This window comes from Thunnus maccoyii, chromosome 19 (assembly GCF_910596095.1).
Source record: "Thunnus maccoyii chromosome 19, fThuMac1.1, whole genome shotgun sequence".
NCBI lineage: Eukaryota > Metazoa > Chordata > Actinopteri > Scombriformes > Scombridae > Thunnus > Thunnus maccoyii.
Genome location: NC_056551.1, coordinates 28,900,661 through 28,972,749, shown reverse-complemented (window position 1 = coordinate 28,972,749; position 72,089 = coordinate 28,900,661). Strand labels below are relative to the sequence as shown.

The 72,089-nt window shown below is 37.3% G+C and overlaps 2 protein-coding genes and 1 long non-coding RNA gene across 3 annotated transcripts; 1 reads left to right on the top strand and 2 right to left on the bottom strand.

The window, feature by feature from the left end:
• Positions 1–16,953: 16,953 nt before the first annotated feature.
• LOC121885473 lies at positions 16,954–18,328 on the top strand. Its single transcript, XR_006092564.1, has 3 exons — positions 16,954–17,026; positions 17,839–17,906; positions 18,282–18,328. It is a non-coding gene; the product is annotated as an uncharacterized LOC121885473 (long non-coding RNA).
• A 4,248-nt stretch (positions 18,329–22,576) lies between these two features.
• On the bottom strand, positions 22,577–41,655 carry LOC121886180. Its single transcript, XM_042396112.1, has 4 exons — positions 41,608–41,655; positions 39,258–39,323; positions 25,033–25,095; positions 22,577–24,128 (listed from the first exon to the last, which is right to left on the bottom strand). The coding sequence occupies exons 2-4, from the start codon at positions 39,308–39,310 to the stop codon at positions 22,577–22,579; spliced, it is 1,668 nt and encodes a 555-aa protein (XP_042252046.1). The 5' UTR covers positions 39,311–39,323; positions 41,608–41,655.
• Positions 41,656–55,230: 13,575 nt separating this feature from the next.
• On the bottom strand, positions 55,231–57,459 carry LOC121886179. The gene is made up of 2 exons (XM_042396111.1): positions 57,398–57,459; positions 55,231–56,854 (listed from the first exon to the last, which is right to left on the bottom strand). Exons 1-2 carry the CDS (start codon positions 57,406–57,408, stop codon positions 55,231–55,233), a joined length of 1,635 nt encoding a protein of 544 aa, XP_042252045.1. The 5' UTR covers positions 57,409–57,459.
• Positions 57,460–72,089: the final 14,630 nt, after the last annotated feature.

The window sequence follows — 72,089 nt, the reverse complement described above, 5'->3', positions numbered from 1 at the left end:
CTAGATTAACCACATCTTGTAGTTTTCATGATTCCGGGGTAAAACAACCATTAGTCATGTCATCTTCCTGTTCTGTATCATCTCTCGGCTCCTCTGGTTGTTGGTTATAACAAGGCTGCATAACAATATCCTGATCATTTTCAGGATCATCTTCTGCTTCACACAGTGCACTCTCTTTATACATGTCAGTTTCCATCAGATCTTTATCATAATCTGCAATTGTCCATGTTTTCATCCAAATCATCATCATCATTATCTTCCTCCTCAGTAAGTATTGGGTCACATAACTCGTCATCTCTGATAGTTATGTCCTCATAGTGTGGGTGAATCTGTTTCATCTGAAACAACTGATGACTTTTAGAACAGAATCGCCTCTTTAAATTCACTCTCATGACATGAGACTCACTCCTCAGTCTGGGTAAAGCATCCACTGTTGGGACATAAACCATTATATTGCTTTTTGTTGGCTCCATTGTTAAAGTGATTATGGCAGGTGTAACAGATCCACTCTTTTCTTCAATCATCAGACACCTAAACTGTTGATTTCTGCAGTCATCATCTGTCAACAATACCAGTAATGAAACATCACCTTAAACTATGTGTTGTCCCATTACCGATTAATAAAATCTCTATAGGTCAGCCACTGATATCTCATCAGTGGTTATTAGCTTATCAATATGTCTTCCATAATAATTAACATGGCTATCATGACAACCAACTGGATTGGTAACTAACTTCGTCATTGACGTTCACATCCAAGTTTCTGAATATGTTCAGTTGACAAGTCACAATGATCAGTAAATCTGTATCTGTGGTACATCACACAAAGTATATTGTTCCCTTTGAAGCTCATTTATCAACATGTATTTTGTTTGTTTAATCCATACACACACTGAAATGTATAAAACACATTAATACATTTTTATCAGAATATTTTTTGTAAATGTTCATCATTGAGGTTGTAGTGGGTGGTTGTTGTTGTTGATTGAAAAGTGTTTCTAATATTTTTTCCACCCCCTTAACATACATAATGGGGGGCAAAATATGATAAAGACTTTTCAATATAAGCAGAATGTCAACTGCGATTGTTATCATGATGACCACATGGCCAACGAGGTACGCCATATGCCTTTCCCAACACATCTCTTCTCTCAGGTGTTTTCCCACAGGCCCTGAAAACTGCTGTCATTAAGTCACTCTTAAAAAACAATCTAGACACTTCACTAATGAACAGTTGGAATGGCCCATTTCAGACCTCCTGTTTTTAAGTAAAATCATTGAAAAAGCTGTTTTTCAACAGTTGACAATGTTATGGTGGATAAATGTCTGGTCCCTTTCAAAGGTCTCTTTGAAAACAATATACTATATATATATATACATATACATACAGCAAAGTTTCAGAAGCATGACCACACCTTCACTACGCCACTTCTGGCATTCCTATAAGTACCACCTAACTCTCTCCTCTTCTTCCGCTCTCGTATTCAACGCTTCACGTACATGCAGTCTCAGGTCAGGGCGTATTTAACCCTTAGCAGCAAACATCGCTTTTCTAGAGGCCTCAAGTTCCATGTATAGTTACCAGCACCAGCTTGCCTTTTACTAATACAACTAATCTAACATAACTTCAGTAAATTCTATTGTTATGTGTGCCGGATTGCAAGTTAATAATAACTAATCAAATGTTGTTTCAGTAACGTCTGTCGTTACTTGCACCAGGTTGCAAGTTGTTAATTGAACAAATCTAACATACTTTCTGTAACATCCATCGTTATGTGCACCTGGTTGCCAATTACTGATAAAACTGATCTAAAGTCACTTCAGTAATGTCTGCCGTTATAAGCACCGGGTTGCAAGTTTATCAACACCAACACCAGAAGCCTACATCATCCAGGGCAAACGACACCGGGATGTCATGTAATGAAAAAAAATACTTGATCACTCAATAAACACAAAGAGAGCATTGTCAGGTTATGAAATAATGTAATGAAATAATATAATCATTATATACAAACTGAGAATAGGAGAAACCAAACTTCTTTTACATCAGTCAGTTCATTTCTGATAAAAGACTTCAGCTTCCTGCTGAGTTTTTTTGTGTTTTTTGTGTTCACAGCACAAACTGTCTCCCAGACACTTAGAAGAACATAAAATGACTTCCTGTGTGCGCTGTGAGGTGATAATGAAAGGCCTCACACCATAAAAAAACAAGGAAGTGAAACTAAAACTTCAGATAAGATTAAAAAATGATATTAGAAGTGTACTGTTGGAGAAATTACTATATTATTATATTAATATTTTGATGATCATTAATACAGTATAGAAGTTTATTCAACTGATCAGTTTGGTCTTTAAAGAACATGATGCCTTCTTTACCCTGTCTATTGACCTTTATATGTTGTAATCTCATTATTCTGTTTCTAAGTGAGATGTCTCCACCTTGTTTGTGTCGGCAAATTAATGTCTAATCTGTTAGTGAAGAAGAAATAGAAAAGGTTATCTGAGGTGTATGATACACGGTGACCTTGATTCTAAGAAGCGATCATTGGAAAGGGGAAGTAAATGCAAGAACTGCAAGCTGTACAAGACAGGCATGACACCATATATAGAATTGTTATTGCTTATCTTACAGGAAACAGGCCTCTGTGGGCTGTGAAGTGTGCACACAAGGTGCGTACGTGATAGATGGAACACTTGATTGTGTTGGGTGGAGGATGAAAGTAATAAGTGTTTATGTGAACTGTTCAAGGGGCTCCTCTCTTACAGCAGAGCTCAGAGAGCCTGTAAGCAGATGCTTTAGTGATTTATGAAAAGCAGTTGAACTGCAGGAAAAATACTGTCTCTGGTATTTAATATCCTTTATCGCCTATCCTTTATCGAAAGGAATCATTGGTTTTAATGTTATAACCAGACACAAGTTGTATGAAAGCAGATAGGCATGGCTGGCCTCTTCTTCAGTTATCTCTACACACACAGTTCTTGTTCTCTTAACGGACAGTGCAGTTGGGTTCACATGAGAAAGTTGCGTGGATTTCCTACGCCCTGGTGTTGACAACAGGTAATTCAGATCTGAAACCTGGCGCAAAACTATAAATGGTCCACTGAACTTAGCCTGAAAAGGGGAAGTAACCATTGGCAGCAAAGTAAGGACTTGATCACCTGGACTTAACTGACGCTGCTCAGTTTTACGGTCATAAAGACACTTCATCTTCTCCTGTGAAGAGACTAACCTCACCTTAGCCATTTCCCAGCCGCATACAGCCGATGCCAGAGCCCATTAACATACTCGATCAAGTTACTAGGAGGTTCAGGTTGTACTACAGCATCCTGCAGCAGAGTGAGAGGTCCACACACTGTATGACCGAAAACAAGTTAATTAGGGCTAAAGCCAGTGCTTTCCTGCACCACCTCCCTAGCAGCTAACAATAACCACCGCAGCCCTTCTTCCCAATCCTGGTTCAACTCCACACAATAGCTACGTAACAGAGACTTAAGGGTTTGATGAAACCTCTCCAGAGTCCCTTGACTCTAAGCGTGATATGCAGAAGCCTGGTTTTGCTTAACCTGCAGCTGTTTCAGAACCTCAGCAAACAACCGAGATGAGAAATTTGAGCCCTGATCACTCTGAATCACCCTTGGAACACCAAAGATTGAAATAAACTGTGTAAGCACTTTTACCACCGACTTAGTAGTAATGGTACACAGAAGATACGCAGCTGGATACCTGGTGCTCTGACACATTACTGTAAGCAACGAGGCGAAGGACCCACACAGTCAATAATCAGGTGCTCAAAAGGCTGCACGATTGCTGGGATAGGACACAGAGGAGCTGGCTAAAGGCACTCAAGGGGCTTCCCAGTAAAACTGACATGTATGACATGTTTTGATGTATCTGGACATATCCCGTTTCACATGAGGCCAAAAAAAAATGCAGAATGTAGTCATACGTCTTACGGACCCCCAGATGTCCTGACTGATCATGAGAAGCTTTCAACACTTCCTCACGAAACTTGGAAGGAACAACAATCTGGAAAACTGGACTACCAACAAAGTTTTCCCCATGTGGCACCCATTTTCTCACCAACAGGTTGTCCTGCGGCACGTAACCATTTGCAGCACTCTTCCCAGCATCAACAGTGATAACTGCCTCAAACAGCTGACTCAGAGCGGGATCAGCTCTCTGCTCCGCCGCCAGGTCACTGCGAGAAACAGACAGAAGAGAATCAGGAATAGCAACAGAGAATGTCCCACTCTCCCCTGCTCCATCCTGCTCAGACGCAGGCTCAGGCTCCACCTCCGCACAGCGCATGGCCCGTGTTACCGCACACGCTGTAAACACGTCAGGGAAGCACTGAGCATTTTCATCTAGGTTCCCTGTAACAGATGGTGAAGACGTTACTCTAGGTGGCGGTGGACCATCGGCCCACACATGGCTACCAGCCAGATCGTTCCCCAGAATGATGCAGTGGAAGAGGCAACACTGTTAAACCCATCCCCCGCATCAAAACAAAATCTCCCGTGTCTGTTTTTTGAGAGAAAGGCAACACAGAACTCACAATATACGAATCAAAAGCTCCGGTGTCTCTCAGAATTTTTACTGGCACGGTGATGTCACTCCCTACTAGAGACACGCAGCCATCAGACACAAAAGCTGAGAAGTCTGACTCTTCCAACCTGCACTTTGCTCCAGCTCCGACCTGCTGGCAGGGAGAAATTACAGGACAGACAGACTTGACAGAAACAGCACACGCAGCAGACTTGCAGCAGAATATAACCTTCAAAGTACAGGTTTAATTAAAGGCAGTTTCAAATAGGTATACATGTCTACTAAAACTCATAACAAAAGAATACACAAAATTCCATGTTGTGCAGACCAATTATTTGTTATACATTTTCAGAATTATGGCACTGAATATGTCTTTTACTTCACTTTGTTAATCTTGTATTTCTTTAGGGCTGTCACTTAGACAAAGTTGGGTCACTGATTATCTTCATGTAATTTCATGTATAGGTCTGAAACAACAAACCTTTTTCCTGTATGAAACTAAAACAAATTCACAGGAGTAAACAAGGCTGTTAAAGCATCATGAATGGTTTGACCAACATCACTGAATGACTGACCACAAATGTTCACTGAACTGTTGTCAAGGGACCTGATATCCGTCTATGTTTAAAAAAAAAAAGGGCTGTAGCCAAAACTCCTGAACATTGTTGTATTGTATATTGGACAAAAAAGCTATTAAATTACATGAGAAAAGTACCTTCACATATCTTTGAGACAGGTATCTGTGCAAGATCTGCTTCTTCTTCAAGTTCCATCCACGAGCATGAATTGTTATCATGTCAGTTCGTCCTGAAACACATTGTTTACTTTTTAGGATTTTAATCGAACAGAGAATGAGCCACATAATGATGATGACCTTTAAATCTGTGGCTCACTTGCTTTGGACATGTACTTTGTGGTTGTTGCTACACGAGAGAGGTATGAATTGACAGCTTCCACTTCCTCTCCAACTGTCAAACCTAGAGCAAATGGAAACAGAAACTTTTTAATTTTTACAATGCCTTAATACTATTTTTTTTTTTAAAACTTACTGGAAAAACGTCATTATAACATACCTGCTCCTTCTTGGTTGCAACCACTCCACTCCACCTGACAATAGTCAAAAATAAATTGAATTAAGTCAGTTGAGATATGAAAATACACTATTAGCCAAAAACCATCATAAAAATTATATTTTCATTTATACCTCACATTTAGTTGAGTGACGTTTCGCATGCATCACTGATAAAAATGGCTGCATTTGCAAGACATTCTGCAGCTCTGGAAAGGTCTCAACTACCCTCTGTATGGGTAGTATTTACACATGACATCAGTGCAAACAAACTCAATCTTGTGCCCTTTTCCAAGATCTTGCTGTAGGTAGAGAGGGTACGCAAAGATTTCCCCACGAAACATGTGGAGTCCTGCATCCAAAACAGAGATAGATTTCTCCGAAAGGGCTTTATAGTTTTTACTATATTTATGGATATTCTAAAACATACAAAATTACTAATACCATTACAAAAGTGCATAATTATTTATGAATCATAGCTGGTGCTGAAATGTCTTAAAACCATTTTAGTATGGCATTTTTGTAAGTATTCAAAAAAGGGTAAATAAGTTTACAATAAATAAATCACTACGACATTTTTTTCTTACCACTGAATAGAATGCAGTGTCTGCAGAATGATGTCATCAGGCCCTCTTCATCCAGTCTTGGCTCTGACTTTCTGGTAGCCTCCCTGCCTGCTTTGAAGTTTGATTTACCACAGGATGGGCGACCAGGTGCCTATTGAAATAAGCAATACTGTACAACAGCCATTCCAAAAAGTAACTACATCTGATTTTTACATCTTACAATCCACCATGAACTTCAGCACATAAGAAAATGCTATGAGGCAAACTCACAGATTTTACTTTGTCTCGAATCCTTTTCACACATTCTTCTACATCAATGTCTTTGGCAATGAATGTCCCTTCAAAGTATGGGCATTCATCCATCCTATGAATAAAAAAGCAGTTAATTGATGAATATAGTATGTAAAGATAATATCAATGTTGCTTTCCTGCTACAATCACATGTTAACATGCATCAAATACCTGAATTTGAGAGAGATAAAATATGAGATTGAGTATGAGATTTATCTTTCCTTTAGCAAGTTATTGCACAAATACACTTCATCTCCCCAATATAAAATACAATACATTTTTTATTATTTATTACCCTGCCAGCACGAACTGAGCGACTTTCCAGCATTCGAATGAAAGCGTGTCTACTCAGACCAGGTGCACTGATTTTGAGGTCTTCATATGTGGAAAAAACATCAATAGCAAACACTGTGTGGAAATCAATTATGCCAGGCCAGTATCCATTTGATATTAAGTCCTTTATCTGTGGTGTCCACTTGCAGTGGCAGTTTTCACAGGTCAGCAGAGGAACAGAGAGGTCATAACGACCTGTTGAAACAAACAGCAAGTAAAACCAAAGTCACAATTAAGGCAAGAAAATGTATGTAAACAAATATAAATGTTCAAAGAAATGTTACCATGTATGTTGATGAAGATTATTTTTTTGGCCACCACTGATTGACACATTTTCTGCATTACAGGTGCAAATTTTTCCAGGCAAAGCAAATGGCAGGAGACGAACTATGTAAAAGATAAAGGGATAATGGTCACTTTTACCGGGCAAGTACAAGTATATCATGCAGTATGATGGGACTGAAAAGCTATTTAGTAAAAATAGTCCATAAAAATGTATAAATACCTTCTTCACGTAGTGATGGCTCACCACTAGCGTCTTCAGCAATAATATTGGTTGGAGGAAGGGCTTTGTAACTGCCACCAAAACTAAGCATCTGTTATGCAAACTGTATTGCTGATGAACAGTTATGTCACATTTGGAGCAAAACATTTGTTTTGGAAGGCAGTCTGAGCAACAAATGACTGCATCCTCAACTTTGCACAGTTGACAAAGGCCCTTTGGGGTCTTTCCTGCTTAAAGCGTGGCTTCAAGAAGCTGAGGTCTTGCCTTCTGCCATTTTTCATCAGATAATGCCTGACGTACTGTTCACGTTCGATCAGATGAGGCAGATGAGGCTTCTGTCGAATTTGAACATCCAGCAACATCCTCCTCAACTGCATCTAGCATCTTTTGCAGTTCCTGTGTATGAAGGTCTTGAGAAATTAAGATAACAGGTGTAAGTAAGACAGCATAGATGGAAAAGAAAGAATCAGACAGATTCATAAAAGAACTGTAAGGCTCCCACTACAACCATATAAAAATTTCAGGTGGCTAATAACATTGAGTGAGATTGTAAAGGTTCATGTCATGTTCACCTATATTAAACAATATGATTTCTCCAAATTAAGGTTTATTAATGTTATTGCAAAATATCCATCAGAAATATTATAGTATTACATTCATCAAATTATAATTGAATGAAAAATATTGAGATTTCAGTTATAGATCAGTTGTTGAATACTTTCTGAGGTGATTTTGAGTAGAAGCAAAACACTGTAGTGAGTATGACTTTATTGAATGGATATAGAATCTTACCAATCATATTATGGGTTTATTGTACCTCAGAGGTGAAGATGCCTGCATAGCAACACATACAGGCAATTCATTCTTTCATTCAGAGAAGGCCCATCATTTGACCTAAACTATGACCTTTGAATTAATATTGCAACCCTATTTATACATACATACACACACACACACATACACACAAACTACCTAAATGGAAGTGACAGAAGTGCTTACCTTCTGTGATGTCTGTAACATGTTCTGCCTGAATATTTGTTAACTGACCAGACTGACAGGAAGACAAGAACAGTCGTTAAATAATTTCATTTAAAAAAGCAAGAGAAAAACACTGATGCAGTATGATTTGGCATTACATACTTTTTGAAGAACCGCAACTCTTTACAATCAGTCTCCCAAATTGGTCTCGTTTTCTCCAATTTACAGCAGGCAGACAGTCCTATTTAGTATGGCAATGAAAAGGTTACATGTTACTTCAAACAACCCAATTTCAATTGTTAACAATAATAACAATAACATTAGCTCTACTTTTGCCCTTTGTTGATCTCTGTTTGACAAGGTGTACATTGGTAGCAGATTTTTGCTGGAAAGTGAAATATGGCATGTGAGTGTATACTGTAGAAGGTTTTTCATCTCACAACTTGCAAGTGTGGCAGGTTACTATAAAAGGTAGTTAGAGCAGTACATTCAGAGAAGGCTCATTTGTTAACTAGTCAATGGATATAGATTAAAAATGTATTCATGACATTTTACATAAAGTACCTTCTGCATAAAGCCAAGAATCAACCTTAAAAACAATCAATTCAATTATTAGATGATTTTCTAACCTCTTTCACTTTTAGTTTTGCACCCAGTTTAGCTTTCACTTTGGAGATTTCCTCGTTGTCTTCATCAATATCATCATCCAAGTGTAAGGATGTCCTTTGAGGTGACTGTCGTCCAGCCATGGTTTCCTTTAGAAAGACATAAATCAAGCTTGTTCTGTGAAATCTGTTAAAGTTTTACCATAAGGTAATTATGTTATTATCAGATTTTTTTAAACTCTCGTAGTCAATATAACAGATAGATTAGCTTACATGGGATGTGACACAGACGGTACAAAACACATCTACACTTATCTTTAACGTTACTTGGAATAACAGAGGATTCTAATGTGAAACGTATATAGCTTTTTGACTGCAACAATACTTACTGGATGAGCAATAGGCCTACTTATTTTTACCAAACATACTAACTCTGATAAAAATGTATGCGGAACCCCGCCGAGTACCTCTGCAGACAAGTATTTCCCGCGAGCTACAAATGGATTCAGTGGAAACATGATGATGACGACATTCATGACGTCAAACGTCAAACGTAGGAACGCATGTAAACAGTCCTACATCCATAACACAGTCCCCTAGACTTTTTAAAGGTATCTGAGTAATTTCAATGCCGTTTATTACATTCCTGAGGGGCCTAAACAAACATGTGAAGGTCATAATTACAGAAAAAGATCCTGAGTAGCTGATATTCCTTTTCTAGAGAGAAATGTGCATTTTGTTTGTTAGGAGAAGGTGTTTTATAGCCTGTGATTGTAAAGTCACAATCATATGTGGCCACACGCGTACGCGTGTGTGCATGAAATCTTGTACCATTGCCATGTAAACGGGATAAAGACGGGGTTATCAAACTAGAATTCACAATTAATTATTTATGCACGTCAGATTTAATTTTTGCTCTTTTCGCCTTCATATATTTTATACACTTCATTTCTTTGTCCATAGCACAGACCATATTTGTGTGATTGCCAGCAATCACACATTGTTCTTCTCAGTCTTTATTCTTATTCCGTCTTCCGTACGTTTTTTGCCGCATTTCAACTGCTGCATACTTTGTGCTATAAAAACCATTGAACTGTCAATCTGTGCAACTCATTCAGCAGATGTGTGCTTGTATTTTTCTGAAATGTAACATGTTTCAGCGATTTTATATAATTTTTTAAAACATTAAAATTTATAATGGCAGTCTATGGGACGAACCGTCCAACTGAGTTGGAACCTTGGTCACTTTGACACTCAACTGCTTGGAAGTCCCTTATTGCACCATTCAAACTGTAAAATGTTCACAAAACTTTCAAAGTTATCAGATTGTTTAGTGATATCTTTTGTAGTTTTTCAGCAATTTAAGCCCTAATTCAGGGGTGTTTCAGATTTTTTCAGGTCTCACCAGTGTGTCATGTGATCAGGCACAGTGGAGAGCACAGATCATTTTAGACAAGAAATGTTTTTCTAAACTGCTGTCACTCCCTAAATTTTAACTCCTCAAGCACATATCTTGCCTCAGTATGTTGCCACACGCTTCCTCTCTCTCAAAATGTAAATACATTTCACATAGGACTTATAGTTTTTGAGATCTAAACCTTAATTGATAGAGAGTCCCTGTCATGTTCTCATTGACTGCAATACAGTCTGCAGGATGTGTCTCCTCTCACTGCAGTTTCTTAAACTTACAGATTCTCTCTTTCTTCAAACACTTTTTACACATATCATTCATTCTCATGTTAAACTAGTCTTGCTTTCACTAATGATGTACACATCTCTGGGCTTCAGGCTCTAGTTTGAGACAAATACATTGTCATCATCAAAATGGAGATTTTTTCCTCTTGGTACTGGGAATGTCTGTTGGCTCAGTGGTTTAGAACACTGCTCTCATGATCAGCTACCCCTTAGATGACAAGGTTGTGTGTTTGATACCTGCTCACTGTAGCACTACTTGTAGTATTGCTGTCATGTACAAAGTTGCTTTCCACCTCTATCATGTACAATACATCTTTTCCAACTCTAAAAAGCCAGTCTGAGTAGTCCAGTGCTTTAAGCTCATGTCACCTCTCAACTCCTTTTAGATCCAAAGGTTGTGAGTTCAAGCCCTGCTTAGGGCAGAGCTCAGTAGAGTTGAAGGATAAAGGAGTCCAGGTGATGTCAATCTGCTTAATGAGCTGAGCTCAACTGCTTTTGTCAATTTCATGCAATTGACAAAGTAAATAGCAGAATCTGGTGTGGTACTGCTGTCTGATATGTTAGCTCAGTGCATAGCATGTCTGTCTTACAAACATGAGGATGCAGGTTCAATTCCACCCATTACAGATTTTAATCTTGCTAGGTTTTTCAATACTCTTCAGCTTCCAGTTATGCAATCTAAATTCACTTTCAGCAATCACACACAATTTCTACAGAAATTGCATTTTATTATTATGTATGTTTGCGCGTGCGCCAACATTGTAATCTGGATACTGTGTTTTTTTGTTTTGTTTTGTTTTTGTTTTAAATTAATTGGGAAGCAGTTTGCTGTTGTTTGTTGACAGTCCTTCACATGAGCCAGAGCTGATGGCAAAAAGCGCTCTGACAGGAAGCCCCCTTTTTTTTTTTTTTTTTTTTTTAGCAATTTTTAGAAATAAACACAAGAATAAAATCTTGTGTTAAAAGAGACTAATCATAAAGGAATACTTGAGCTCGGTCAAAAATGATGAGCTCCATACTGTAAAGGGTATGTGAACAATAGGCTATGTATGCTTTAATAATAGATAAATAAATAGATAAATAGATAAATACATACATACATACATACATAATACTGAAACTGAATTTATTTTGACATTCATATGAAGATTACACCTGACAAAGTAAAAATCCAACCAAAAGCCCTAGGATGGTATTAGCTTTAGTGTCGTAGACTTTTTCTTGCATTTTTTCTTAATGGTCACATTCGTTTCCGCTTGCACATAAAACAAATGAGCGATGCAGATGTATCATGGGATTTACAATCGTTGCCATGGAGACATCGTTACACGGGACTCTTTTGGCGGACTGAAAGCCCGGCGACTTGTCTTGCTTTACCGCAATCTTTACAGACAATGTCTACACTGAAGAACTCAGAGGGTAAGACATTGTGTCATGTTCCGTAGATAATATGGAACCTATTTATATACGTCATGAATATAAGCATTATTTATGGTGTAAAGATGGAGGGTAATAAAAAATAAGGAGGCGTCATTATTACATTACATTACTGAACAGAATGTAAGGTAACTAGTTGTGTTAGCTATTGGTCCATCTTTGTATGCCTTTATAAAGAATTTTCATTGATGATGATGCAGAGAAGGGTTATTGTGCAATTAACATTAGGCTATATGTGAATAAAAATCGCTGGTACCGACAAGTTTTAATACTGTCCAACAACGGAGGCAATATTATAGACCATACAAGAAATAGCTCTAACACTTGACCAGCACCATATTGCACGATATACTCTGACAGACTAATATTAATATATTAAAGTTCCCTCGAGAACTAAGTTCACTCCTTCCTATTGTTGCAGACATGAAAGGGACACGCAATTTAAAGAAATGCCTGGCATGCCAGGAAACCATCTATGTCGCTTACAAAAAGTGTCCTAAATGTAAGGCCCTACAGCCACACAAGGACAGACTAGTCAAAGAAAGGCAGAAGTTTGCAGGAGTGGAAAGAAAATATAAAGATATATATAGAATTAGTGCAATCATTGTTAAATATTTTGCTGCTGTCCAAAGACAAAAATATGTAACAGGACTGTCCTAAAGGAGTTTCAGTTATACACTGGACCTTCGTTGAGTACATAAAGCTTTAAATTGTCAGAGTACAGCCCATGGATCAACCCCACATTTAGTGTTTCATTAATTTAAGGCCTCTGTATTGGGTGTCCTGCTAGAGACATAAACACAGACTGAAATGTTCATGTAATGTGGAAAGGACTCAGAACTATTGTTATTTGAAAGATGAATATACTTCCCATTTATTTACTTTTAGTTTACAGGTAAATAAACCACACTGTATCATGCTTTGTTAAACACATGAATCTTCATACTTTTCTGCTGTGAAATCAAGGCTTTATGACTTGCATTTACTTATTACCATTTCAGTTGGACCGGCTTGCTGCTCTGGGTACTTTCCTCTTTTGCTGTTGGGAAAAAAATGCAAGAACGGCTACACAGCTGATGTCCTCACCAGCATGCAAATGAAGCTGGATGAGACTTTGAAAGAAGACCTAAAAAGTGTCTACACAAAAGTATTACAGTGTGAGTATTTCATTTACTGTATTGATGATTTCTTTGAATGTTAGAGACTAATGTCAAATAATTTGTTTTAAAATCTGATATTGGAGGTTAATTTTTATTCATTCCTCGAGTGAACAATGATATTCTTGCATGTTTTCTTTTTTATCACAGTACACTTCAGAAGGTGTCTTCAGCCTAACCAAGCTGAAACAAGTGAGTATTGTAGGATAGAGTAAGGTAACATGTTGATATTTGTCACCTACACCTGTATTGTTGGACAGTTTAAGTGACCCCGCAAATTTGACTTGGTGACTGTCCTTTTCATCCATTTATTGGAAGCAAGCATTGAGATTTCTCATTGAAAGACAGGACTTGAAAAAATCACTTGCTTAAACAATGACACCCTTAATTCAGTAATATTGAGCCTTGACACACTTCATTGAATTAATTGGCATTTGTGGGCTATTTGCGGGAGGCTTGACCACTGCCCCTTCTTTTGAAAAAACAGAAATCATATTTGCTTCATGTTGAAAAACAGTAGGTTTTCTTACTGTTTTCATGCTATTATTATTGTGATAATGATGTGCTTTCTGCTCAGTAGGAATGTGTGACTACACTGTGATGCCTACACTGGTGAAGTTAAAATACAATGATAAACTACTCCACCCAGCAGCTATGTGGGGCAGAAGCACATCTAAATACATTGTAATGTATATTCAGGTGTTTCCCTGTAATTTGAGCTTTTCTTTTTCTCTAACAGATACTGAATTTGTGGTGCTTGACCTGTATCCTGTGCCTGATGGCGCTGAGGATGGTGCTGCTTTGGTTGTAGAGGAGGATTCCACAACCAGTGCAGAGGGACAGGGAGAGCAAGGTACTTGATGATGTTGGCAGTGACAATAATTTCAAAACTCATCTATTTTAAATTAAATTGCTATTTTATCCTTTCTTGTCTCTGATGTTATGCAGAATCTCACAACCATGATGCAGAAGTGGTGAACGAGAGAGAGACAGGAACAACTTTTTTGGAAGAAGCTGGACAAGGTTTGTAATGATTCATAAATTCAGGGCACTAATATTTTGAATGCATTCTTACACAATATTTGCTTCAGTACATTAGATAAGCAGTTCCACTAAAATCCACTGAAATAACAAAATTAAGACAACAATCTTACTTTCAAATCACATCTGTGTGTTTTGTAAATAATACTGTTGTCTTAATTTCCCATATATGTGTATTTAGCTTGTGCAGTTTTTATGTTTTGAAAATGTTATGACACTGACAAATGATTTCAAACTTGAGTGTCAAAAGATTTGAGAGTCAGAACATTCAAGGCAGACTAGTCGTACAAATTGAATTTTTGTTTTGTGACTGTGATGTTTTTGCAGAATTCCATAGCCAAGTTATGGAAGTGGCAAATAGCATTGAGTCAGCCAGTGCTATTATAAAAAAAGCTGGGCGAGGTTAGTGTAGATTAAAGCAGTTACAGTGTATTTAATCATTATGATGTGTCCCGTAAACTTTAAGTAGGAAACTTGTTAATCATCTTTCATGAGTGAAGAGATAACTTCAAATTTTTCATGTTTTGAATGTAATTTCAAATAATGTTGGATTAAATACATTACTATAGCAGTTGTCACACTAATATAACACTGCAAATCCATTCTCCATATGGTATAGATATCACAGAAGACCCTGAAGGCCTCTCTGTGAGAGGCATCAACAAGGGTGATGGCACTTGAAAAAAGAAAAAGAGACGAATGGGTGGGTCACAGGATGCTGGTGTTTTAATTACATGTTATAATTTCACCCCACAAAAATATTTGACTTGACTGGTGACTAGAGTTGGAATGTTGCTATACAGTATATTCACAGACTTACTATGGGTGGAAAAGGTAGTTTACATGGCATTACATTGATATTTTTTCAGTTTGTGATGTTAACTCCTCATTTTGGCACTGACGTAATGATTTCAAAACTGAAGTATTTTAAATTATAATGCTATCATAAAGGATGACCGGTCAAGTTAAATTTCCTCTTGTGGCTCTGATGTTATGCAAGATCTCTAAGCCATGAAATGGAAATGAACTTGAGAGAGCCAGAAAGGGCTTTTGAGGATGAAGCTGAGCAAGGTTGTAATGATTTATAAAAAAAATGTGTTTATTAGTATCATGAATGCAGTCTGACATAATATTTGCTTCAGTACATTGGGAAACAAAAAAAATCACCTGTCAACATAATACTGAATGTAGCAATGATATGGTCATTTCAAACATGGGAAATGACTGATGAAGGTAATTTGTAAATAAATTCTAAAAAATTTCTTAGGAATTCACCATAAGTCTTCACTGTTAGATAGTTGACAGTGTGCATTAAGATTTTTAGTCTTGAAACGTTGCCTTATCTCCTACATGTCTGTCTGTGTACAGGTGTGCGAAGACCACTTTTTCTGCTTGGGTATATCAAATAAGAAGTTGTTTAAATCCACTGAGATTATATTTCTGACACTTACTCTACAAAACTTTGCTCCTTTAGGTGTAGCTGTCACAAATCCTGAAAGCCACTCTCTTGGAAAATTTAACATGGCTCTGCAAAGCTTCAGTGAGGTTGGTAGCAAGAGCACCAAAAAAGGGGGAAAAGGAAACGTCAAAATACAGGTATGTTGTGAGAATCAATTTTTATTTCAACTTCACATTCATCAATATATATGTCCTGGAGCATCATTTTTGGGGGGTTTATGTTTATGTTTGGATGATGTTGATGTATTGTGCTGTTAGATGATGGTGGATTTACATACCAGAATGATTGAATTGTTGTTAATGTGTCTGAATAATTCCATGAAGTAGGGTCAGGTAAATGGCCAGACGCAAAAATAAAATAAGTCATTCATTCATAGCTAAGGTGTGTTACAGTGATACCATAATTCTCTGTATATAATGACCAAAACAAAGGTTGTCTTTAACAAGTCATTTGTGTAGCCATTGCGCTTACATCACTGTTGCGATTTTTAATCTGCATAGGTGAACAATGTAAGGAATGCACTGACAGATCTGCAACAGGGTCCTTTCCCATTTCAAAGATAATTCAAAGGACAGAAGACATAGTAAGTTTCAGTAGTGTCACAATTTGGAGTTGTTAATGTTAGATTTGACAAAAATTCTTTGCAAAGTGCAAGGAAGCAGTTGGTATTAGTACATTCACTTGAAACTCATCACCTGGTGAAACCTCAGGCGGTCACTCTTGCACTACTGATGTCATAACATGTTTATTTTGAAATACACATTAGTTAGTTTTGGAGTGCATTCTTTTGGAACTGACTGGTATGGAATACAGGCAATTAATAACAAAAATAAATGAATGCCCCTTGATGTCAATATTTCAACACTGGCATTGTGTGGAACAAACAATATATATCATATTTGAAATGTACTTTGATCTACACAACCAAAGGTCTACTTGGCTTGTGGCCTAGGTAAAAGCAATGGCATGACTATGCTTAAAAACAAATTAATGTCTTTAACTCCCTATAAAAATGGAATTGCCTGTTTGACTGAGAACAACATATACACTGTTACAACTCTGATTGAAAAATCCAAAATATTGCTGGTTTTTCCTAAAACAATTATATGCTAAAAAGTCAAGGCTATGATGCTAATATGCTTCCATTTCACTGCATTGTTAATGCTTACACATTGTGACTGAATGATGCTGTTGTAAAGATATAGCATTTTTTAAAATCAACATTCATACAATGTAAATGTATGATAGCAGTGCTAAAACAAAATCTCATACAAAAGGCCAACCATCAACCATACAATGTGTTGTATTGCAGGTACTTCTTCAGTGGCGTCCCTGCAGAACATGGTAAATGTCCAATAATGTTCTACCTACGTTTAGGTTGAGAGGAAAGATTTGGTAATTAGTCAACACTGGTAACCTATAATGAATGGTGTTAGACAGGCTATCAAAATAGATTAGATAGTGTAATGTTTTCCTTCCTTTTATAGGCTTGTCCCCTCAATAATTTATACATGAAGCAAGAGTCCATCTCACAATGCAGAGCAGTTTACTTTCATAGGTTTCTTTGTAGGTATCCTCTGTAGTGTGTGTGGTATACACTCTGTGAAAGAACAAAAAGTATTGGACAAGATCAAAGACGAACTTAAATTATTTGTGATAACAAGATTGAACAATTAAAGGAATTTACTTACAGAACACACACACACACAACGTAGTGTGGATTTAAAGGCAGAACAATGGGAGGGAAGCAATGCTATATAGCCTAATGCATGCTTGATGAGAAACTGTTGCAGCTTGGCAGGGTGCGTCCCTCTACAGGCAGGAGTACTCTGTTTCTCACCCTGCTTCACGTGTCATCATGTGACTATGTGATGGGAACTTCTGACAACAGGTCCAGAAAATTTTACAGTTATTGTTTAAACTATTACAAATGTTAACTCACTACACCAGTAAAATGTGGTATTTGCAAGCAATTGAAATACATTTGTATTCCTTCTGGGATATATGCATGATGCTCTGCTCTTTTTTATGAAGACAGATTTTCACAGCCCATTTATTTTGGCAGGGCAGTATGTTATTGGGCTGTTACCTCAAAGTAAGAACATAATATTATTGTATTTTTTAGTTGTGTCTTATTCCCATCTCTTTTAAACCAGCGGAACAAATTGGAAGAATACATGGGAGCCCCTCTCCTGCCTTGAATCGTTGGGCTTCAGCAACTGAGGTAAATGAACATTAATGACTTACATAAATATCTTTAATAATATGCCCTCCAGCAATAGGGAAATTCAGTATTCTGTGTTATGTGACACAGCAGATTTTGTGACAAAGGATCAAATATATGAAGAAGACCAAAGTGTTTCTAAAGTTTGTGCTGTCAACATTTTCATATCTAATATCTGAAAATATAGGTCACAGTTTTTGCTCAACAAAAATCGAATTGTGTTACCCTATCTACATACTATGGGGGCATTATTTTGGCAAATATGCATACCGATCAAAATTTAGTTTGTGATATAGTATGATATATAGTATGATAAAAACATTTACTGTTGCAAAACAACTTAAATTTCTTCTCTTTCTTTTTGTTGTTCCACAGATACATCCATGATGATGAGCCCTTTTGAATGCCACTCCTGTTCCAAGGTCTTTTCTGTTATGTTATGTTATATTTTGAAATAATACATGGGAGAAGTTCAGAGGGAAAAATCACTATTTGATGGAGCTGTTAACTTATAGACATCTGAAATGTGACTCCGACTATACAGTGCTGTTATGTTATACTTTGAATGAATTAAAGCACTCTGTTAAAAAATGTTTTATTTATGTACATGTTTTCTTTGCCTTGGATCTTGAAAAAAGTTTTATTGCCTCAGAAAAAGTATTGCTAATGTTTGACATAGTATGTCCTTTAGCAAACAGAATGATTTTGAAAAAAATTGTGACGGTAGTTCAAGAGAAGGCTGTTGTGTGTGTAATGTTTGAGAGAGAGGGGGGGATTTACTTCATATCTTCAGAAACATAATTTGCCTCAGCTGTTATTAATCTTTGTAACCATTGCGAAAAGCCAGCTGCATTAAAAAACTATATAACGCTTAGGAAAGTTGAAATTGAATATTGGTGAATTTTACGATATTTTCACAAGATAGAATAAACCTAACAGTCTGAACTTTGCAACCTTGGTTTTCAAGAATGAAGATGTTGTTTCAATGTAGACACACGTGGGGTCGCTAATCTGTCTGGTTCGTTGAGCCATGCATTGTCTGCCAAAAGAGCCACGAAGAAGACGAAGTCAAGTGACGTGTTTCCTGTCCGAGATGTAAACATTCCCAGTTAACAGCATGCAAAGTGCATTGATGTAATGAAGAAAACTTGGGGACACATCAGGTGGTTAACAGTTCAAATGCTACACTCAGACTGCCTCCTAATAATATAAAAACACACTGACATGTAGCTAGAATGGTTTTGAATAATAGAGTGCCTCCATGTAGTCTGATACAAAAAGGGCTCGATTTGGAAGATTACAAGTTAAAGGTGTGTAGCTATGACATGAAGTGACAAAACACTTTGTTGTGATCATTTATCCATTAACCAGTATACTTCTCCAACAGATTTGGTCAACATGAAGCTAGCAGGATAATTTCAGGTTCAGTGAGCAGCCCCCTGTCCATACGAGTATAACATCATCATTGTACTGTTTGTTATTGTGCTGTTACATTAACACTGTACATTGTCCCAGTAAATGAATCAATGAATGGTTAACACTTATGATGCAATGAAACATGTTTTCTGTCATTGCTCCACTGTTGTTACAATAAAAGCATAAAAAAACACAAAAGATAATAATAATACAAAAACTACAGCACATTTTGAATTAATGTGTACAGTAAACAAGACACTAAGGTAGAATATGTTCAAAAATCAATAAAAACATAAAGAAAACAGTCTCCTGTTACGTGATGTTAATGGTCAGCAGTTATATGATCTCAAACAAGGTGAGAGCTCACATTTTCCTCCCACCTTCTTTTTTATTAAAGGACCAGTATGTAGGATTTAGTGGCATCTAGCGGAAAGGTTGCAGATAACAACCAACTGAATACCCCCTCCGCCCCCCCCACCCCCTCCCCTTCTAAACATGTGAGAGAACCTACGGTGGGTGTGAAACTCATAAAAACGCATATGACCCTTTCTAGAGCCAGTGTTTGGTTTGTCCGTTCTGGGCTACTGTAGAAACATAGCGGTGCAACATGGCCACTCCGTGGAAGAAGACCTGCTCCCTCTGTAGATATAAAGGACTCATTCTAAGCTAACAAAAACACAACGATTCTTATTTTCAGGTGATTAAACACTAATTAAAACATACTTATGAATATTATATTCCATTTCTGCCAAGTCTGATCCACTAAATGCCACAAAATTCTACACACTGCACCTTTAAATCATGACTGAATTAGAGTTGAAACAACTAATCTATTAGTTGATTGACAGAAAGTCAACTGGCAAGTATTTTGATAGTCAATTCATTGTAATTTTTTCTGGAAAACATTTACAGCTTCTTACTTGTGAAGATTTGCGACTTCTCTTTGTCGTATGTGAAAGTAAACTTAATATTTTTGAGTTTTCGACTGTTGGTCGGACATTATAGACTAAATGATTAATCAAGAAATTATTTTTAACAATAATGATAATAATCATTAGTTGCAGCCTTTGATTGAATAATGATTTAAGTAAATGTATAAGTAAATTTGTGAGTGAATTCAGTGGACTTTTGCTCCTTTTTGGTGGGACCTTTAAGGATTTAAAGTTGCAATATAGGACATTCAGCCACTAGATGTTGCACTAAAGCACCAACATCTCAGACCAAAACAAACTGGTGTGTCGTTAACTTAATAAAGTTGGGAAAAAAAGAAAGCCAACAGCTCACGAAACTCAGATCAGACTGTTAAACTAGGCAATGCTGATTAAATATGGATCAAGATCCTGTTAGTGCATTGCCTATTTCTCTCTTTCTCTGCTTTCAGAAACATATTTTAGTGGACCGTTTAGCTGTAATCTGAGAAAGTTGGTGATGTAGCTGCCATCTTGCCAACAGCCGGTGTGATTACCAAAACAAAGAACAGAGAAGCTCGCATAACAACACACAGAGAGAGTGACTTTATTCTCTGGTAAGGACGCCATTACTCCACTATATCTTTACATAGCAAGTAGTTGTTTACTGAAATCCAGTGAGGCTCAGTGTCATTTATTGGACCTATAAACACACTAAATATAGAACTAATAAGAAGAGCCAGTTCATCCCTGTGTTTAGCATAAATTCATGTAATCATAAAGAAAATTATGTCCAGAGACTAGATCAATACACAAACAATTATTGAACATCACACACTAAGTGAACCCAGTCTACCTTGATCCAATCAATCATCACACCCAAATCAGAACTATAATCATCACAAAATTTTTTTAACTAATCAGTCAAAGCTGTAAAATTCTAATAAACACAGAGACAAAAATAACATTAAATCTGACAGTAAATTAAATGATATGATATATGGCTATGATAGATGGCATTAAATTATACGCATTTGGTTCTGCTTTATCTCAATGAAGATAAAAAAGTGTTGATCAGGGAAATTCAAGGCAGATATATTCTAAGATTTTATTCAAACATTAACATGTGGATTAAGGATACTTAATAGAACTTTGCAAAGAAAAGACTCAAGCATGTCACGACTATGGACAGTGTGTATATGGTGACACAATCTGGATCAAAAACTATATATTAATCAAGAAATTATTCAATGTGAAATAACTTTTAGAAAAACATGCATGAAACATAATATTAAATATTAAATGAAGAGCTACGTGTTCCCAGGTTATCCCAAAAGTATCTTTCTATCAGTCTTTCCAAGTTGTAAAATACCAAAACTCATGAATAAAAAGAGGTTCTATCAACAGTAACACCTTAAATTCTTTCACACTACATATTAAAAACATTGAATTGTTTAACTGTACATTCAGTTAAACTACAGATGAATACATTGTCTTGGAGTTCAGTGTTTGTCCTTCCAAATTCCCTGAAAATAACTCCAATCAGATGGGAAAGCAAACTAGAAACAACTAGAAATATTAAAAAGCAGAGTAAATTGTTAATGTACACATTGTTGCTTAACAATTGTTTGAATGTATTAAGTTGTTTCACAACAAGACCAACCACTGGGGGCTGCCGTCTCAGCCTGTTTACAGTTTACAAGAACGTTACAAACGAAGCCAAACATTTACAGCAGCTACATACAGACGGCTTTGTATGATTTGTGATATTGAACTATACAAATAAGAATGACTTGATTTCATTTTAACGTGTTCATAACCAGCATGCTGTATTTGTATAAACATACCGGCGGTGGATGAGACAGTACTGCAGGCAAAGCAAGTGGGAATATCACTTTTCTACATGTTTATGCTCATGAACAGCTGGTTTAATAAAGTAATAATTGGCCTTTAACTTGCAAAGGTTTAATTACACTTATAGTAATGAGTGTAGTTGTCGTCAACTTGTCAACTTCAGAACCGGGTTTCAGGTACAGCTGACGTTGATGGGAATGTCATTAGTTTTTTTTAAAATATTTTATCTAGATAAAATGTCAGGGGATCACCAAAGTTATTACAGTACAGGATCAACAAAGTCAATAGAATACATCTTCCAGGGACCATGAATGTTTTGTGCCAGTCCAACAAATAGATTTGAAAGAATTTCACTGGATAAGTGAAACCTGTTACCTGCTGGGGTGAGTCCTGAATATAATGTTATCAAACTCTATTGATCATTTGAGACAAAGACAGTCCAGTTTGTTTGTTTTTTTGATTAAGCTGATATCTCACTTCATTTTGTCTTCATTAATAAACAGGCTCTGCTGCTTTGCCTTTGTTTCTTCTTTCACCTGAGATGCTTCCTCCAGTTTCTTGACCTTCTTTATCCTGTTTTTCCTTAATCTTCTCAATTAGTGGGCTCAACACGACATTAGGGGATCGAGAATCACCACAGAGGGCGATCTGCTCCAGTTTAGTATGATGCTGTTTATACTCTTCCATCAACTGTGTTTTCTCTGCCTCAAGGTTTTGCATCTCTTTATCAAGATCTTCCAAATGACTTGTCTTCTTCTCACTCTCCATCCTTTCTTTTTCATACTTCTCTTTCACATCTTGTTTGGTCTTTGTACCTTTCCTTGTCTTGTTTGCATAGATCCACTTTTCTTTCACATGGTCTGATGCAGGACACTTCCCAGGACAAACAGTGCAGTGGCCTTTATTCATGACCTTACACCATGAGGCATCCCAGGCCATTGTGCATCCAGGATGGTGACAGTTCTCTTCACAGACGTTACAGGTGACAGCTCCTTCATAAAAAACAAGCCACCACATCCCTCCATCGATAGGTTCTTTGTCTTTGTAAGTCTCTTCAACTTCTGAAGTGAACTCTTCATTCTCCTTCATCTCTTGTTCATGTTTCTTCAGAGCTTCTTCAGTCTGTTGGATTTTGCTCTGTTTTAGTTCAATTAACTTGATTCTGTCTTGCAGGTTGTTGATGCAGGCTGTCAGTTGAATTCGCTCTTTCAGGACTTCTTTTGTTATTTGCAGCTTTTGAGGTGCAGTTTGTTCTAAAAACTCTGTAAACTGTTTCATTCCTTTCATTGTTATTTTATCAGCATGTTTCAGGTCTTGTATGTCATCTGTCCGGTCTTCATCCTGGCAGTTATCAAACAGGAAGTGAACGGATTGATTCTTCTCATTTTTGGCACATTTAATGTTTGCAGCATCAAGAGCTTGAAGCACATTTTTAGGTGGTCTTCCATTTGAGTATGTGATGAGAGCAACGATGTTCTCTTCCAGATCTTTTCCAAACAGAGACATCACTGACTTCAGGACGTACTGCAGCTGATCATTCAGTCGACACTCTGTCGCCTTCACCACCAGACCCACTGCATTGACTTCTTGGATCCCATTTTCTGAGCAAAATAAATCAAAAGTGCTTTGACTGATGATGACATCATGTTCAATCCCTCTGGTGTCTCTGCATCCAGGAGTATCGATGATGGTCAGAGAGAAGGGAAGAGTTTTACCTTCAAAACCAAAGATCTCGTACACGATCACATCTGATGTCTGACTTCTCTTCTCTTCTATGATCTCAAACCAGATGTTGTCCTCAAACTTCACTCCCATGGCGTAGTTGACCAGAGTGTTGACCAGAGTAGATTTTCCTGTTCCTGTCTCTCCTACCAACCAGATGGTTTTGCTTATCTTGTTGGGATCCTTTTTACCAAGAGTCATTCTTCTTATGGATCCAAGCTCTTTCTTTAGTGCTGGTAGCTGGTAGTGAGCAGGAGATCCAGAGTAGATCAAAGTACATTTAGAGATGATGTCCTCATATTTTAACAATGCATTAGTGTTCCTGTAAAAAAAGATATGCTCAACAGATATTGAAACTCATCCCCTTTTTTATTTGTTAATCATTTACGAATGCTAACCATGACAATGATTAAAAGAAAATGAAATTAAGCAAACTAATGTAATACCACCTGCCTTGCTTTTGGTTGTTGGCCTAAGTCTATTAGTGTGATAAGTAGTAATTAACAACACACCCCTCAAACAAACTGGCACATAAACTGTACACAGACCATTGACTGTCTTATCTGAAAACCATTCTGTATGGTCACACTATGTCCAAGTTCCTTAAAAACATCAGAGGGAGTTGTAAATGATTAATGTTGAGTTTCCTTTAAGTTCTTTATAAGTAGGTCTGAATATTGATACTGATCTCATAAATGATTAAATATTGATTGTTGAAAAATTACAATTTTGTTAGATTTAGTTCAGTGTTAAAATGATTATGAAAGGTTATCATTACAGGATACATCAGTTAAATACCAATTATTCCAAACAATGTAGGTGCTGTTATAGTGCAAGATGTCAGCTTCTACCTGCTCCCAGAGCCACACCCCTCCACCTTTTACCTTTCTCACTCTCTTCATGCATTGAGAAAAACATTTGCTAGTGTCCCATAAAATCTTTCATCTGAAGTCATATCCTGCCATGTCTGCTGTCATTGCCCCACTGATAATGTTAGATTTATCATGATGCTCATTTCTTCTGTTCAATATTGAATTATTAACCACTTAGTAAATGAAACAAAGTAATTAAATCAAATGGAAATATGTTATAGTTTAGAAACGTCATTTAGAAAAAGGATTTTAAAATGATAAAACATAGCATGTACTTGTACAATACTTTGCAAAAATATTTAGTGTAACAAAAGTGTAACAGTGGTTTGAAATTAATGGTTAAATGTTACATACGTTGCCATGGTGAGGGCCTGCTTAGAAAGCTGCGCAATCAGGAGGAACAGGTGTATTTGATCTCTGAAAGAAAGGGAAAATTGAAAACTTAAAATTAGGCTTTCTTCAGTGTCATTACATTGGATTTTATTATTCCTAAATTCTGTAGTCATTATTTAACTCTAAATTGTGATTCATATTTCATAATTTATCTGTCTTAATAGTTAAAATATACATTTGGCCTCTTCACCATCCTGCTGTTCCAGGGTGATGCAACTGCTTCTGGACATATTTATGACTCCATATCAAATACTGTACTGTAAATAATCCATACTCCATGTCAACTGCTGCTGGACAGTCACATGTCAGCATTCAGTCTGTGAAATCTGTGTTAGGCCAGTGCCCAAGTGTTACTAAGAGTTAAATCTGTAATTTAGTGAGTACCCATGATAATAAAAGGACAAAATAAGGTTCAGTTTCAGTTTTTTTTCTAACTCACTGACTGCTGCAGTTTCTTTCCCATTTCTTTTCTCAAGTAGCCATGCTTATTTACTACATAGATAGGTATGTAGATAAATAAAGAGAGAGAGATAGAGTATTTTTGAGTGGTTGGGGAATGGGGATGCCAATGATTTTGGAGACAGTGTTTGTGATATGGAACAATTTATTCTTGTTGGATGGACACAGTAAAGAAATGTGGAGCAGCAGAGTGATAAAATGAATAGAGTTAAAATACTTGCAACATCTTGTTATACACATTAAAGAGCTTAAGCTTCCTCAGAAATTAAATCTGCTCTGTTACAGCCTTCCATTGCTTTTAATGTAAACATGATGGATTCACTGAGATGAAGCGTCTCTTTTGCAGGAACGCCCTGATCACATTCACACCTGGAAGCTTCTCAGTGCAACCACAGTCTGACCTGCTGGACTCTGAGCAGCTTCACTGGAGCAGTTAGGGTGAAGTGCCTTGCTCAAGGGCACCTCAGTGGTGGTAATGAGGGAGGGGACGGCTTTTTTCTTTCATCACCCAGAGTTATCCTGCTACTCACAAACTCACGTCTCTAATCTTTAGGCCACCAATTTGAATTTGAATTTGAAATTATTTATTTATATAGAGCCAAATCACAACAGAAGTTATCTCGGGGCACTTTTCACATAGAGCAGGTCAAGACTGAACTCTTTAATCTACAGAGACCCAACATTCCTCCATGAGCAGCAGCAAGGAAAAACTCCCCTTTAATGGGAAGAAACCTCAAGCAGAACTGGACTCTAGCTGGACGCCATCTGCTTTGACCGGTTGAGTTGCCCATGAATTCATGATGGTTCAACTTGGCGCCTCAGCTCACTGAGTGACCATGGCAACCATAGAAACCACAGCAAGGTAAACTTGTGATGATTTCTGCATGAATGATACACCTCTTCACCAGCAGAGAACTGACAGATGAATGAAACTTACTATGTATTTCTAACACTTTCCTCTATTTTAAGCTGCAATATGCTTTATTTAGCAGTGATGATGTGACTTTACTAGGTAAATAGCAGCAGCTTTAGTGTAGTTTACAGGTGGGATGCAGATAGGATTTTTCATAGTTCTGGTTCTTCCACCACCATTTCCCTGGTATGTAGTGGTGGAAAGGCTGTGGAAGATGGTGGGGCTGTAATTCTGTCTGTCAATGAGATGTACATGGACAAAGTAACTGGGTTACTATTGGCTTTCAACAGTACCTACCATACTTGCTGTAATTGTAAACACAATTTTTTTTCTTTGTAATGAGGGATTTTTAGTGACATTACAAGTGCACTCACTTTCAGTTTCACCTCCAAATACAATTATAGTTCATCTGTCCTGTTTGTTTGCTGTTAGAACTATTTTTAGTGATGTTGCCACATTCAGAGGGTGTGAGGTCTGTGAGGAGGACAGGGCAGCTTGGTACCCTGTACTGAACTCATGGGCCCTTCAGAGGTCAAACCCCCAGCATGTTGGACCATCTATAAAAATGTGCTTTGTACTGGAGTTTGACCTCTTCAGACGTTTTCTTTCTTCATGCACCTTGGAAGTAGAAAGTACACCTACTTGTGCCAGAAATTCCTGCTTCAATTCATGGACTTTTTGCAGGTTAATCTTTGTGATGGAAGCGACAGTCCTAGCAGAAGTTGATGATATATGTACCTTTTAAGTAAAATTCCGTTATAAAGTTGGAAGTTGCTTCTGTAATGAATCACTGCTTTATTATTGTTACTGCACTGAATAAACTGTCACCTCTTGTGTCAGAGAAATTTATTGAAGGAAGTTCAGCAGAAGCTTCAACAGAGTAAAAACCTTGATGATAAAGTGATCAACCACAACTATTTTTCTTTGTATTTGGGACCTCAGATGATTTGACGAAACTATGCATATATTAAGAATAATTAATGAGTTGAAAAAGAACTGCATCAACTTGGATGTTCATTTTGTCTTTTTATTCAGAATAAAACAATATATTCATTGCATTAACTACCAACAAGGTTTTATAAAGTACAACATGAATAGAGCAACGTGTTCCCACATTGACTTGTCATTTAGGATTTTCCTATTCAAACTTTATAATGCAATACAATGACAAAAAGCTGAGTCAGCAAAAAGCATGTTCAACTTCTTGATTCACCACAGACACAAAATAATTGGATTCAACTGCAATATAGCAGAATTTTCTACATTTCTACATGCAAATCTCTGAGTTTAGTACTTTATCATCTTCTGTACAAACTTTGATTAACTTGAAAAAAGTTGTTGTAACTGTTTAATCTTACAGCCAATCCACATACAAAACGACTGCAGAGGCATTTTTGACGTCTGTCACAAATGCATTAATCCACACTGAGCTTGTGTGGTTTTTTTTTTAGCTTTGCGTTTATTATGTGTAGGGAAGTGTAATCTGCACACAAAGCTGTTGAAATCATCCAAATCTCCTGCCGTTTAATGTACTGAATGTATTAACAGTATCTATATTGATTGATTGGCTCCCAGTCTACTTGTGAGTCTCTTTTTCACTGGAGGCAGATTCCCCTCACCAGCTGCCAAGAATTGGGAAAAAAAAACCTATGAATCAAAATTACAAACAGTTGATTTTAGTTTATTTTAGTTCAGGGGGAGACTGTTTGTCCTTCTGCTGACAGACAGCTGCTTCTGTGGACAGATGCTGAATGCAGGTTGGAGTCGGTGTGGATTGAACAGGTTGAACGCTTCAGTAGTGCTGCTCACGTCTCGCTTTCTATGTGGATTCCCAGTAAGAGATATTGCAGGCTTCTGCCAACATCACAATAACATCAAAATATCAGAATAACATCACATTTACACCAGAATGCATGCCTATGTATTGAGCAGAAAGCATGCTAGAAAAACTTTTACAGAGAAGAAAAACTGTTTTCTAACAATAGTTGGGTATATTTTTGCCTCTAGATGCATAAAGAAACATAACAGAATTATTTATATTGTATCTGAGAGCAGAGACAGAGCTGTTCCACAAACAGTGACACTAGAGGACGTCTTCATTCCACATAAAACCAGAGCCGTTGACTGGACTGAGGTCAGACTGTGTGTTTTAGAGAAAAGAATGCAGCCACAAAGTATAATGATAGTGGACACTTTTTTTTATTGTTTTGGTTCTGTACCGTAACACACTGGATTTAAAATGACTCAAGTGCTGAAGTGCTGACTATCAACTTTAATTTCAAGGTGTTTACATCCAAATAAGTTGACCAGTTGTGTTGTCATATTGTATTTTTCTTTATACAAAGTCAAAAGGTTGGATTGACGTTAAATGAAATCATCATATTTTATATTTGTTGTCAGATTATTGACAGTCAGTGACTCTATGAGGTCTTTGACCCACAGATATATAGTCACTGACTCTTCCTGGCCTGAACTGAAGACTGTGAAGACAGTTTGGTTTCCAAGCAGTGAAATGTGTCATCAGCTGTATTGAGGTCATATGACTGCCTTGGTTAAAAATATTCCAGTTTGACCATAAAAGTAATTAGTTGTCTGTATACTTAGGAATTACATATAAATTAGCAATTATGACAACTGTTCATGAGCATAATTTTTTTGTAGGCAAGTTTACTCACAAAATTTCACCACCAAGGAGTAAAAAGAACAACTTAACTGCACAGATCTTTAAGTTCTGCTGATGGAAACCAGCTGATAAAAATATAACATATTGAGCATTGTCAATAGGCTATTAAAGGATCTACATTAAAAGAGATTACTACAGCTGCCAACATGGTATCATTGGAGAGCCATAAGTTGGCAGAAATAAAGAGGGAATGATTTTACACTTTCAAATTGCATGCAGTGCACATGCGAATGTCCAGTTGTGCGTGCAGGTGATACGCCAATCCTTCTCCCAGAGAGGTGACATCATATAATATGATTTCCTTTCATTTCATAAGGTGATTTTGGCTCATTAGACAGGTTGGGTGGATGGCTAGATAATCAGCTGGCAAAAAGCTTCAAAGCAGCAGGAGAGCACTATCCAAGACCATGAACCAGACATTTTTACAATCGCATGTGGGCATTTTAAAAGGAGATTTTTTTTAAAGGACCAGTGTGTAGGATTTAGTGCCATCTAGTGGTGAGGTTGCACATTGCAACAAACTGAATACCTCTCCCCTCCCTCTCCCGTCACACCAAATCCTGTGACAGGGTGGAAAAATTCAAAGTAATATGGCTGAAATTCTCTCTGTGCTCAAAGCTAACACCACACTTAGCATGCAGCTAAATCAAAAAATCATGTGTAAAAATACATTTTGAAAATTTCATTAATAAGTTGTTTTCCTCATGTTTTTTGAGTGACAGGGTAGGTATGTTATGCTTGACAGAGAGGGTTTTGAAAGAATGTACCAAAAAATGTTCTAAAAGAGAATCAAAACTCACCAACATTTAAACCAAAATATTTTTTTAATTAAAAAAAAAAGATTAACACAAAAAAGTCTGAGATTTATGCAATATTTATTGAGTGTTACCTCTCATGAATGTGAGAAATGGTTAGGATGGACATGAGAAATGACTATAGCTTAACAGAAAACAGTTTTTAAGTGTATTGCATATTGTGCAAAGTGTGTAGGAGAACCTATGGTGGTTTCGTTAAAAACACGAAAGAGCCAGTGTGTGGTCTGGCTGTCCTGCGCTACTGTAGAAACATGGCGGGCTTCGGGGAAGAGGACCCGCTCCCTATGTAGCTATCTATAAAAGGCTCAAAGTAATGAAAACAACAATTCTTATTTTCAGATGATTATAAACTAATTAAAACATTCTTATGAATATTATTTTCCATTTCTGCCAAATTCGCTCCTAGATACCACTAAATTCTACACACTGGACTAGGAATGCACAATATTATTGGCACGTCATCGGTATCGGCCGATAAAACCTCTAGAATTAAATATCGGCATCGGCCATTTCTGCCGATTATGAGGCAGATTTTTTGTCTTCTCCTCCGCTGCCTGACTGTGCTTCCCTCCATGGACTGTTTCACCCTGACGGTCCTGGTGCTTCCTCTGCAGGCTGCACTTCACTCAAGCTGCTCGTCAGACCCGCTGCTTCTTCCCACTTTAACCCGAATAACAAACCGGGGCTCGGTGCTCCAGTTGAACAACAGTATTAGGTGCATTACCGCAACCTTCTGCTCCGGAGTGTGGACCAGAGATTAAATCCTACACATTAATCCTGTCTGTCTAATAAACTCAATGAAAACTCTACTGCTGCTCCCACTTGGCAGGTTCATTAAAGTTTTAATGCTGAGCTCCTGAACTCCAGTCTTCTTAAGTTCTTCCTTCATATATTGTCTTTCTTGATCATACTTAGTACAATCTATGATTGCATGTCTAATAGTCTCCTCAGCCAGCTGGAAAAAATATGTGTATATATCGGCATCGGGAATCGACCACAATGAGTTGGAAATATCGGGATATCGGATATTGGCAAAAAATCGAATATTGTGCATCCCTGCACTGGACCTTTATTGTCACATCCGGCATTTTTGACATTTTTACCACATATTAGTGATTTAACCCAAACCATGATCTTTACCTAACCCTAACCAGATGGTTTTTGTACCTAAACAACGGAATTAAATGACATGTGGAAAGATTAAAAATGTGGTGTTAAATTGGTGTATCACCTGCATGCAAAATTGGACTTTGGTGTATGCACTGCACGCAATTTGAAAGTCTAAAGTCGTGTTATTTGTATGCAAGATTGTGAGACTGGGTTGCCTAGAGACACTTACATCAGAAATACAGTATGTGAGGGAGTATTTAAAAAACATAATGAACAGTTTGAGCAGCGATTATATAGGACCTCTACAATGTAACTGAAGCCATCAACAGAGACATATCATGTTATCACAAGCCCCTTAATATTCCTTGCCAGCTAACCCTAACCCTAACCCTAACCCTAACCCTAACCCTAACAAACATCTATGTTTGTTTCTGGAACAAAAGAAACAAACATCTAACTATGTTGGTTTCTGGCTGCTAGTGTTAGCTAGCATAGCTAGTGTTGGCCATGTTGCTAATGCTAGCCAATGTTAACATTAGCAGCCAGAAACAAACAGATAATCCATTGTCCATTTGATAATCTAAACAAAGAACATGTTTTCTTGCAGTGGCCTTTCTAAAATGAGCAATGGTGAAAGTTACTGCAATGATCAAGGAGTTGAAGCAGACAGGTGGTTGAATATTTATTATTTCCAAAGTGGTGTTGATCATTTCTTCATGAAGCTAGGCTCTAAGGAAGTGCTGTCACCATTGTCTTTGCAACAGTGGCATATACAATAACACGACTTGGAAATGCTGGGGGGGTGGGGGCGGGGGTTGAAAAGTTTTCTGTCTCCACTTTAAATAACTAGTCTGTGCTGTAGGCTGCTTTATTACACAACTTTATATATATTCCACTACTTTGTATAAAGTCACTACCTTTGATATTTTATAGAAATGTTCAGGTGTGCTTGCACAAGTACAGTATGTTTGCCCTTGTTGCAGATTCTTAATTTAGCACACTGCTTTATCAAGTTTTGCTGGTTGTTGTGGGTGAGAGGGAGAGGGGCAATGTTTTTTTCTCTCATTTTAGTCTTTTTGTTGTTTTCCTTTTGTTTTGTATCTGTTTAGCACTTTAGGGTTGTGTTTATGTTTGCTTTAAAATACATAGTGAATTAATACTGAAATAATTAGGTCAAGCACATCTGGAAATGCGTCTTTTCCTCCTTCAGAGCAGTGACTGTTGTGACTGCTGCATCTCCAGAGAATCTGATCAAACAAACTGATATTTGTGAAGCATCACATGTAATCTGAGTGAGATCACTACCTGAATGTTTCTGGGTTTTGTTTTAAATTTAGTAATTATCCACAATGAAGCACAAAATAAACACAGTTAATCAAGTTTCTGTAAGGTTTAGCCTTTATGCTCTGCATCTGATCAATGCTGTTTGTGTAGGATAAACAGAGAGATCACACCTGAACCAAAACATACATGATTTATGGACACACCTGTGAACGTGCAAAATGGGCAATCCTTTGTTTGTTTTCATGAGAAAATAATTGAATTTACAATTTCATTTTGCAGAAACATGTACAAGATGCCTCTCATTCACAGAGGTATCTGAACTGTCAATGCAGTCACCATAGACACAAGGTAGCAGCTTGAGCTACTAATGTAACAAGTTCTTTTAAATAATTCGTACACAGAACAGTTAAGAACAAACTGTTTTGTAAAGTGAACAGTGAAAGTGAACTGAACAGTGTAAAAAGGGCTGCAGATCCTGCATTGTTCAACCATGTCAGCTCTTGCACTATTTTGTCATTTAAAACCAAGGAATATAGAAGTTAGAACATAACACTGTTGTTAAACTGCACTGTATATGAAAGGATTATAACTTTAGGTTACACTTTGATCACACTGATATGTTTATGTAGGTTTAGTAGTAATATTTCACCAGATAAAGTTGATATTTGTATCGTCTGTCTAGGCCTCGTTATCCTGCTTGCTGATCGGACTGTCACCTTACTTTAACTCCTTTTACTAAACATTAACCGCAACCCTGCCAGGACTCCTTCATCCACTCGACTTTTCATCTCCTCCAGCTTCTTGACCTTCTCTGTGTCTTTTCTCTCCTTCATCTTCTCAATCAGGAAGTCCAAGTGGACATGAGTGGACAGTGAGTTAACATTCAGGGCGATCTTCTCCAGATTGACAACATGTTGGTAGACCTCATCCAGCCACTTTATCTTCTCTGCATTCAGTTCTTCCATCTCTAGTTGCAGATCTTCCAAAAGGCTCATCTTCTTCTCACATTCACCTTTATTCTTTTCATACTTCTCTTTCACATCTTGTAGGGTCCTCTGAACTGTCTTGGTCTTTTTCACATATCTCCACTTTTCTTTCACATGATCTGATACAGGACACTTCCCTGTACATGATGTACAGCGACCATCTTTCAGGACCTCACACCATAAAGGACTCCAGGCCCATGTGCATCCAGGATAGTGACAGTTCTCTTCACATCGCAAACAGCAGACAGCTTTATAGTCCCACCAAGCGTCAATTGTTTCTCTTGTTGTGTACGGCTCATTGGCTGTGATGGTAAAGTTCTCATTCTTTGTCATCTCTTGTTCATGTTTCTTCAGAGCTTCTTGAGTCTGTTGGATCTCGTTCTGTTTTAGTTCGATTAGTTTGATTCTGTCTTGCAGGTTGTTGATGCAGGCTGTCAGTCTAATTCGCTCATTCAGGACATGTTGAGTCTTTTGCAGTTTCTGAGGTGCAATTCTTCCTAAAAATTCTGCAAACTGATTCATTCCTTTCATTGTTATTTTATCAGCATGTTTCAGGTCTTCTATGTCATCTGTCTGGTCTTCAGTCTGGCAGTTATCAAACAGGAAGTAAACGGGCTGATTCTTCTCATTTTTGGCACATTTAATGTTTGCAGCTTCAAGAGCTATCAGAGCATTTTTAGGTGTTCGTCCATTTGAATATGTGATCAGAGCGACAATGTTTTTCTCCAGATCTTTTCCAAACAGAGACGTCACTGAATCAAAGATGTACTTCAGTCGGTCACTCAGTCGACAATCGCTGCCCTTCAGCACCAGACCCACTACATTCATTTCATGAACTCCCTCATCTGAGCGCACTAAATCCAATAATCTTTGACTGATGATGACATCATGTTCAAACCCGCTGGTGTTTCCATATCCAGGAGTATCGATGATGGTCAGAGAGAAGGGCAGAGTTTTATCTTCAAAACCAAAGATCTGGTACACGATCACATCTGACGTCTGACTCTCTGACTGACTTCTCTTCTCTCTCTCTACGATCTCAAACCAGATGTTGTCCTCAAACTTCACTCCCATGGTGTAGTTGAGCAGAGTGTTGACCAGAGTAGATTTTCCTGCTCCTGTTTCACCTACAAGTAAGATGGTTTTGTTTATTTTGTTGGGATTTTTTTCACCGAGAGTCACTCTTCTTAAAGACTCAAACTCCTTTGTCACTGTTGTCAGCTGGTAGACAGCAGGAGATCCTGTTTTGATCACAGTGCTTTTGGCGATGATTTCCTCATATTTTAATGAGGTGTTTTGATTCCTGTAGAAAAGGTAAAAACATTAGCTTAATACTCATAAATAAGACTCAATACGACTAAAATTAAATTGAGCAGCAGCTGATATAAATTAAAACACCGATGTTTAAAAATGCAATGTTCTGAAAACTAACACAGCCACCAGTATGAAAGACATTTAAGTTTGGTAACTACTTCTAAGTAGTAAAAATACTAACAAGTTTCAAAAGTAACAACAGAATAGTATGGACATATTATATATTAAAAAGTCCAGTGGAAAGAGAAATGCAGAATTTGACTTGAGATTTGTAAGAATCATAATAATCTGAAATGAAAGTGCATACAACAAGAAAAAAACCTAAAAACTTTCACAAAACATCTCAGAGGCCTGCACCACAAAGATCAACTTAGTCTGGTTCTCTTTGGGGTTCCTGCTTTACTGAGCCTAACATTGGTGATCCTGATAATTGTTGAGCCACAGTGTGTTTATGTAAGAGAAGCAAAGCGACATCACCAGACACGTGAATTAAGTACTTAATATGAAATTAGATTATTTGGTGATACCTGCAGGGAAATGCTTTTTTGTGTCAGACTGTTTCTGCTGCAGTAAAAAGGAAAAGTAATTAATGCCTGATGAGGTCAAACTGACCCAAACATTGTATTTATAAGGTAATATAATATTATATTTATATATATATATATATATATATATATGTGTGTGTGTGTGTGTGTGTGTGTTTATATGTATATAATATATATGTAATAATAATAATAATAATTTTATAATAATGATAGAGTTTTTATTTCCAGTCACCTCATTATTTTGAACTGCAGTGATGGAATCAGAGTGTAAATGTATCGACAGCGTTCACTAAGAAGTTCAGGTTTAAAACCAGTGTCAGAGTGACACATGACTGTCTGGAACATCAAAGTGATTCAACTGACCACTAAAAATATTCATTGTTTTTTTTAATTACTGGTCACTTATTGTAAACTCAGGTCTTTTGTCAGGATCCTGTAGAAATTATAACTGTTTTTCCAGTGATCTTGTTGGTCAGTTGTCGGGCTGTTAATAAGTTTGATCTGATCATCTGAATTTAATTTATGATGTGAACTGAAAACCTGAGTTACGCTCAACTTCACACTTAGTGGGAGGGCCCAAGGATGTGCAGTGTCAAGTGTCAAGTTATTTGGACATGCAACACATTTAATACTGATAAACTTTGAATAAACAAGTGAACAGCCAGCTGCTTAGCTTCAGGGCTTCAGGACTCTGACTTGATGCATGTGCAGCAGACAGTGCTGTCAGCCGAAAAGTTGATCGTGCTGGATAATAGAGGAAGAGACATAGAGACTCTGGTAAATTTCTGTTTATCCTTTGCGTGTAAAACTGAGGAAAAAAGACTTGATAGCGTTGTGATAAAACAGGAAAACCCTAAAGTCTAATGATAAAATTGTGAAAATGTGCATTTGAATGTAGGACTAAACTGGGATTAAAAACAGACACACACAAACGCCCCCAAGAACACCTTAAACGTCCCCCTTTCAAAAATATTGCTTCTAGCGCCTCCCAATGTCTTCTGAACACACCCTGGGGGGCGGTACTGCCCTCATTGAGAAACACTACCTTAGAGGGTCTTTTATCACCACCAAATGCTAAACAAGACTTTTTTAGGCGACCAAAATGTTACAATTAACTTTAATGAACTGAAAACACACTATACTCTGTGAATGACGCCCTAAAGCATATGCTGCTCTATCATCTATTTTACTCTAAATGGGACCATAATTTACTAAATGAACATCATGCATCATGCAATGAACATCAAGACTTGAAACTAGACCATAAACTTATTAGGAAAGTGTTTGCTGAGGTAATAGGTGAGCAGTAGGGTCATTTTCTCATAGACTTCTATACAAATGGAATTCTTTTTGCAGCCAGTGGAGTCGCCCCCTGCTGGTCATTAGAGAGAATTCAGGTTTATGGCACTTCCGCATATGCTTCACTGGGAACTACCTGCTTGGTGCTAACATGTAGCTGCTAACAGCTAGTGTTACACTGACTGAGATACGTTACAATGCACATCATCTTCACACACCACGTAAAATACAATCTGGTGGCTGTTGGCATGTAGTTTAGCTCTGTTGATAACCATGTAATGATCGCAATTCACAGAAAGACTGATAAATACATGAAAACAGTTAAGATGTGTCTGTTAATAAATATAGATACTATTAGTGTTAATTGTTACAAAAACAACGTTGATTATTAAAGGTAGTTTGTGTAACTTAGTTTTATTTAGCAGAGCCAGAGATAACACAAGCTAGGTTTCCATCCGAATTTTGTGCAAATTTTAAGCTGGCAGTAATTACATGGAAGGCAAGGAGACCAAAGGATGGGGAAATTACTACATAACTACTACTGACTGTCAACTGTCACTATCACTTTTGTTCTGACAGCACAACAAAGTGCCATTTGAGAAAATTGCTGCAAAGTAATATGAGTGGTATTTTCTACTGTAAATTATTAATTTAAATGGCAAAAAGTTTTCCTTAAACTTTTTGCTTTTATCAGTAAAGTTATTCACTGCAAAAATCATCCATGCTTTAGTCTCACTCTCAGCCCCTCAAGCTATCATTAGCTTGCGCTCTACTAAATCAGTCACTGTATGCTAATGCTAAGTTACACTAATTACCTGTCAACACTTAGTGAGAAGTGTCTGTAAGTGTTTGTACAACTTCCTGCAGCACAATCCATCAAATAAAACTACAGACAGTCAATCACACATGTAACTGAATGTATAGTCAGTAGTTTCCCTCCAGCTGGCTGGCCCACAGCAAACTGTTTTAATGTGTCTGTCATGGCTGCCATCACCTTCAGTCTGAGACGATGAGCCCACCCCCAAAGCTATGATTGTTGGACAATTGATTGTTTTTCATTTTGGCATTGATGACGTGTCTCACTCTTAAAAAAACAAAAGCTCACTGCACCTCTTCATGAACCAAAGGCCAATATATACTCTCCGCGTCTGCATGCAGCCCAAACTTTGCGACTGCGTGGACTGTACACAGCAAATTCGCTAACTGTACATGTGCTAGAAAATCAAACAGGAACGCCTGTCTCGTTTACTTCATGTATGTACTTGATTCCTGTTCTTATAAAGATGTTGCTTTTTTCTATTTTTGACTTTTTCTTGTTGTTCAGCAACATACAGCAGCTCCTCAGCTGCATTCAGGCTGAAAACAGTCCTGTGTAAAACAATACAAGGGGCTGTGTTGGTGCGGGCATGTTGTTTAAAGTGTCTATGACACAATTAAAATCCAGCAAGTCCGGTTGGAGTAACAGGTTATTGTGTTTATAATATTTATGTAGGTTATTTATAATATTTAATATTTACAATAGTTTGTAATATTCACAGACTGGATTTTACAACTCTTGAAAGTTGCAACTCTGTTTACTTGTGCTCATGTGTGGAACATGTCTGTGTCCGCAGACCCCGAAAAATATTAATGGAACCGGGTGCGTTTCTACAGCTGGAAATGGAACGAGAAAAGCATGAATTGGCCTTAACGCTGCTTTGTATTACATGTTGCTCTCTCTGCTCTCTGCTGGGCACTGAGATGCTTTACACCTCTTTGATTCCTGTGTTGTGGTTTGATTTTAATTTGGCATGGACAATTCATGTCAGTGAAAAACATTTGATTCAGTTTTTAAACACAAAAGGTTAAATAAATGTCCTTAAACTTATGTTTTTCATTTAATTATGACACTAAATCCATACATAAAAGGAAATGCAAATAATGTGTATTATTTCATTTCTTTGATTTGTTTTTTTATTTTTATTTAGGCATTTAAAATCTTCAACAGTCATCATTATACTGAGACTCAATGTGAATTGGATTTTTTATTTTCACCAGTTAACCATCTAAACCAGTGGTTTTTGACCGCATCACTTCTTCAAAGGAAAGTTTTATCATGGCAGAATGAGCCACCCAACCCCCAATATAAAATGCATATAGAATATCTACACACATGCTGAACAGTTTTAACAATATTATATTTTTATTATATATTAAGTTAAATAATATAGGCCATTCTCATCACTCAGAATAAAGGCCAACAGGTACTCTGAAGATTTACAGGTAAATAGTTAACTGAAAACGACAACAATGAATTAAATTAATATGCTAATATGTGAAATGTATTTCTTTAAATATTAAAATTAGCCCATATTTAAGATGTAATAAGACAAACAAAAAAAGAATTAAAAAAAGGTTTGGGGCATTTAAAGGGACATGTGAGCTGTTGTGGAGAGAGACTCCACTGACAGGACATTTCTTGTTTTCATGTATACCAGTGATGAAACACATAACACATATATGATGTTGGGAACATGCAATACCACAGTGAATGCACTTTAAAAACACTTTAAACATACATTATTAAAAACACACGATAAACTCTACTTGGCACAGTACAAAACTATTACACATGACATTATAATACAATTTCCTGTAACAATAATTATATAATGGGGTGTTAATATTTTATTGGTATATATATGTAAACAGGTTCAGCTGTGCAGCAGTTCATTGTCTTTAAATCATGATATTTACTGTATGTTAGATGTTAGATGTTCATAAATGAATTGTACTCACATTGTGAGGGTGACTGGTGGTGCAGATGGCTCTGAACAGAATGGACTGAACATGTGTATTTGGTCTCTGTGTGAGAGAATAAATGAAAATAAAATAATGCTTTACCATACAGTGATATACATATAAAATGATCATATACATACTATACAATATATATATATATATATATATATATATGCTGTATATAAAAACATAAATGATGGAAACTTGAGATGTGACCATAATGCATGTTGAGATATGTCATATTTCTTTTAATAATAATGAAAACCATGTAAAACATTGATGAAGGTTAAATAGTCTCTAAACACTTATAATTTCACAAATTGACACGAGTTCTGTGACACATGAAGAAGTGACTCTGAAAACTGAAAAAAATCTAAATAAGCAAATCAGATTGTGATGTTTGTGTGACTGAACATTTGTTGATTCTAATTAATATCTTGAGTTTGTTGTACTTGTTATGTCTAGTTCAGTTCATCTCAGACAGTGTTAAATTTTCACAACTTACGAGACAACTTTGAACTAATTATTCAGGTAACTCACATTTTGAAGGCAGCAGGTAAACACACATTTCTAAATTGAACAAATTTAGTAATAATAATGAACATTACATTAATAATGAAAAAAATAACATTTTGTTGCTCTGCAAGTTACTGTCAGTTGTCTTATTAGACATCATCCATCCAGTTGTTGTTTTCAACAACCAGCTGGTAACCCTGGTCTAAAACCACATCAGAATATTGTTCCAAAGCCATCATTACAGCTGTTTAACTGATCTGTTTTCTTTCTGTGACTTATTTTTCATTTTTAATTTTTCATTCTGGGATTTTAATAGAGCTGTGAAATGGGAGGAGATAACCCAGATGGTTTGATTACTGCAGTAAAAGTCCTGTTCATGTTCCTCACAGTCTGTTAGTGACTCTCAGTTCTCTCTTCTACAGTTTGGATCAACATGAAACTCTGCTGTTGAATCATCAGAACAAAAGATGAACAACTGTGTCAGAAAATATCTGGTTCTTTAGTAAAAAGTCAAAACGTCAAGACTGTGGACACAAAGATTTCAGGGTAGAAGTTGACTATGACTCCTACGGTGCATATCAGCAAGAAACAGCCAATCACAGAGCTGAAGCTGAAGATCACAATGTTGAGAAAACTGATTTTACAATCTACAGATCATTTCAGCAACAAAATGTTTTGAGTTCATCACGATCTGACTCGCACCCATGGTGTCTTCTCCAATGCAACATCAGCCGAGGCTCATGGGTATTGTAGTATTCTCACGGACAAAACAGGATTTGTCAAAAACAAAGTATAAATAATGTAAACTGGTGTCAGGATATAAACCTGTAGGATCGTCACATTATCCAGGAGAGTCCTGAGTTTCTGTGTTCAGTTACATCGAGGAGATGAATTAAAGAAATATTTGAAATGGGAATACAGAACAAGGAAAAACACTCCCTGAATCAACAGCTCCTCATATTTCACACCTCTATGAGAACATAACTTTACTTTGAAGGTGCTATGTGTAAGAATTTTAGTTTAAAACATTCAAAAATTAACTAAAATGATCAACAGAATGTGAGGTTTTGACGTTATGTCAAAGACGTCAATGTATTGTGTTACAGGAGTGGATTGACTAAAAGAATGGCTTGGTTCACCACATTGCAACCACTTGGCATTTCTGTTATGAGATGAGGCGAGATTGGAAGGTTGGAAAGTTAACTATACATTTTTGAGGACATCGCAAGGTTTATTAAACTACTTCTTCATCCTCTCATATTGGATTGACAGCGGACCGGATGCTGCAGTGACTCTCTGTCGCCTCTTGAGGTACAAAGTTTTATTATGAGACAGAACGGGCCGGGGCTAGAGTCTTACATATAGCACCTTTCAATAAACCAACTTTGCATTTAAAACTCATCCCCCATCTGAAAACTCCATTTCTGTCACTATCTGGGTAGCAAGGCTGCAGGTGCTGAGGCTCGGCCTGAAAGCTTGGCTCATGCTTACACTACATTGATATTTACACTGAAGGGTGAAACACAGTGCTTTAGTTATTGATGTGATAAGGTAATATATAAATATATAATATAAATAATATATATTTATGTAATATATAATATAAATTAATCTAAATCCCAAACTGTGTGTTTTCAGTCCAGTTTTCATTCATTGCAAAGCAACTGGTGTATCTGTTACAGTGCAGCCAAACAATCCTGTGCTGTTTTGATAAAGCAGTCAGTCAGTCAATAATCAGCCTTTTCCCATCATGCCATAAGCAACTGTGATCTGATTTTATGCAGAACATGTAGTTTTCAGAAGAACATCAGGGCAAAGTGAAGTGTGTTACCTTGCTGATCAGTTGGAGGTGTTCAGCCTGTCGCCTGTAGCTTTTCGTTCACTGAGGCCGCTCCTTCTTCTTCCTCCCTGACAGATTTACAACTCATCCACTGACAGAAAATGGACAAAATGACAGTTGTCTTGTTTTGTAGGTGTCACAGCCCGGCTCATAGGCTGCAACAAAATATGTATATATTACATATACTATATACTATATGTATATAGTTAAGGGATTAAGGTTAAGTTAAAGCTGTTAAGACATTATTAACCTGGGCCCGGTGTGGTCGTGACTATAAAGCTTGGCCACCTACAGAGTTTCTCTCTCCTCCTTCATCACACCTCGTCCATTCCGAGTGCAGCGCGGCACAGTGTTTTGTTTTTTTGGTTGCCCACATCCACACATCCACACATGCCTACATTACTGATTACTGACTTCCACGTTTTTTCCATTCTCAGTTATCATTTTGTAAATAAACACTTATCCTCAGTTACAAGACTCGCCTGGTTTCCCATATTTTGTCGCAGCCTATGAGCCGGGCTGTGACATATGGGGGCTCATCCGGGTGAACGACTGCAGTTAGTGCCAACACATTTGGAAAGCCTAAAAGAGCTGCACGATTGAATTGTTTTATCCCCATTCAAGTTAGCCAGGGGTCTAAACTGGAAGTAGCCGGCTCGGCCGGCGAAAGCCACCAGTGTGCATGCTCTATGGGCCCAATGATCCCTGAAGATCCAGGTAATTTTATAAGCAGATGTCCTACTTTTTTGGCTTCATGCACCAGTGAGCAACTTTCATAAGAATGAACAGGGCCCCGCCTCCATCTCTGTATCCAGTTCTTTTTATACATCTATGCTAGGAAACAGCAGGAGTCCTCAAGAAACTCCACCCATGGATCCAGGTTAACAAAACTAGAGATCCCCCTCTTATCTGTCACTTTCCCCTCCAGCAGCTGCGGTAGGAGCAGCTCTCTGCTCTCTCTTGCTCACAGCAGACACACACAGAACTGTTTTCCTTTACATCAGAGGACGTGAGAGCCTGCCTAAGACTTAGAAACTAAAGTTATCTAGTGCCAGCAGCTAACACACAAGTCTGCTGGCTGGTTTAACAAGTACAGGAGCCACGAAACAGAGTTAGCTTGCTGCTAACTCTAACAAAGGAGTGGCTGGGCCTGGGGTGCCGTCTAACCAGCAACGCCTGCATCTTTCAGCTTTGGAGCCAAACCCTTCTCAGCCTGTCTCTTCCACGGATTCACCGGCTAAGACGCAGAACACCACAAAGCATCTCTTTCTTCATGGACTGGTAACAACTGGGCATAACCTAGCAACACAGTGAAGCATAGTACGCAATGTTTAATTTAATCAATGTACTGTGCATGTATTGATTTGGCTAAAGTTATTCATTGAACTACTGTTGTGATGTCCTTGTTGTTCATAGTCAGATTATAGCATAGCCACACCACTAGGTTAATGATAGCATGCTTAACACATGTTACATCCAGTAGCTAGGCCTTGCATGCAACTAACCTCTTCCTGACCTGCACCTCAATCCTATACCAACTTGCCTTAAACAAAGAACCACACAGTTAAGAGGTTTAAAACCCAGTTTTGAAAACTTTACTTCAGGCAGCACATGTGGTTCAAGACACCACATGGTCTGGCCTTTTATCTCTGTAGTTCTCTCTGTCGGCCATATTGTCTGCATGCCATGTGCTCAGTCACCAGGTGACTTCAGCCATCTTGCTATTGTCTTCCCCACACACACACACACACACACACACAAACACACACAAACACACACACATACACTTGGCTGAGAGGGTGTGTCCTTTGGGCCGTCATCCTGCCGCCGACTCCGCTGCACAGACTCTGGCTCCAAATGACGTCACACAAGCGAGATGGCCGCTCCCAAAAAGGAGATATTTTGGCTTTCTTTTTTGGATTCATGTTTCAGCTGCTCTCAGACACTTTTTATGCTAAAATGGGAGCTTAAGCGTCTCTGCACACCCATCATCCACCCACACAGGTGTTTTGACTCATGTAGCCTCATTAACAGTGTGGGCATGTTCTTGATTCTCACCCTTCTATCTGTTGTACTAGTTGTATTAATTGGGGCATATTGTTAGTAGCACCACAGAGTTTGGCGACAAGATCAGCTTCAAACAAATGAGCAGCTTCAACATCAGATTGAGATATCAGCAGCGTATAACAGCCGTCTGTGATCTGCTTTGATATTGAAATGAAATGAAAAATAGGGGTGCAAATGTGGACAGTCTGTGAAAATCTTGCATAAAATCCAATTGGCTGCATGTAAAACCAGATCAAACTGTCTCTAATCTTAATCTCTAGGAAAATCTCCCAATATTTTTCTGTTGTGTTCTTTTTTCTTTTAGTTGATTAATGCCAGCATTTTATATACTGTAGATCTAAATGTTGATTTTTTCATTTGGTTTGTAATGTGCATGCTCCAGCTGAACACAATTCATTCTAGTTTTAGTATCACACAAAATGAAAACTATTAAGTTGATGCTTCTGAGCTCATGCTTAAATTAATCTGTTTTAAACTGAACTGTTCTCTGGAGGCTATATTGGCTGTTATCACCAGTGAGTCTATGAACTAAACTAAACAAAGTAATGTGACCAAACTCTTCATGGAACACAACATGTTAGTCAGTGCAGCGGTGATGTGTTGTGCTGATGTGTTTTACTGGACAACAACGGAGGAATAAGATATATCAGGCTTTGATACACACACAATACTTGTTAGTATGTTGACAAGAAGAAAAATACAGAAAATCTCCAGAATTATCCTTTAATTTATGCTACAAATGCCTTTTTTAACTTTAAAAATGTTTTTCTTGTTGCATTTGAATTAATTTTGTTTTCATCTTTCATAGTTGTCTTACCTGTGTGGTCAGATGTGGTTCAGTGTGTGGAGGAGCAGGAACAAGTGAGGAGTCTGTTCTGAGCAGAGTTTTTATAGTCCTCCAGGAGAGGGGACGGACTCTCTGCATGTTCTTAATGTTGATGCTTAATGACTAGAAGAGGGAGGGCAGGAACAGCAAAACAACTGCTGCTTTCAGAGTGATGTGTTGAGACATGAAGACTCACAACAACAGTAAGGTTTCTCAAAGCAAACAGCATCAACATGGAACCTGAACACACAGGAGGTAACTGATGCATACAGCTGATGGTGAACAGGAGACAGTAATGTGGGGGGTAACACACAGAACAGGGAGAAAATACAGACTCAGCTTGATAAGAAAGGAAACACGTCTGTGTTCCAACTGTATAACTGCAGTGTTCACACTGAAGAAATGTCAGCATGCAAACTGAAATTATTTTTTATTTATTTTTATACGATGTTGCTATAAAAGAGCATTAACGTTCAGCCGACCCACCCTGTGTAAATGAAGGTTTAATGAAAAAATATATGTGTAAATAACAAGTATAACATCACATAACTATATTAATATATTATTATATAACACTGTACACAGGTTTCTATGTGATGTGGAATAACATGTTCAGCTTCTTTAGAACATTGTTATGATTATTTTTGGCTTCAGTTGCTTTTGTGCTTTTAACCGTTTATGTTTTAGGTTTTTCTGTCTGTTTGTGTGACAGAATGTCAGGCATATTTGTTTAATGATGATAAGGTGTGGTTATTCTCTGCAGAGATACAGAGTGAACGTTTCACTGAAATGCAAACTACTAAACAAACAACCAGACCCGGTTAATCCTGTTGTTAGTTTCTGTTCTACAGGATTTATTTTAGGTCTGATCATTTCTCTGAAATCACATGACCAGAGAAACACAAACACAATGTGAGAGGTGTTGGTGTTACATTTTGTGCATTTTGGATATGAGGTTAACTGTTGTGTTGAGCTGCATGTTAGTGAAGAGAACTGTTGGAAGAGTTTTAAAAAGCAGAAATGTGAATTTTACAAACTTTCAACATTTTTAAAAATACTTTACATATAGAGCAATCAACATCAACTCTGCTTTTAAATCATTTTATGAGAAGCTGTCTAGATCTGTACTGAGTAACCAAGATATAGAAGACTTTCTAAAGAATTTAGATTTCATCTGAAAATAAAGAGATGGTGAACAGACCAGTGAATTATGTAGAAGTAATCTCAGCTATCACTGAATTACATATTAATAAAACCATCGGACCAGATGGTTCTCATCCTACAAACCAATATCTTTATTAAACGTAGAAGGAAAACTTACAGCAAAAATATGTCTAGATGGTTGGAGACTGTGCTTCTAACTATCATATCTACTGATCAGACTGGCTTCATTTTAGGATGTAATTCTTGTTTAAGTTTAAGTTTATTTTATTTATAGAGAACATTTCATAAAGAAATCAACACAATGTGCTTCACAAAGCCAAGAACAATACATGTATAATGACATAAAATATGAGCATACATATCATCATACATAAAAACAGACAAACATACACATGCATACATGGACACATAAGTAATTAAAGTGCATAATAATTCAGGTAAAACAGGAGCAGATAGTGCATATAAATTATTACTCTCATGTAAAGTCTTTAGTTATTTCACTGAAGCCGAAAAGAATGGCCACATCTTTTATGAGCCTTAACTAAATTTGATCTTGGCCCTTATTTTGTAAATTGGATATAAATTTTATATGAATGACCACATGCCTCTGTCCTGACAAATGGTATGTGATCCCTTGCATCCTCCTGGTCAGAGGGACGAGGCAGGGCTGCCCAGTATCCCAACAATTATTTGAACTTGCAATTGAGCCCCTGGCAGAAGCTATCAGTAGCGATGCTCTAGTGGAGGGCATAGCTGTAAGATCAAGAAATCACTAAATTTCACAATATGTGGATGTATACTGCTGTATGTGTGTGACTCTGAAACATCTATCACCAGAATAATTCAAAACATTAATATGTTTTGACATTTAACTATAAAATAAATTATACAAAGTCTGAAATGATGCCTGTTTACTTTCAGGAGTCTTGTCCTCTTATTTATCCTCCTTTCTCCTTTAAGTGAACCTGCAGGGAGACAATCATGATAAACAAAATTCAGATTCTACAGTACAGGCATCACATACATGTATTTCCCTTTTTTAAATTAGGTGTAAAAAAGGTGATCAGGAGGTGGAAGGGCCTCAATTAATAATCAACAATATATTCACAAAAACCAATGAATGTTTATTATGTTTATTTATGTTTATGTACCTGGTTCAAGGATTTAACCTTCACTCTGGCACTCAGCACTAGATGGTGACGTCACTGCAGGATCTTAACACAGCAGCAGTGATGTTTCTCTGCAGAGGTCACTTTGAGGTGATGATTGATCACATTCACAGAAAATGAAGTGAACAGAACAGAAGGATGAGAAAATACACTCCATTTCCTCATGAAGTACAATAAAAGACTTCAGTTATCAGATGAAACACTGATAGTGTTCTCATGAATACACTGATTAAATTTTCAACATGTTCCAGCGTGAGAACAGAGATGTTCTTTCATTTTCAGAGAAAACTGGTTTTTAGAAATGTCTGAATCTGACTTTGACTAAACATTTTACTGCAGGTCAGTTTGCAGGAAGATAATAAACAGAAGATATGAGGTTATATAAATCATAATTTAATTCCAAAACTCATGTTAGCATCCATTGTAATGTTTGAACTCGAGGCCATGTTGTTGTTTTTACATTTTATAATACAGCATTAGACTAAAGATGCCATGCTGACCATGCACAACAACTAAAGTTGATATTACAACCAAGAACAGCAGTAACATGCAGCTATCATTCTATTCAGCTCTAACCCAACCCTTGAAAACATCACGATACACCTTTAACTGTGTCTACTGAATGACCTGCTGTAAACAGTCTAACAATGTCTGGAATACAATAAACCTTTCCAGCCTGCATCTCTACTGGCTGGTTACCTACCTGTATCCTGCAATGATCTCACTCTCACACACCCTGAATAACATATTCTACAGAATTAAACCAAACTGAACAAACTACTGTGGTGGGTTTACATAAACTAAACATTTCACAGCAGTGTGGACATTACAATCAACCCAACCTACTTCCCATCCCAGCCTTCCTTGCATGACAGTACATAATAGTAATATTTAAATAATAAAAAGAGAAAAAATAAGGATAAGTTAAAGCACACAAGTAGATAATGCAGAAAAAATAAAGTGATATTGGAAAAATAAGTAGCTAAACTTTGATATTTTTTATTAAAGCCTACGTGGGCTCATCAGACACTATTTACATGACCTACAGAGACAAGAGAAAACAAAGAGGAAGTAAGTCAGTACATGATGCTGTTTACATCAGATAGAAACTTAAATCTGAACCCTTAACTAATGTTCAGGTCAAACTTGACCCATTTGCAGGATTTATTTCAGTCTGCAACCAATAACAGAAGTTATTTAATGTGTATAAATATACTAATATATATATTAAAAAAGAGGCAGATACTCAATACTATAGCTGAAAACAGCACAATAACACAACTTAAAGATTTCTGCAGTCTGAAAAAGTTTTATGATGAAGCTGCAGTTTATAATGAAGATATATTTAACATCATGATTAACCTCGAAAGGTAACATCAAACGACAAAACAACACAAAACTTTAGTACAAAATATTTGTACACTTGAGCAGTAAAAACACCCCAAACACATTTCTGTTAACTTCAAACTTTATGACTTTTTCTAAAGTAAAAAGTGTACAGTGAGTTAACATTCAGACTTATGGTGTGTTAACACCAAACGCAAAGAGAATTTTTTGCACGGCGCGATTACAGATGAAGTAAATGCAAAGATGTGAATAGACACAAACAGTCCTGTGGTCAAACTTTATGTGAGTAATGTAAAGTGAAAATTTTCTTCCCATCTGGTGTGAATACAGCACTATGACTGTCTACACCAGCATTCCTCACTGCGCTGCTCACCAGTTTTAATTGGTGGCTTGCATTGCAGCTAATAATTATGTTAATGCAGCCAATACACATAACTTGCAAGGGTCGTAACAACAAACTACAAATATAACATGAGGAAAGTCAAGGAAATGCCTGCCTCTGTTCATCCGAGTATTAAGGGAAGCCTGTTTTTAGTTCAGATTGTATTGGCTGCGTTACATATTGTGTGTCGTGGGATGACAAATTAATGGGCAGATTTACTTAATGGTTTGGGTGGATTTCGGTGTTTTATGAAAGATGTGTCTCTCCTATTGACTGTCCTGCCAGTGTGGCTCACATCAAAAAAATAGTGAAGACCACTGACCCACACTGTGGCTCTTCATTCATGGCTTTTACTGATAGTGCTGGAGCTTTCTTTTAGTGATGGCTTACATCAGCAAACTGTCTGGTATGGTATGATTTAGTCGTAGCTTTCAGAGGATGATGTGGTTCTTCTGGCTTCAACAGTCTGTGACTTCTGATGTGCTCTGAGATGATTTGAAGCAGCAGGGATGAAAATCAGCACCTCATGTGTAAAGAGACACGATACTCTGCTGGAAAACAGCAGACTGATCCCTTCATGTCGAGAATGAGTCGCTACCGCAAGTGAACAATTAAGTATCATGGGTTCATAAGTATTCAAGATCAACAGGTAGAGCAACATCAACGGTAATCTGAGTGTTGTGTCAAAATGTTGTGGTTTGGAGGGAGTGGAGCCTAAAGGTTTAGCTTTGATTTTACCGGTCGAGCTACATTCCAGTCCTCAACTGTCACAAGCTTTGGGTGGTGAGAGAAACTCTCAATTTGCCCATAAATACAGACAGAGATGATAGTGTCATCCAAAACCTATTTGGCAAGGAAAATAATTGGACACAAATGAATTTTATGGAATATGAAGTTAATCCTAGAATCATTCATCCAAATCATTGTCAGCTTTCAGTGACGCACATATATGTAACCCTGGTTCTGGTTTGTAAAACACAGCAAAGGAGAACCTAAACTGTCATCAGATCTCTTACAGGTTGAGTCTTTCTTCTGGAAATGATGGAGGTTGATTTTGGGAAGAGTCTCATTTTCTTCTCTGCTGTTTTTATCAAACTTGTAAGAACAACACTTCAAAACGCTGTAAAGAACCAACTGAAGAATAAAACAGTTGTTGGCTGACTGTGACCAATGAGACACATTTATCAAGTGACTGAGACCTACTGACAGAAAAGTGTAAAAGTCTCAGCTGATCACGTGATTGATACAGTCAATGTACTCAATGTCATAAAACCAAAACTATGCACAGAGGACATATCTTTAAAGGACACATTTTGCTTTCCTTTTTGTAAAGTCTCCAGATTTTAAAAACTGCACAGCACATGTTAGGCATGTGGAAACAGAAGAAATCTGAGTGTGTAAGAGCAGAGTATAGTTTTAGTAGAAGGTAAATCTGGCACACAGCTACAATCGGACAGGTTGGTACAGATTAAAAAGGCTAATGAAGGGAATGCTGTTATTTTCCACAGAATTGAAGTTCTAATTGGGGTGCTCTTCTGCTCCTGTCATGACTGAATCTCTGTAGTCTGACTCACTGGATGCAGACTGTGGGTATAGCCTGCAATTGGCTAACTATTTCAGTTGGAATTCTCCTCCTGTTCTGCTATCTGCGTGTTGCAGTTTTCAAAATCCCAGTCACTATGCAAAACACCAACAACCTCCGAGCTAGCAACCCACACGCTTTAACTCTGTTGTGCCAGTGACATTGACTTGACCGATGTACTGATCTGTTCCACTTCACACAAGCTTCTGTCATATTGGTTTATTAACCTTCTGCAAGAGCTACATACAGCTATTAAATCATCTGTGGTTTTGACGAGTCCAGTGACTCCAGAGCTGAAGTATAGGCAGGCTTCACCTCTAGGGCACCGATGATCAAGTTGTGTTTGTGTTTGTCTTTTTTATTAGTGAAAGTTGTATCACACAGTCAACATACATCTTTTACTGTTTTATATGGCCTTTTCTTTTGTGGGAATTTAGCCATTTTAATGCCCCTTAGCGCCGCCCAAGATGATTGTTATTGGTTTAAGGAAATACAAACAAGCCAAAGTGTTTTTTCTGCTATATCAGAATGATAAAGGATTCAGCCAGATCTTTCTCCAGAGCTGGCACAGAGCTAAAACAAAGTGTGGAGATAGGTCGGGCTATGAGAAACTAGAATCTGTGTGAAGCTGCAGAGGAAGAATTAAAATACAAGTTAGAACTCAAACACCTCGACTACAACTTCAACTTCAAACTGATTAGATTTGACTGCAGCTGTGAGTGAGAGCAAGACATGACTGTTTTATTTCTGTTTCATGTGAACTTACATGTTATCACCACAGTTCATAAAACTGACACTGACACTAAGATGTGAAAGTAAGTAACACAAGTCAGGATGTGCTCATGGAAAATATGATTTCAGTGGTTAATGTATAAAACAGAGAGTCATATTTTGGGGACAAGAGTCAAGGGTTTATAATGTACAGTAAATGAAAGCAATAAGCCCCAAGAGGCCGTTGTTTACAGTGATTTTAGAACAGCTAAGGGTGTTGATAGGGGAGTGCCTAACAACACCCTTAGCAGAATGGTTGCCAAGCAACACACAGACACAGTGGAACGCATGCTTAAAGATGGGATGATTATTAACATTTATCTGGATATCGCCATTAATTGTTCAATTGCTGAAGTAGTGTTCAGTTATGTTAGCACTCTTCTTTGCTGGTACAGGGGTGTTTGACTCTGGACAGGTGCATTTTAATTGCGCAGTGCTAGAAGCAAGGATATTGCTCCAGCATCTTCTCTTGTTGTACTTTGGGCACCAGTAAGATTGCAGGGACAATTCACATTTATGCCCCGTCACTGACATGATTTCTCTTGCCTCTAGGCCAGCATTAGAGAGTTTCTGTACAGTGGTGCTTTGTAAGCAGTGCTCGGTGTAGATTGTCCGGTGCTGGCTGCTTTACAAATCCGAGGCAACATGGAGCCAAGGAAGTTCATCCCCATGGGCTCTCTAATATACCTAATGTTAGAGAAAAGAAAAAAAAATGTTCCTATCATGTTGTAGTTACATTATAACCACATATGTATCTACCATTGACAACTATTATGCTCCCTGTGCTATATAGCTGTTGTCACTTGCGAGCCATATGTGCAGCTGCACATCAAACCAGACTTTGTTGACCAGACCCTCAGGTGTGTTTGGATTCAGTGCCTGAGAGTGCTTGATTTTCTGAAAGTCTGCCTCTGTTAACGCTTGGTGATGGGATGTTTTGTTGCGTTGTTCTCTGCAAAGTTTTTTCACCACTCCAACGAAAACGTTGTTGCTAATGATAAACTCAGGATCTTTCAACAGACACCAGAATCAGCTGATCGGTGGATCATTAATGTACTGGTTAAGTCCTGCATTTAGGCCAACATAAATGCTGAAACCACAGGGTTCACCTTTCCTGCATATTTTTAGCGGTTCATGATTTATTCTTGAAATCTACAATAGTGTCAACACAGCTGTTTCACATTTTGCGATGTGATGTGACAGTTTACAACAGGAAATATACAGTAGAATTAAGACTGATATCGCGTCAAACTGTCTTCAATGATCGCATTATATATATATATAAAATCTCAAGCTCGGGTCCTCTACCAGGGCCTGAGAGTTTGAGGGTTCTGTGCAGTATCTTAGCTGTTCTTAGGACTGCGCTCTTCTGGACAGAGACCTCAGATGTTGTACCCGGAATCTGCTGGAGCCACTCTCCCAGTTTGTGGGTCACAGCCCCCAGTGCTCCCATTACCACTGGCACCACTGTTGCCTTTACTCTCCACATCCTTTCTAGCTCCTCTTTCAGCCCTTGATATTTTTTGATCTTCTCGTGTTCCTTCTTCTTGATGTTGCTGTCGCTTGGGATTGCTATGTCTATCACCACTGCCTTCTTCTGTTGTCTGTCAATCAACACGATGTCCGGTTGGTTAGCCATCACCAGCTTGTCAGTCTGGATCTGGAAGTCCCACAGGATCTTGGCTTGGTCATTCTCAACCACCTTAGGAGATGTCTTCCATTGTGACCTTGGGACCTCCAACTCATACTCAGTGCAGATGTTCCTGTACACTATGCCAGCCACTTGGTTATGGCAGATTTTTTTTATATAGCAAATGCTAATGAATTAAAAGCTAACTCTTTAAAAGTTCTTTCTCTTTGGGAACAAACCACATTATGAGATCAGTGCTCATCAACATCTAGCTTAAACATTTTTCACACTAATATCATCAGAAAAACAAATGTAATAATCGTCTTATCTGACAGTAATAAATAAACTCTTAATGCATGGTGGTGTTGCTGTTGCTGAAGTGACAGAGATGGTGGAAGTTGATTCACCTGATATGAAAATATAACGTGGAACACTCACTTAAACACACTATTATTACATTATTGCGTAAATGTCCTCAGCTACAGTCTGCTGCAGTAGTGTCAATGAAGTTGAATTGAATCTATAATTGAATAAATCCTCCTCCTGTCCACCAGGTGGAGACAGAGTCCATGTTGGTCAGTGTGCAGCGTCACAGAGAATCACATTTATAAACTCTGACCAGTCATTAGTGTTTTAATTTATCATGCAAATCATTTTCTCTTATTTATGACAGATAGTTTTATATATTTCTAAACATTTACTCGTTCAGTCTTTATTAAGAACATAATGAGAAACTTTACTGCTGGATGTCTGCTAATTGTTTATTTTTTTCTGTTGATCTTGTTTGTTTAGTTTTTTTTTTTATTATTGAAAATGATTTGTTTTATTTACATATCTTTGAATTTTTTCTACCATGTGGGTGTTCTTGTTCAGATTGTCCAGTGAAGAATAATTTGCTCTCATATGTTTCCTTCAACTATGAAGTGATTTGCTCTCTAAAATTTAAATATGAGACACAAACAGCTTCAAATTAAATTTGTAGAATCCTCTGAAGGAGGAAAGTAAAGGTGAGTGTAGACTTGAATATAAAATGTGAACATTTGAAAATTAATATGATTTGTAGTTGAGTACTAAAATACACTTTAAGTACTTGAAGTCTTCACAGTTTAAACTTCTTAGTTTATTCTTCTTGTAATATCAGTTCAGTCTGCTCAGGTTTCCTTCAGTCCACATCAGTTGTGGCTCCATCTAGTGGTCACTACAGAAAACATCATTATCCAGAGTTGATCTAACATTTTTCAGGATATGTTCATTATGATGATGTGAGCTGTGTTTTCTTTGAGTCTCTGTCAGACTTGCTGCTCAGAATAAAGTCAAACAGTCATTTAATGAACAAAGTTCAGCAGAAGCTTCAACAGACTCAGAAAGCAGCTGATGATCCAGTGAAGACACTCTGTGCAAACTGGTTTAATCAAGCTCACATTTTATTCATGATTCACAGAAAAATGCATCAAGCAGGATATGATTTAATGTAGAATAACACAATATACTGCAATCACCCAAATAGAACTTGTTAGAAAATAAAGAATATGAATGAATACAAGTTTTCCCACATGGCCTGTGTCATCTGAAATATTAAACTAATCATTACAAGCTGTATGATTCAAATACACATGAAGAAAATCTCATCAAACAGAAGCAAATGAGATTTCATGACTCCACTCAAAAACACAAACATCAGAAAGTTGGATTCACGTCCAACACAGCAGAATATTTCTACGTTCTGTAACATCGTCTGAACAAACGCATTCAAATGAGAAAATCAATCATGTGTATCAGTTTCTATATGATGTCAGTAATATGTTACTGTCCCTCCACCAGTTTACTGACACTTCTGTCAGCATGAGTCACTTCAGAAAACATCTCAGCCTCGTATTGACTGAAACACACGAGAAAAACATTCAAATCACTCAAGTGAAAGAATCTAAAGAAACATAATGTGTGTGTGTAGAAGATGATGTGACTGGTGTTTCTCTGTAACAGCAGGGAGGCTGTTGTACTCCACATGAAGCACCAGGGGGCGTCTTCACTCCGTATTAAACCTGAGCTGTTAGCTGTGTTCACTTCCTCTCTACTCTTTAAGCTTCATTCTTGACCTCAGAAACAGCAGCTGATGAAAACTGTCTCAACTCAAGGTCCACTTACTCGCTTGTTCTTGACTGTTTCACATGGTCTTCATCAGCAGGTTGAGTTTGTTCAAAGCTGGAGGACTTCTCATCCATGCTGGTTTAAACACTGAGACTGACGTGCTGCTGTGTGATACAGTTGAAAGCTCCAGAACAGTAAGTGGACCTTGAGTTGAGATAATTTTGTCAGTTATTGCAGTACATGTATAAACCAGTTTGTGATGTAAATTATACGGTTAAAGTTTGTACTTTGTACTAACCTGAGGTGGCAGACGTCAAACATCAGCAGACATAAACTTTAATAACTTTGTTTGACTTTCTTTTTGTTTGTTGATGTTGTTTTGTCAAAAAAAAACAACAACCTTTTTTCACAACAAAAACGCAACTAAAACTAAATAAAAAGTCACCTTTGAAAAAGAAGAACTATATTGAAATGTTTAACATTTTTCTTCAACACAATGATCATGTGAAAGACAGACAAATAGGCAAATAAAGTAATAATTGTTTTGGTTTATTGGTATAATTGGTAAATTGGTATATTACTTGTTGTCTACACAGCTGTCTGATGTTGTTCACCTGTCGCACCTTTAACTGCTTTTAGTTTACCATACATGTACCACATTGTTGCTCTGGTTCTTTCATCCACTCGACCTGCCATCTCTTTCAGTTTCTGGATCTTTTCTTTGCCTATCCTACCCATTTTCTCAATCAGGAAGTCCAAGTGGACATAAGTGGACAATGAATTAACATTCAGGGCGATCCGCTCTAGATGCTCCACATGTTGGTAGACCTCATTCAGCAGCTGAGTCTTCTCTGATTCCAGTTCATCCATCTCTGTTTGAAGATTTTCCAGAAGGCTCTTCTTTTGTTCATGATCTGACTTATTCTTTTCATACTTCTGTTTCACAAGTTGTTTAGTCTTCTTAACTCTCCTGGTCTTGTTCACATAGTTCTTCTTTTCTTTCACATGATCTGATGCAGGACACTTCCCTGTACAAACAGTACAGCGACCTCCTTTCATGACCTCACAGTCTCTGGGACTCCAGGCCATTGTGCATCCAGGAAAGTGACAGTTCTCTTCACAGATGTTACAGGTGACAGCTGCTTCATAAAAAAACAACCCCCACATCCCTCCATCAATAGAAACTTTCTCTTTGTAGACTTCATCAACTTCTACAGTGAACTCTTCATTCTTCTTCATCTCTTGTTCATGTTCCTTCAGAGCTTCTTTAGTCTGTTGGATCTCGTTCTGTTTTAGTTGAATCAGCTGGATTCTGTCCTGCAGGTTGTTGATGCAGGCTGTTATTCTGATGTGTGCATTCATCACTTCAACAGTTGTTATCAACTTTTGAGGTTTAGATTTTTTCAGGAAGTCTGTGAATTGTTTCATTCCTCTCTCTGTTACCTTCCATGCAAACTCTAAAGCAAGCTGTTCTTCTGCTGTTCTCTGTTTGGTCTGGTTGTTATTAAACAGGAAGTGAACGGGCTGTTTCTTCTCAGTTTTGGCACATTTAATGTTTGCAGCTTCAAGAGCTTTCAGAGCATTTTCAGGTGTTGTTGCATCTGAGTGTGTGATGAGAGCGACAAGGTTTTCCTCCAGATCTTTTCCAAACAGAGACGTCACTGAATCAAAGATGTACATCAGTCGTTCACTCACTCGATTCTCACTCGCCTTCAGCACCAGACCCACTGCATCAATTTCATGAACTCCATCAACTGAACGGAACAAGTCAAATAATCTTTGTCTGATGATGACATCATGTTCAATCCCTCTGGTGTTTCCGTATCCAGGAGTATCGATGATGGTCAGAGAGAAGGGCAGAGTTTTATCTTCAAATCCAAAGATCTCGTACACGATCACATCTGATGTTTGACTCTCTGACTGACTTCTCTCCTCTCTCTCTACGATCTCAAACCAGATGTTGTCCTCAAACTTCACTCCCATGGTGTAGTTGACCAGAGTGTTGATCAGAGTAGATTTTCCTGTTCCTGTTTCACCTACAAGTAAGATGGTTTTGTTTTTCTTGTTCAGGTTTTTCTCACCAACAGTTTTTCTTGTCAGAGTTCCAAACTTCTCTTCCTTTGGTCTCAGCTGGTAGACATCAGGAGATCCTGAAGAGATCTGAAGTCTTTTGGAGGTGATGTCCTTGTATTTTTCTGGGATGTTACTGATCCTGTAGAAACAGAAGAAATCTGCTCAACACACATTAAAAATCTATGTAAAGATGTTTATCCTTCCCTCCATGTACGTCTTGAACATGTTAGTTAAAAACTACATCACGTAAAATATAATAAACCAAATAAAAATGTCTAATTGCTGATTATGTCTAAACTGCTGCAGCTGTGTGTTTAAAGTGTTCTGGAGCTTGAAATGACTTATTTTTGCTGTTGAGTTCATTTGTAGCAAATTTAACACAAACACAATTCAAAGTATCAGACATAATGCATTACGAACAATAAAAAGCAAACACAGCTTAAAATCCAAATTAAAACATCAGAAACCATTTTAAAGGAACTAGTCAAAGTTTTACAGTCAGTTCTTTGAGCAGATCTGCACTCAGTGGCCACGTTATGATGAACACAGTGAGATCTGATGTAATCCTTCACACAGAAAATAATGTTCAGCTCTCATTGACTGTCATTTTGTTTTATTTTTTAATAGTTACTTCATCATTATAATCACTATTTTTATGCCGTTTTATGCTAATGTTACTCACAGTGTTGCCATGGTGATGCTTGGTACACAGAGCTCCACGCGGTGAAGATGAAACTGGTGATTGGTGTCTGAATGAAAAAAGAAATAATCAATAAAACTTTAAGCACATTTTCATTCATCTGTATGAAGAAAAGTTGATTCTATAAAACTACAATCAAATTTACAACAGACGTGTAACAAGTGCAGAGATGTTAAAGGACAGTTCTGCTGTTCTTTCATGTTTTACATCATTTTAAGTCAAGTCAGTTTTATTTCTATAGATAATAATATAAATAACATACGACCCCCTCTGTCCTCAGACCCTCACATGACCAAAGATCACATGTAAAGAACACAGTGTTAAAGGGTTAATAGTGTTGTGTTGATGGAGACGTTATCTTCAGTCAGTCTTATGTTATTACTGACAACACATTATATCAACATGACAAACATGGTAACACAGCGTCACCATGACTGACTGTCTACACTGTGGCTCTTTACAGACTGAACTCTGTTGGTGAAGGCTGACCACAGTTAATATGGCGGCTTCAGGATTTGGTAGTTGCTATCAGAGCTTCATCAGTCTGTGACTTCTGATGAAGCTCTGAGATGATTTGAAGCAGCAGGATGAGAATCAGCTGTAATGTTGGTTTTTTACTGGAGGGAGCCGAACATGAAGGTGAAGATCTGGTTTACCTGTCGAGCTACGTTCCAGGTCTCAGGTGAGGTCACGAGCTTTGGGTGGTGACTGAAGGAAAAAAGCGTCTGAAAGGAGTTTGCTTGGCAGGGTGTCTGGACTGGAGGTCCTGAAAATGGATGAATGGACAGTTTGTTTACTGGGTGACACCTTATTTACTCTCAACTTCCCCATAAATACAGATAGAGATGATGATGTCATCCAAATCTTAATTGGCAAAGCAAATTAACACACATGTATTTTGTGGAATATGAAGTTAATCCTAGAATCATTCATCCAAATCAGTGTAGCTTTTCAGTACAATGTTATTGTACAAGAATAAATGCAGATATCTATAAATATCAAGTTATTATGTTGAGTGAATGTTTTTCTGTCCCATTTCAAACTTTGTGTAGAGTCTAAAGTATTTGTATTTCATCGTTGGTCTGTCAGAGTTTTCTTACCTGTGTTGTCGGCTTCAGGAAGCTGTGAGATGCTGAGGAGGCAGGAAGAGCAGAGAGGAGTCAGACTGCAGAGGTTTTATAGTCCATCAGAGAAGGGACGGACTCTCTGTGGTCACATGATTTCACAGAAACTCTCCTCCTGACTCTCAGTGACTCAACCTTTCCGTTTTCATTGTGTAATTGTCTGAAATGCCGGAGATTCTACCGCCCTTGGACTCACAGATAACAGTGACATGCAGAGACCAGCCAACACACAGCATGATTGTTCCTGGGAACAACTGAAGACTTGCTTCCTAGATGGCATGAATGAGAATATCAGCCATCAAGTACAAAAACACTGCACTGGCTGGGAAAGAGATCCTTTAAACACAATACAAAACCATACTATCCTTGCTGAAAAAATCCAGAAATCAGCAGTAGAAAAAGCTGCAGAACTAGCCGAAGCACAAGACCGTGTCTGTGACACAGAGTAGACAGCTTAGAAAAAAGCTGCAAAAGTGACCCATCCTCTGTCCTTTATACTTCTTTTAATGAGGTGGTTACTGAAAATAGTTGCTAAATCTCTATAAGACACTTCAGTCCAAATGTTAGATTTGTCTGAATTTTCTCAGGCGAAACTACAGTGTTAAGCAGACATAGACTTTTTTTGTACAGGTTGTTGCCCAATAAAAAAAAAAACAAATGGAATGATACCTCCAGTCTCAGGCCTTTACCTTTTCTTTCATCCTGATATTAGTGTAACAGTTCTGAGCTTAGTTCAAAAGCAGCTTTTTGTCCATATTGTAACAAGTTAAAGTAGAAAACTTTAATAGCATTCAGTTTACACAAACATGTATGATGTATATTCTCACTTTCTTGGTGAGTGTTACCCGCATTGGTACGTCTTCAGAGTGTGGTTGCAGACCAAAGCCCCATTTCATAAAAGCATTTTAAGCCTGAGACGATCTTAATCCCGTTGTAACTCCATGGACTAACATCATTTTAGCTTGAAGATGATTTTGTCAAATGAAGCCCAGTCTAGTGGGGATTAATGTTGCAAATAATTTTATGTCACACACAAAGGACATGTTTTGCAGTAAACATGTTTAATTCTAAACAATTTGAGGCAATAATCCTCTTAAACATCTGAACATATGTTTCCACACAATATACTCAACTGTATGTTCAACAGCATATTCAAGTAATACATGCAACAGCTTACAGGAAGGGTTATCATTATCATTTTAACAAACAACAGTGAACACAGTGACTCAAAGACAGTTAAAAAAAAAAGAGATCAACATTTTATGGGATTAGATGAAAAATTCAGAAGTGAAACTGAAAATATGAGAGATCCTGATCCGTGAAAGAAAAGAGTAGAATTTTATAATTGAATGTCTTGTATAGTATTAGTGTAAAATGTTCCTTTGTGGTCATTTTTTGGTTTCACATTATTTTCATTGGATGAAAGAAAATGCCTGAGACTGGAGGCATCATTCCATTTATTTTTTTTATTTGGCAAAAACCTGTATAAAATCAAATCTAACCCTATAAAATCAAAGGCTGTGTCTGCCTAACACTGTAGTTTCACCTGAGAACATTCAGACAAATCTAACATTTGGACTGAAATGTCTTACAGAGGCTTTAGCTACTCCAAAGGCCAATATCTACGTATATATGTCTACACTCACCTACAACAGCGGGATCTGTACACAGCAGTGACTGGCGGGTCAGGCACTTAGACCCCGCCCTCTCAGGCAGCCCAAGACACCAACAGAAATAAAACTTCTATGATTTTCTATTTTTCTATTTTCCATTTTTTCTATGCAACATTCCACAAATAGAAAATCTTAATTATACATTATGAAAAATTCAATTTAAGAAAATTTAAGTTCCATATGGCAAATTAAACTTATAAGTGTTACATGAACCCAATAAAGCAGTTGTTGATAAAGTGAGCGACTTTATGGCCTATGTGCTGGTGCATTAATTTAGAATCAACAACCTATATGAGAGGTGTCCAGTTATACTTCATTACCAGAAATGAATGCACACCTGCAAGCTAATCATGATAGAAAGTTCTTGGTGGCCAAACTACAAAGACACTAAACTGCTTGGCTGTGCTCCTGCTCTCCATCAGCTGACACCAAAATCTGCTGCAAAATCTGTGAAGAGAACCATCACTATCCTGGATGCACAAAGGCCCGAAGTCCCACATGATGTGAGGTCATGAAAGATGATCACTGTACTGTTGCACTGTAAAGTGTCCTGTATCAGATCATGTGAAAGAAAACTAGAGGTTTGTGAACAAGATGAGAAAAGTTAACACGACGCTACAAGATGTGAAACAGAAGTATGAAAAGAATAAAACAGAGAGTGAGAAGAAAACAGGACTTTTGAAAGATCTTCAGAAAGACATAGAAAACTCTGAGGCAAACAGAAAGCGGTTGCTGGATGAGTCCTACCAACAAATATAAAACAATATAATGTATTTACATAAAATGTACAATTATCTAAACATTATCTGTATACAGTCACCCAGTCTGAGCAATGGTTGAATAGTTGAAAGGATGTTTTGGATCCAATATGGCTGCAACTAAAAAAACACCATCTGAACTCTCAGACACCAAAACCTACAGAAACATCAGAGACTTACTGTGATCCTGGAGCTCTTGTCATGTACATCAACTCTGTGATTCCATGTGTGACTCATGAGCTCTAATGACATTAGCCTGTGACTAACTGATGTATCTGATGAGCAAACAAATATGTGCAACTAACCTTATTTCAGCCAATCACCAACCCTACCAGGCTGAATATTAAAGATTCTTCAAGGTCCAACCTCATATATTTGATTCTAACAGAAATAATAAAATCTTTGCCTCTGGAGTGTCTGATGTGTGAAACTCCAGAGTGACTCATTTCATTTAACTGTAAACGATGTTGCTGTAAAAGAGCATTAATGTTCAGCCGACCCACCCTGTGTAAATGAAGGTTTAATAAAAATGTTAAAAATGTGTAAATAAGAAGTATAACATCACATAACTATATTAATATATTATTATATAACACTGTACACAGGTTTCTATTTGATGTGGAATAACATGTTCAGCTGCTTTAGAACATTGTTATGATTATATTTGTTATGATTATTCAGTTCCTTTTGTGCTTTTAACCGTTTATGTTTTAGGTTTTTCTGTCTGTTTGTGTGACAGAATGTCAGGCATATTTGTTTAATGATGATAAGGTGTGGTTATTCTCTGCAGAGATACAGACTGAAAGTTTCACTGATATGCAAACTACTAAACAAACAACCAGAGCTGGTTCATCCTGTTGTTAGTTCCTGTTCTTGTTTATTTTAGGTCTGATCATATCGCTGAAATCACATGACCAGAGAAACACGAACACAATGTGAGAGGTGTTGTGGTTACATTTTGTGCATTTTGGATGTGAGGTTAACTGTTGTGCTGAGCTGCATGTTAGTGAAGAGAACTGTTGGAAGAGTTTTAAAAAGCTTTAAAAAGTTTTATGAGAAGCTGTCTAGATCTGTACTGAGTAACCAAGATATAGAAGACTTTCTAAAGAATTCAGATTTCATCTGAAAATAAAGAGATGATGAACAGACCAGTGAATTATGTAGAAGTAATCTCAGCTATCACTGAATTACATATTAATAAAACCATCGGACCAGATGGTTCTCATCCTACAGACCAATATCTTTATTAAACGTAGAAGGAAAACTTACAGCAAAAATATGTCTAGATGGTTGGAGACTGTGCTTCTAACTATCATATCTACTGATCAGACTGGCTTCATTTTAGGATGTAATTCTTGTAACAATATGCTCAATATTATTCAGTATGGGACAAATTTAAAGCAAAAGTCTTTAGTTATTTTGCTGACACTGAAAAGAATGCCAGTTGTATATGAATCACCACATGCCTCTGTCCTGACAAATGGTATGTGATCCCTTGCATCCTCCTGGTCAGAGGGACGAGGCAGGGCTGCCCAGTATCCCCACCATTATTTGCACTTGCAATTGAGCCCCTGGCAGAAGCTATCAGGAACAATGCTCTAGTGGAGGGCATAGCTGAAGGATCAAGAAATCACTAAATTTCCCAATATGTGGATGTATACTGCTGTAGTAGATTGTCGTGGACTGATAACCTGTTAGTTGTTAGTTGTCACCTTTTACTCTGTACGACTTTAGGACTTTTGTGACCAGCAGTAGTCTTTCCTATGTAACCCCCTGTTTGTCTGTTCTCTTGTTTATGGATTGATAAAAAAAATCAAAAAATTAAAAAATAGTAAAATACCACAGTTGTGGTAGATGTTTAGTTTATCTGCTTCCTCGTGAAACATTTGTAAATCCACTTTTGTGAGCATTTTGAAACCAGCGTTGTTATCATGTAATGTGATCGTGTACGAGATCTTTGACTTAAAGATAAAACTCTGCCCTTCTCTCTGACCATCATCGATATTCCTGGACACGGAAACATCAAAGTGGTCGAACGTGATGTCATCATCAGTCAAAGATTATTGGACTTGTTCCGTTCAGAAGATGGAGTTCATGAACTTGATGCAGTGGGTCTGGTGTTGAAGGCGAGTGAGAATCAACTGATGTACATCTTTGATTCAGTGACGTCTCTGTTTGGGAAAGACATGGAGCAGAGCATTGTCGCTCTCATCACACACTCAGATGGAACAACACCTAATAATGTTCAACAAGATCTCGAAGCTGCAAACATTAAATGTGCCAAAAATAAGGAGAATCAGTCCATTCACTTCCTGTTTGATAACTGCCATAAAGACTGGACGAAGCACACAGTGTACTCTAAACATGCTGATGAAGTAACAATGGAAGGACATAAAAACTGAAGGAGAGAAGTCAACTACGACTCCCAAGGTTCATTTCAGCAAGAAGCATCCAATCACAGAGCTTTAAATTCAGTCATGTGCCCCACTAACAGGGAGCAGAAGCTAAAGACTAAAGACATTTTAAGTAAATTCAGCAACAATGCAACAAAAAGTTTTGTTTACAACTTCAATAATGAAATGTTTTGAGTTCATTACGCTCTGATTCGCACACTTTGGCTTCTTCTCCACAGCAACTAGTGCTGGACTGGCGCGTTTCCCCCATTTCAGATTCTGACAAAGGCCGGACCAGCGCTAAAGCTCAGATCCTTGGAGGAGGGTCTCGAACCCCAGGAAAGCTAAGTCTTTTAAATGACTACTTTCATTATTTTGTTTGCGTTAGTGTTAATTATTGCCTCATTTGTTTTGTCAGCTTTTCTGTATCAGTTTAGCCACAGTGTTGCCTGGCAGTGAGATTGTTTAAGGGACTGTTTATTCTTTATTTTTCTTTATTTTTAATTCATTCGGAATGATGCAATTTTAGATAGTTCCAATACAGAGCATGAAACTGAACTGATGTGATGAGAGTTTATAGCTATTGCTAATTTTTAACTCTTGTCCCTTGTTGGGCTTTACATGTACAGTGTAATTAAAATATACAGCTTTCATCATCATATCATTACAGTTATGGAAGTACAATAAAATACAAAAACTGAAATACATTGATTGTGATGTACAGTTTGAAAGAGAAAGAATGTGTCACCTGTGTGGGACCTTAAAATACAGGATGTGTAGCAGTGAAGTTTGCAGAGTATATGCAGTGCATTTTCCTGTGAGTGGTGCCCTAAAGGGTTTTAGTGACCTTGTGAGTCAACTGTGGTCTGATAATTATTTGCTTGATGCCCATATGGGCCCTCAAGGGCAGCAAATGAGAAAGAAGATAGTTACTAAACTTTCTCTAGTCATCCTGTGTGTACCTGCTTGGCAGCTGCATGAATTTATTAAAATAAAGGTTTATCTGTTTTAACAAGTCCTGGTACAACCTCTTCATTTTTGCTGTTTAATTACAGAAACAATCTAGACTTTACTTACATAAAAATGTAGGTTTATTACAGTACCAATACAGCCATGTAAAATACTCCATTACAAGTAAAAGTCCTGCATGAAAAATCCTACTACAGTAAAAGTACATAAGTATTATGAGCTTGATGTAGTTAAAGTATTGCAGTAAAAGTACATAAGTATTATGAGCTTGATGTAGTTTAAGTATTGCAGTAAAAGTACATAAGTATTATGAGCTTGATGTAGTTAAAGTATTGCAGTAAAAGTACATAAGTATTATGAGCTTGATGTAGTTAAAGTATTGCAGTAAAAGTACATAAGTATTATGAGCTTGATGTAGTTAAAGTATTGCAGTAAAAGTAGTGGTTTGGTTGTTTTGGCTGTAAAGCAGAAAGGAAGAATATTAAAATCAGATGTATTTGGGGATACAGCTTAAGTACAACAAAGCAATACAGGGAAATGCTGGACGTCAGTGTTTTATATGTAGAAAAAGGGAATTTAGAAATTGATAAACTCATACAGAGGATGTGTGTGTTCACAGCACAAACTGTCTCCTAGACACGTAGAGCACCATAAAATGACCTGTGTGCACTGTGAAGTGATATAATGAAAGGCCTCAAACCATAAAAAGACAAGAAAGTGAAACTAAAACTTCAGATAAGATAAAAAAAATGATATTAGAAGTGTGCTGTTGGAGAAATTACTATATTATTATATTAATATTTTGATGATCATTAATACAGTGTAGAAGTTTATTCAACTGATCAGTTTTGTCTTTAAAGAACATGATGCATTCTTTACCCTGTCTATTGACCTTTATATGTTTGTTCTGTTTCTAAGTGAGATGTCTCCACCTTGTTTGTGTCAGCAAATTAATGTCTAATGTGTTAGAGAAGTAGAAATAGAAAAGGTTATCTGAAGTGCATGGTACACGGTGACCCTGATTCTAAGAAGCGATTGTTGGAAAGGGGCACTGAATGCAAGAACCGCAAGTTGTACAAGACAGGTATGACACCATATATGGAATTGTTATTGCTTATCTTACAGGAAACAGATGTCTGTGGGCAGTGAAGTGTGCACACGAGGTGCGTACGTGATAGATGGAACACTTGCGTTAACGGTTGTGTTGGGTGGAGGCTGAAAGTAATAAGTGTTTATGTGAACTGTTCAAGGGGCTCCTCTCTTACTGCAGAGCTCAGAGAGCCTGTAAGCAGATGCTTTAGTGATTTATGAAAAGCAGTTGAACTGCAGGAAAAATACTGTCTCTGGTATTTAATATCCTTTATCGCCTAACTAGACAAGCTGATATTTCATCTGCAATGACACCACACTGCCTCAATATCACTGTGAAGTAAAGAAAGGAAAGTACAGATGATAAAGATGCTGTAAGAATCATTGGTTTTAATGTCATAACCAAACACAAGTTGTATGAAAGCAGAAAGATGAGCACAAGATAAAACGGGTTTATATGTGTGTGCTTTCATCAAATAAAATTGATTTTTATTATTATAATTGAATATTACAGAACATACTCTTAACATGCGCCGTGAGACTGCCTCATTCTGGGCAACAAGACTCCAGTAAACTGCTGGACTGGCTTCACCTGTACTCTACTGCCACTGTAAAAGTAACATAAGCTGTCTTAAATGTAAATGTAGTGGAGTACAAAGTACAATATTTCCCTCTTGCCTTACTTTCCCAGTTTCAAACCTTTAACATCTCAGCACTAGATGAAATAACTCCTGTGGTGTTGGTAGTTTTTTAAAGAGATATTCCCCTCTGTTGGTCATTTTAATCTTTTATTAACAGTTCTCTAACTTTTGATTTTCCCATTTGTTTTAAGCATGCAGTTATTCAACCATTCAACCATAGAAACCCTAATTTGGATCCAAATTTCAATATCAATTTATAAATTATCATTTTTATCTAAGGTGCTTGAGAAAGTTCTTTCAACTCAATTAATATCTTTAATGAATAGTGATGATATTTTTAATAGTTTTCAGTCAGGTTTTAGAGCTCGCCACAGTGCAGAGACAGCCTTCATGAAGGTTTCTAATGATCTACTTTTAACAGCTCATAGAGGTGACTGTACAGTCCTGGTGCTTTAAGATTTGAGCGCTGCCTTTGACACGATCAATCACTCCATCCTCCTGTACCATTTAGAAACCTGGGTTGGTCTTAAGGGAACTGCAGTATAATTTTCTCTGTTGTCATAGCAGACACCCCTTACGAAAATAAACACATGTGAAATTCAGTCTTTCACATTCTTTCACAAGAATCAAGATAATAATTGTCCATTTTAAAAGTCCTTGCTTCCTTATTGAGGCCTGATAATAATGTCTTCACACCACTCAACAAATGTCACTTTTATATTTTGAGACAATACATTAACAAATAAATTAAATTTATACAAGGTTTCTGACATGAAAACACAGCATTTGTGTTGTGCTACTGTTACACATTAAAAACACTCTGATGTCTTTAAAAAGGCGTCCAACCACTCCATCGTGTTTTTGGCCAACCGGTGGTTCCACTCGATGAATCTGAGGTTCATCTTAAGAGCTGTGGCTGTCCGTCCCCCTGAAGCGGTAGATGTTCTCCTTATAAGAACGCCAGGCTCTCTCAATATGCTGTGTATGAGACCCTGTCTGTAGATACACAAAGTGTCGCCTATGGTTGGCATGATAATGGATGGAACCATCTTGTCAGTCTTTGATAAACTCTCCAACAATCTGTGATAAAAACAAAACTAATAAAAACAAACTACTGAAAATTAAACTTAACCAAATTCGACATGAAATTCAAAAATAGTATAGAAATAACAGGCTAATTCAAAAGAGAAAAATATAATACCTCTACAAGGAGAAAAGACCTCCAAGCCACACAAAACACACACGACCGCTGACTTAGGAATAAAATAATAGAAAATATATTTATAAATTCATTCTGTCATTTTTCCGATAGCTTCTTTTTAGCATCTCTTTAGAAATAACATTTCTTTGTTTGATGTAAATCTTTAATTCAATTATACCACAAAAAAATAAAATTAAAAACAAATGAATGTACAAACAAAACTGCAGTAAATTAGAAATTAAGAAATATTCTACTCTCAGTGCTTGATACACAAATTAAATGTATCCTCTGTTGGATCAAAATGCACTTATTATCAGTTATCAGTTCTTGACAGTCTTTGTTTTCCCTTAAGTTACCTTAAGGTTATTAGTCTTATTTGGTTTGGGGTTCCTTCACCTCAAATGTTCCTTTAATGTTGTTTGTCATCTTTCAATTTCTTTATGACATCAGTTGTGGTCAGTATTTAAGTCTGTTTTGGGCCAAAGAAGAACAAAATAATCTGAGATCTCAGGAAAAATTAAAATAGAAATAGAATGCTCCTTAGTTCGGTTCCCTTTGATTTGGTTCCTATTGCACCCTTGGAACGGCGCAATATCCACATGTCAGCATCCCGCCACGATGAAGGTATCCACGAGCAGCGATGACGATCTGGACGGCAGACGAAGCAGCTCCACTCACAGATAGAATCGTACCTCAAAAAAACACAAAACAGCCCGAACACAAGTGTGCAGAGCAGTTTTCACACAGTCTGAATTTCCTTTCAGTGTCCATCAAATTAGAATTACAAGAATTAAATCTGCACACACACAGAGTTAAACCCTTACAATGACTAAAATAAACATGGTAACAGTTTCTATGACACCCATGTCTATAATGCATTATAAATATACTTATATGTTATAATCTGCTTATAGCACTGTATAATTATAGTTATATGCACTCATAAATATTCATAATGCTTTATAACAATGATCATAATACGTTATGAAGCATTATATAATGACTTATAAAAGTATCATATCTATCATTTGCATTATCAGTGCTTGTCACTCATCAGGCAACGAGAACCCCCACCAGGCCAAAAAAGTATTTTTTAATGCAAAAAATAACTCCACTCATTCAGAAAGCAATAGCATTTGGGAGTCTCTGTGCAGCGCTGCTCCAAAACGTGAGTTAACCTCTGTGTTGTTGCCTGGGAAACTCTTGGTAGCGTAGCTCCTTTTAAGGAATACGGCAGTGCGTAGCAGGTGAGTTCATGTCGGCAGGACACTTTAGACTCGTTTTCACTGGACTAACGAAACACTTTTAGTGCTGTCTGACTCTAACACGCTCACTATGAAGAGACTTTAAGACACTCGCTAGCCTAGAAACATTAATGCTACAAACAACCCATAATGCAACACTCTGTGTAGAAGTTGGTTTTACACCAGTAAATCCACATAATTACACACAGCGCAGAGTCGACTGGTTGCTTAACTGGCCAGTTACAGTGGAGTGTAACTGAGCAAAGTTACACCACTGTGTATTATAATATAGACACTCATTACCACCATGAATCAACATTATAACACTGAAACAACAGTGGCACACCACCAGTACACCACTGACATGAGAGTGATAATCTGTTTATGAATCACACACAGCATCAGTATAATAAGCAGTGCATATATCATAAGAATGGGAATATGACATGTGGAACATGAGTGACATACTGTTTATAAGAGCTTCACCTGTTAAAATCCTCAGTGATAAAACCACTCAGAATCAATACTAACAGAACAAGAGTGACATACTATCAGCCACTTTAACTCTGGCATCACTACCATGAGCTGAGAGCTGTATAATAAAGATATTTAGTGCCAGACGTCTCTGTCTATCTTTAGTTAAATGAACTCCATGACAGGCTGATTAATGTAGTCACATACACACATATGTTCCCTTAAAACTTTGATGTCTTTGGTTCCTAATAATGAGAGAATGATGAGAGTAAAACACTTTTAAATTATATTTCAGCTTTTAGTTTTTTTTTATTTCATTTAATAATATTCTATAACATTTCATTTATTAAGTTATTACATTCAGTTATAGTGAGATTTTTCCTGCAGCATTTGTGTCCCAAAATCCTGATATTGAAAGTTTTTCATGGTTCTTCTTTCAAAGTGTTCTTACCTGGGATGTTGACTTGTGGGAGCTGTGAGATGCTGAGGAGGCAGGAAGAGAAGAGAGGAGTCAGAGCTCAGAGGTTTTATAGTCCCTCAGAGAAGGGACGGATTCTCTGTGGTCACATGATTTCACAGAAACTCTCCTCCTACCTCTCAGGATCAGCAAGGAGTCAGAGAGGGTTTATATAAGCAGAGAGGCTGGTCACATGATTTCACAGAAACAGTCTCAGAGACACAAAAAGATTGAACTTTATGGACTGCAGTAAAGTTCTGCTTCTTTATGCTGTATTATTACTTATTGTTTACAGTGAGATTATATTAAATCCATATAATGATGAAGCAAACATGTTTGAAGTGAGATGTGAATATGACAGAGGGAGGACACACAGAAATATCTCTTCACTTGCTGTTTATATTTACTGATAAAAAGAGACTTGAAGTGATTTGAACTCCACAGTCAGTTTATTTAGTCTGTCAGTCCTCATGTTGCATGTTAGTACACAACAGTTCATATATATATATCAGAATAGTGAACTGTACAGTTTATAGTGTTAGTACAAAGTACAGAGCCACCATGCAGATAAAGACTATCACACTACACTGTAAGAAAGCACAATAATATTTAAGTGAAAACATTTTAGATATCAGCATCATTGGGCTGACAGTGCAGTAAGTGATTTTCACTTTTTTATTTTTTCAAATCAATCAATCAGATTTTTATTTATAAAGCACAATTCATGCAGTGGAAGTAACTCAAAGTACATAACGTAAAAACTTTATTAATATAAAATCCAGAAATAAGTTTAATACCAAAATAAAATAAATGAAACAGAATAAAAACCATTAAAAAGCCATTTTAAAGAACTGATGTGTGAGTGTTGACAGTCTCCTCTTCAACAGTTTCTTCTTGTAAATTATGTAAATCTGCAGCTTTATTCATGTTTCTGAACAAACTCATTCTTTCATCTCGTAGTTTTATAGACAACACTTGAACGCATGATGACACTCAAAAACGTTCATCCTGACAAGTCATCAGCTCTGATTTATTAAGACTCAACTAACAGTGAAGACTGAGTGCGCTCAGTGCTGCTCAGACTCACACAGCTTCTGCAAACAGGCACTGAGATCATCCTTCTGTGAATTAAAAGGACTTTTTGAGACAACGACATGTCTTACAAAAATGCAAAATAAAAAGTGTTAAAACTTGAAAATGCAAACAAATCATTGTAAATTGAATATGAACTTTCAGTGTACTGAACGGTTTAGCTGGCTGAGGAGTCATTGGCCCTGTTTACACCTGGTATTAACATACTTCCTGAGTGACCACTTGTGATCGGCTCTCACTTCCCCGCTTTATATGCAAATAAACACCGACATCATTTCCATTTTCAAAGGCCAAAGTCATTCCTTATTTGTCCAAAGCTGTGTTCAACTTGTTTGATAACAGGATACATGTTCAGGATATATATAAATATTCCAAGAGAGAGAGAGAGAGAGAGAGAGAGATGCAGTGATCTCCCTGCATGACACAGCAGCATAACTTCATTGATTATTTAAATCTCCAACACGCTGACAGGATCGGTCAGGATCTAATGTTAATAATGTTCTGTGATTTTCTACACATCTGTATCATCTGTTACACACACAGTCCAGGTTGATAATGTTTGGAGTAAAGCAGTCGTTCTCCTAACGGCAAAACTGAAAACTGTGGTTATCCATTTGACAGGACAGAGGAAACTATCCAGCTACGTTTAGCTTCTGAAATATTTTCCAGACAGACAAGTGAAAAATGAATGGCTTAATTTCTATTCTGAATGTCAATTTGAAGAGGGAAACCGGTTAGGGGAATGGGAAAAACATTAAAAAATTACATTGGTGGATTATGTTTTTAATTCACATGAAATGTGATGTGGATGTTAATGCCAGGTGTAAACAGGACCTAATAGGTTTAAGGCAAAATTGCTTTTAGTCTTTTAATCTTATCTATTGGTCTGCCACAATGCAGGGATGTGATGGTGGGTTTGTGTTTGATCATGAAGAGGAGAGTAATTATCATTACTAATGTAATTAAACAAGGATTGCACAAGAATTGAAACCCACAAGCAAACACCAAACAGGCAATGAGGGTCCAACTCAATAAAAATATCTACTTAACATTAATATAACAGTTAACTGACACATTCTACTTACATCCTGTCATCTACGCACACAGCAGGTAAGGTTTACTTGGTTTAAAGTCCTCTAAGTGACCAACTGGAGAAACTTTCTGCTGTGTGACAAACAGGATTTCCAGAGCCTGCCTGGGCTGGGGTTGCTATGGTGATTAACTGGCTCATTAACAGGTGCACTGACGGAGCCTTTAATACATGCAGGAATATTGTAACGTTTTCTTGGTAAAATAATTATAATTTCTTCTTCAATACATGTATGAAAAACCTTTTACCTGACACTAAGTAAAAGTCCTGATTGATCTGCACTGTGTAACTGAAACTGCTGATCTGAGAGCAGTTGACGGTGTTATCTGATGTGTCTTTGTTTCCTTCCAGACACAGAAACTCCAGTTTGTGCTCCGAACAACAACAGCAGACATCAAACTGGTTCCACTGAGGAAATGTTGTGACCACATTCAGTTTGGAGGAACCTTCTGAAAATGGACTCAAGTAC

Coding starts and splice junctions, on each gene's coding strand:
- LOC121886180 (XM_042396112.1), bottom strand. CDS start 39,310: ATGTTCAGTCCATTCTGTTCAGAGCCATCTGCACCACCAGTCACCCTC. Junction 25,096..39,257: donor CCACCAGTCACCCTCACAAT/GTGAGTACAATT, acceptor CCTTTCTTTCAG/AGATCAAATACACCTGTTCC. Junction 24,129..25,032: donor CAGGCCCTCACCATGGCAAC/GTATGTAACATT, acceptor CTTTTTTTACAG/GAACACTAATGCATTGTTAA.